This window comes from Ziziphus jujuba, chromosome 3 (assembly GCF_031755915.1).
Source record: "Ziziphus jujuba cultivar Dongzao chromosome 3, ASM3175591v1".
Classification (NCBI taxonomy): domain Eukaryota; kingdom Viridiplantae; phylum Streptophyta; class Magnoliopsida; order Rosales; family Rhamnaceae; genus Ziziphus; species Ziziphus jujuba.
Window position 1 is genome coordinate 11,596,576 of NC_083381.1, and position 71,529 is coordinate 11,668,104.

At 31.9% G+C, this 71,529-nt stretch overlaps 7 protein-coding genes across 14 annotated transcripts; all 7 read left to right on the top strand.

Moving 5' to 3' along the window:
• The first annotated feature begins 10,169 nt into the window (after positions 1–10,169).
• Positions 10,170–12,735, top strand: LOC107422258 (F-box/FBD/LRR-repeat protein At1g51370-like). Of its 2 annotated transcripts, XM_048477417.2 has the most exons (3): positions 10,170–10,306; positions 11,034–12,224; positions 12,342–12,735. In XM_048477417.2, the coding sequence occupies exons 2-3, from the start codon at positions 11,151–11,153 to the stop codon at positions 12,501–12,503; spliced, it is 1,236 nt and encodes a 411-aa protein (XP_048333374.2). In that variant the 5' UTR covers positions 10,170–10,306; positions 11,034–11,150; the 3' UTR covers positions 12,504–12,735. The 2 variants fall into 2 exon arrangements, with proteins under 2 accessions (XP_048333374.2, XP_060672037.1); XM_060816054.1 differs by lacking the exon at positions 10,170–10,306 and having other exon boundaries at positions 10,313–12,224.
• A 2,248-nt stretch (positions 12,736–14,983) lies between these two features.
• Positions 14,984–17,993, top strand: LOC107422257 (putative F-box/LRR-repeat protein At3g28410). 2 transcript variants are annotated; one of them, XM_016031685.4, is made up of 3 exons: positions 14,984–15,203; positions 16,346–17,519; positions 17,629–17,993. In XM_016031685.4, exons 2-3 carry the CDS (start codon positions 16,359–16,361, stop codon positions 17,818–17,820), a joined length of 1,353 nt encoding a protein of 450 aa, XP_015887171.1. In that variant the 5' UTR covers positions 14,984–15,203; positions 16,346–16,358; the 3' UTR covers positions 17,821–17,993. The 2 variants fall into 2 exon arrangements, with proteins under 2 accessions (XP_015887171.1, XP_015887170.1); XM_016031684.4 differs by having other exon boundaries at positions 15,000–15,107.
• A 1,362-nt stretch (positions 17,994–19,355) lies between these two features.
• On the top strand, positions 19,356–24,888 carry LOC107422256 (putative FBD-associated F-box protein At5g22720). Of its 4 annotated transcripts, none has more exons than XM_060815967.1 (4): positions 19,356–19,530; positions 23,299–23,892; positions 24,329–24,481; positions 24,590–24,888. In XM_060815967.1, exons 2-4 carry the CDS (start codon positions 23,311–23,313, stop codon positions 24,764–24,766), a joined length of 912 nt encoding a protein of 303 aa, XP_060671950.1. In that variant the 5' UTR covers positions 19,356–19,530; positions 23,299–23,310; the 3' UTR covers positions 24,767–24,888. The 4 variants fall into 4 exon arrangements, 3 of the variants coding, with proteins under 3 accessions (XP_060671950.1, XP_048333372.2, XP_060671949.1); XM_048477415.2 differs by lacking the exon at positions 19,356–19,530 and adding an exon at positions 22,262–22,408; XM_060815966.1 differs by lacking the exon at positions 19,356–19,530 and adding an exon at positions 22,274–22,408 and having other exon boundaries at positions 23,266–23,892.
• A 1,986-nt stretch (positions 24,889–26,874) lies between these two features.
• LOC107422255 (FBD-associated F-box protein At5g27750) lies at positions 26,875–34,721 on the top strand (the record flags this gene model as incomplete). Its single annotated transcript, XM_060815219.1, has 3 exons — positions 26,875–27,101; positions 27,814–28,709; positions 34,711–34,721. Coding segments are annotated over exons 2-3 (894 nt in total), but the record flags the coding sequence as incomplete, so codon positions are not given.
• Positions 34,722–37,939: 3,218 nt separating this feature from the next.
• Positions 37,940–38,410, top strand: LOC132803092 (uncharacterized). Its single transcript, XM_060815330.1, has 2 exons — positions 37,940–37,959; positions 38,011–38,410. Exons 1-2 carry the CDS (start codon positions 37,940–37,942, stop codon positions 38,408–38,410), a joined length of 420 nt encoding a protein of 139 aa, XP_060671313.1.
• A 12,176-nt stretch (positions 38,411–50,586) lies between these two features.
• Positions 50,587–54,722, top strand: LOC107434901 (putative F-box/FBD/LRR-repeat protein At1g78760). 3 transcript variants are annotated; one of them, XR_009638152.1, is made up of 4 exons: positions 50,587–50,744; positions 51,407–52,486; positions 52,596–52,833; positions 54,582–54,722. XR_009638152.1 is itself a non-coding variant. In XM_060815221.1 (4 exons), the coding sequence occupies exons 2-3, from the start codon at positions 51,419–51,421 to the stop codon at positions 52,773–52,775; spliced, it is 1,248 nt and encodes a 415-aa protein (XP_060671204.1). In that variant the 5' UTR covers positions 50,587–50,744; positions 51,407–51,418; the 3' UTR covers positions 52,776–52,821; positions 54,582–54,721. The 3 variants fall into 3 exon arrangements, 2 of the variants coding, with proteins under 2 accessions (XP_060671204.1, XP_060671203.1); XM_060815221.1 differs by having other exon boundaries at positions 52,596–52,821; positions 54,582–54,721; XM_060815220.1 differs by lacking the exon at positions 54,582–54,722 and having other exon boundaries at positions 52,596–52,905.
• A 15-nt stretch (positions 54,723–54,737) lies between these two features.
• Positions 54,738–56,168, top strand: LOC132803093 (putative F-box/LRR-repeat protein At5g02700). Its single transcript, XM_060815331.1, has 3 exons — positions 54,738–54,843; positions 54,947–55,662; positions 55,760–56,168. Exons 1-3 carry the CDS (start codon positions 54,738–54,740, stop codon positions 55,937–55,939), a joined length of 1,002 nt encoding a protein of 333 aa, XP_060671314.1. The 3' UTR covers positions 55,940–56,168.
• Positions 56,169–71,529: the final 15,361 nt, after the last annotated feature.

Below are 71,529 nucleotides of genomic sequence, written 5' to 3' on the forward strand. Positions count from 1 at the left end.
TCCAATCGATGTGGGATATTGGGATATTACACACCCATCTTTGATCTTTAGTGTGTGATTGTCGATATTTGATTAGTTTGTCATGATTTTTATCAGACATCATTTCGTGATTTAATTGTTTCCAGTGTGGTTTAAAGGGTGTATCTAAAGTGTTTAATTGGGGATCTATAAAATCTGAAGCTGTGGGTGATTGTGTGGATTGGATTTCTTCATCACTGTAACGAGGTTGACTAACTTGTCCAGTGTGGTGAATTGATTTTAATCTAAGATTTTTAAGTTCATTTTCTAATCTTAATTTGTGTAGTTGTTGTTCTAATTCTTGAATTTTAATTCTTTGTAAATCTTTTTCTATTTCATGATCTCTTCGAGATATACTATCAGAAGAGACGGACTCGATGATTGGTTGATTAAGGGATCTTCGGGAGGAGGTTTCTCCTAAGGATTGATTAGATCTAGGATTTCTATCAAAGGAGATTCGAACAGATCCATCATCAGATTGTGAGATGAACTCAGTGTTGGTTAATATATTTTGAATAGGTGTTGGACTTCGGACATCAGTTAATACCCAATCAGAGGGTAAATTAACATCTAACCATTTGATTAATTTAGGAATTTGAATATTTAAATCTTGATATTGACTCTGGATTAACATAGTATGACCTTTAGCATTATGTTGTTTAGCCTTAAAGTTCATGTTAGTTCCTGAGACTTTATAATGAATTCTGTAAATTAAGGCTAAGGGTTGACGACCTTCGTCGAAGTGATAACCCGAAGTTTTTAAATTAAGAGTTAAAACCTTTAGAATGCATGGATCTGTTAAACTGACTGGAAAATTGGGATAACAGTCAAAATGAACAGGACCATTACCTAAACTGGTTTCTATAACTCCAAAGACACTTTGATTAAAATTTTTAAAGCTAGCGTCTCTAAGACACAGTAGTATAGATGAGTTCATGCATATAGGATTAGTTCAAATAGGAATCAAACCCCTAACTAAAATGACAAAATAAAATATGAAAGCGGAAGGAAATGAAAAAGACAAAAATTAAAGATAGAGGCGGCAAAGCCAGCCAAGTATATGAAATGAAAAATAAAATAAATATTAATAAAAATAAATATTAAAAATAAAATGAAAGATATAGGCGGCAAAGCCAGCCAATTAATATATATAAATATGCAGAAATGTAAGATATGGATGAATGCTTACTTGATTCGAAGAACCAAATGTTACAAGCACTCAAACTGGTTGATTATACAGTTTTATAGAGAAGAAGGAAAGAAAAGAGGAGAAATCTGCCAGAAACTCTCTAAACTCTCTCTAGCTTCTACAAAAACTATAAAAAACGTTGATTTACAAATGAAAATGAGGCTCCTTTAAATAGGCAAAGGAGGACTTGATTTCTGTTGATAAATAGTTGATTGCACAGTGATTGAATAGTATTCTGTCGGTGAACAGTGCGTGAATAGTTGATTGAACAGTGATCTGCTTTCGGCTCCTTTTACTGTTCATGAATAGTGATTGAACAGTAAAGTCTCGTGAATTGTCTGATTTGTCTGATTTTGAATTTCTGAAAAGCAACTCTGTGCTGTCAGAGATTCCTTCTGTTGATTTTGACTTCAGGCCTCCAACATGTTGTTGATGTTGTGGTCTTCTTCGTCTCCATATTGGTAGGTATCGTCTTCATCTGGATCAATATCTTCTTCTGATTCTTGATTAAGTGGATTGATTCTTTGATTTTTGAATATTTTATGATAAATAACAGCCAAATCTGGATACATTGTTTTGTAATGAAAAGATGTGAAAACATCATTCTATACATAATGAAATCCTTGGTGTAAATATAATTTTGTATATTGATTTTCTTTTGCTAAAAAATATTAATGTGTTGGAGATTAAAATTGTCTCACAAATTCATCCAATCCATAAATCACATGAAACCTGCCAACAAATCAACATTAATCAATTTAAACCACACTGGAAACAATTAGATCAAGAAATGATGTCTGACAAAAATCATGATAAATTAATCAAATATAGACAATCACACACTAGAGAAGAAAAAGGAATGGGGCTCCTTATATAGGCAAAGGAGGACTCGGTTCCTGTTCATGAACAGTTGATTGCACAGTGAATGAACAGTGATTGAATAGTGTGCTGTCGGGCACAGTTGATTGAACAGTGAGGAACAGTTGATTGAACAGTGATCTGCTTTCGGCTCCTTTTACTGTTTATGAATAGTAATTTGAACAGTAAAGTCTCGTGATCTGCTTTTGTGGGTGGAATTTTGAAAATAACTTTGTACTGTCAAAGATTCCTTCTGTTGATTGTGATTTAGGCTTCCAGCATGTTGTTGATGTTGTGATCTTCTTCGTCGTCATACTGGTAAGTGTCATCTTCGTCTGGATCGATTTCTATATCGTCGTCTGATTCTTGATTGTTATTGATAATTCTTTCAACATCTACATTGATGATTTTTTGTTTTTGGAACATTTTATAATAAATAGCAGCAAGGTCCGGATACATTGTTTTGTAATGAAAAGATGTAAATACATCATTCCATACATAACGGAATCCTTGATGTAAATATAATTTTGTATATTGATTTTCTTTTGCTAAAAAGTATTTTTGATTAATGTTTTGGAGATTAAAATGGTCTCCATATACTGCAGCTCTCCAATGGCGTAGCTGTTGAGTGATTGGTCTGGAACATCTTCGTACCTGTTCGTCTTGGCGGAAATGATTAGTAGCATATTTTGATTTTTCAAAGGTGATTAGGTGGCGTGCTGGTTCCCATCTATGGATCCATTCTGGTAGAGTGGATGTGATGTGAACAGCAATATATCATTGTTGTTTTAATGGTGCTGATTGGTGAGGTAAAAAGAGGCAGGTAATGGCCATTTTGATTAATTCAGTACAGTTTTGGGCTTGATCTGTATGGGTGAATATAATGGTTCCAACTAATCCCCAGTCAAAGAGGGTAGCCTAAGTGATTGTTTTATTTTGAAAAATGAAATTGTGAAAGGTTGGGGCATATAGGCCAACACGGTAAATACAATAGTTGATTTGGTGAGGACAGCCAATATGATTGAGGGGTATATTTTCAGGGTCACATGTGGTACATTTGATATTGGAAGGATGTAAAGCAGCTTCCGAATATACATACATACCACGGGGACAGGTATTGGGTGATTGGATAAATGAGCGTAACATTTTTTGAAGAAAATTGAATTCATCATAAAATTGTTTTCTTTTGATTTGCCAAATGCGGGAAATAATATCACTGGGTAAACCAGCTTGTTGTAACCATTGATTAGGATAGAAAAATATACGGACAGGATTCCAAGGTAAGGTGGAATTTTTGATTAATGGATAAGGATTGTCAATGAGTTGGAAAGGTTGATTGGAATGGCTAGTTGAGGCTTGGTTTTGATTAAAAGATTGTTTTTTGGTCCAATAATCTAGATCTTGTTGGAGATGATTAATGTGAAGTTGGTGAATGGCATTGTTGTGGAGTAAGGTTTGGATTTGGTGTTCAAGGCATTGATTCTTGTGTTTGAGTTCATGGAATCGGAATTCTAAAGGATGATCTAAATAAGGGTTATTGAGAAGATCAAGTGGGTCTTGATTTATTTGATTGATGATGTTTTGTGGGTTGATAATAACAGTGTTTGGTCGAGGATGATTATGTTGCATTTTGTGGGCTGATTGGGAACTAGAAGCTTGATTAGAAATGATTTGTTGGACGGAACGGAGAGTTTTGGAAAACTCTGGATCCATTCTGACCCAAGGGTGAACAAAGGCTTGTGGACCTAATTCTCTATGGGTGATTTCAAGGGCTTCATGGAGACTATAATAGCCTCGGTATTGGGTATTGATTTGGTCTGCGATCTCATGGGCTATTTGGGACCATGTTTTATAAAGGCCAGGGTTTGGGCCTGTGAATAGGATATAATGGGAATAGTATTTACTATCGGGTTTTTGTTTGATTGATTGGAGATAAAAACAAAGGTTATCAAGGGTTTGAATAAAATCTATTTTTTCTTCGGGTGATTCAAAATGGGTTTTATTCCAAACGGAATTGATTAAGGCTCTTTGGGGGATATCTAGTTCAAATTGGGTTGGGAAATTCTTTTCAGAATTTTCTCCACTCCAAATTGGAACAGATGTGCTGTTGATGATCATGTAGCCGCTGGGGCGAGACATGCTGTGATTAGAAAAAAGATATTTTGAAATAATGCAAAGAGTTGGAAAAGATACAAAGATATATCCAAAAGATGCAGAGAGATATGAATATATTTTGCAAAATAAAGTTTGAATGATTTGAGATGTATAAAAACATGAATGATTGAAAAATGGAAGATAAAAAGGAGGACGATAGAGTTGGATTTGATTAAGCTGTTTTGAAATAGATTGATCTTGAAGAGTCTGAACATTATTTGATTGAAGTAAGAATTCAAATTTGATTTTTTCACCTAAAGGGTGACTAATTATTCCATGATTGTTCGTAATGAATGGGTATAATAGAGAAAGGAAAGGGATTCCGAGGATGACTTGATCTGTCATATTTTTAATAAGAACAAAAGAGGTTGTATAACAGATTTGATTATGACAAATTTGGACTTGATTTATTTCATATTGTAAATCCATTTTACTACCATTGGCAGAATTTAATTTTTCTTTTGTTTTGGTATAATATTGATTAGGGATAAGACTTTCATGAATGCAATTTAAATCTGCACCTGAATCTAAAAGTGCAATTGTTGTTAATTGAAAATCTTTTATGAGTATGGTGATTTTAATATGCCATTTTCTAAGTTTGATTTTTTGAATTGAAGCAATACAATTATGATGGGAAGATCCTTCTTCCTGTTCATCAGGTTGACTAGGATGGGGGTTATCCTGAATGAATTGTAATCGGTGTTTGATTAAATGATTTTCCATTTGTAATTCTTTAATTTCAGACTTGATTGTTTTAATTTCTGTTTGTAAGTCTTGAATAGTTATGGGTTTATTTTTGGATTTATTAAATGTTTGCAAGGCTTCTGTTAAACATATTTTTTGAGTACTTTTATGATATTGATTTGTTTCTTTGTGATTATCAGTGATTATCTTTTTATATTTTTTCATGTATTCTATTCTTTCATCAGGATTTTCTAATTTACTAAGTAATTCTAAAATGATATCTTCATCTTCTGTAGAAGTAGTTAAGACACTAAGTGAGTGATTACAACAGGTATCTAGACAACAAGCATCTAAACACCCTAAAGTAATTTTAGGGTTATCTGTGTCACTAGTTGATTCAGTGTCAATACTTGATTCATCAGAACTTGATGCAGTGTAAATATTGTTTTCACTATGTTCACTATCTGTGTTGTGTAGACCTAAAACATTGATTAAGTTTTGTTTTTGATCTTCTGGTATTTCTAATTGTTTGATTGTTTGCTTAGCTTTGCAGTTATTAGCAAAATGACCAAATTTATGACATTTAAAACATTTAATTTTAGTATTATCTTTTGAATCTTTTTTATGTTTAGTTGATTTGTAGAATTTATTAGGATTAGATTTATTGAACTTATGAGATTTATAATAGGGTTTAGAATTTGAATATTTATTATGCCTAAGAGTGTTCTTATATGATTTGTTTTTGATTTTGTTTTGCCTAGAGGGTGCTATAGTAGATAGACCATATTGTTGACAAAAGTTTCCTAATTCGTATTTAGTTTTCTTTTTATCATTATTTAGTTGATTAGCTATTTTCATATCAGTGCACATTTTTAATCCTTCTTTTTTGATGATTGAGACTATATCGCCATAAGTTAATGAATCGTAATCTATGTGACCACTATCATTACTTAAGACATTTCTGATTTTTCTAGCAAATAATTGGGGTAAACCATTAATAAATTTTTCTTTCCAAAAAGGTTGATTACAATCATTTCTCATCATGATTCCAATGGTAAATGTTTGGACATACCATTCGAAATCACTAAGAGTGGGACAGTGTAAATTGGTTAATTGACTATGAATTCGTTCTGTGACAGCGGTAGGGGTTCCTATAAAATGTCTAATTATTGTAGCTAACAAGGTATTAACGCCGTCTGGGACACCTTGACCTATTGACTCATCAAATATGGGGAATCCTTCTTCATCTAATTTAACTGCATGAATGATATCTGATTTAGATTGATCTGTTAAATGTTTTTCCCACCAGTAGTGTAAAGTACCGGTAAAACCTGTGACTAATAATTCAACAATTTCAGGTTGGGGAAGGTTTTGATTAGTAAAATAACTATTAGCAACCATGGACATGTGGTGTAATTTGTTTAGTATTTCTTGTTCTTTTAAACCATCTATATTCCATTCGTATAATTTATTAGAACTAACAGAGAATTGATTTTTAGAGGTGGATTCTTGAAATTCGGGGGGTAATGGTTTATTAAAAGTATTAAATCTTGGTTTCTGATTTTTAAGTCTATTAATATGATTATCCAAGGAAGATTGATTTGATTCTGTATCAGACGAAGATTTATTGTTGATGGTAGCTAGATTTGAAGAAGAGGCTTCATTTTTGGAGATTTTTAATTGTAATTCTTTTAAGAGTTGACTTAGTTGATTAGTTTTAGGTGGAAGAGTTGGAACTTTTGTAATATCTGGAAATTTTATGAGTGGTTGAGGTTTAATTTCTTCTTTAGAGGAGTTATCAATTTTAGTTTCTATTTTGTCTAACTGTTTACCTATTGTAATAAGACTTTGATTTGTGTAATTATTTTGTTCAATGACTTTCCTAGTTTCATTAATTAAATCGTTATTTTCATTTGTGGAAGTTTTAAAGGGTGAAGCTATGACTTGGTTATTTAAATGAGGAATGATTATTTTTTCAACTGGAGGGTGGCTAAACAGGACTGTGGATTTATCGGATTTAATCCATTTATCTTTTGTTAAAGTTTTTAAATTATTTAAAGAATAGTAAAATTTTTCAAGAAAATCAAAAAATTTTATGTCAAATTTAAGTTGTAACATTGTTTGTTTCCAAGTTTGCCAAATATCTTCTTTTTGATCTTTAGTGTGTGATTGTCGATATTTGATTAGTTTGTCATGATTTTTATCAGACATCATTTCGTGATTTAATTGTTTCCAGTGTGGTTTAAAGGGTGTATCTAAAGTGTTTAATTGGGGATCTATAAAATCTGAAGCTGTGGGTGATTGTGTGGATTGGATTTCTTCATCACTGTAACGAGGTTGACTAACTTGTCCAGTGTGGTGAATTGATTTTAATCTAAGATTTTTAAGTTCATTTTCTAATCTTAATTTGTGTAGTTGTTGTTCTAATTCTTGAATTTTAATTCTTTGTAAATCTTTTTCTATTTCATGATCTCTTCGAGATATACTATCAGAAGAGACGGACTCGATGATTGGTTGATTAAGGGATCTTCGGGAGGAGGTTTCTCCTAAGGATTGATTAGATCTAGGATTTCTATCAAAGGAGATTCGAACAGATCCATCATCAGATTGTGAGATGAACTCAGTGTTGGTTAATATATTTTGAATAGGTGTTGGACTTCGGACATCAGTTAATACCCAATCAGAGGGTAAATTAACATCTAACCATTTGATTAATTTAGGAATTTGAATATTTAAATCTTGATATTGACTCTGGATTAACATAGTATGACCTTTAGCATTATGTTGTTTAGCCTTAAAGTTCATGTTAGTTCCTGAGACTTTATAATGAATTCTGTAAATTAAGTCTAAGGGTTGACGACCTTCGTCGAAGTGATAACCCGAAGTTTTTAAATTAAGAGTTAAAACCTTTAGAATGCATGGATCTGTTAAACTGACTGGAAAATTGGGATAACAGTCAAAATGAACATGACCATTACCTAAACTGGTTTCTATAACTCCAAAGACACTTTGATTAAAATTTTTAAAGCTAGCGTCTCTAAGACACAGTAGTATAGATGAATTTGTTCCTAACTTAGTTAGGGGTTTGATTCCTATTTGAACTAATCCTATATGCATGAATTTGTAACCATCTTTTAAATGTTGGTTGATGTTTGATTTAGTAAGTAATTGGCAGGTTTCATGATCTTTATTGATTGTGTAAACTTGTTCAACAGTTTTAATATGTGATTCACTTTTAAAGGAGGACAAAGACCAAGTTTTATGGTGGTAAATTTCACTAGGGGAAACTGGAGGAATATTCCAGTCTGGGTTGATTGATTCATTAGAGGTGAAACTATAGTGTTCTTCATTAATTATGTCTGGTATTTGATTTCCATTAAGCGATGACCTAGAGCTAGTACTTAATCTAGAACTAGTAGAAGAATTAGATCTAAATAATTTATCCATTTTCAAATTTTAATTTTTAAAACTCTATTAATTCAAATTTACTATTGACATATGATTGCTCTCTTCCCTTGACCTCTCAGACCGCTCCTCTCATGCCTCACCTGGGACTTATTGTTCAGACACGGACCATTTACTGTTCAGCTATGGACGAACACGAATGACAACAATAAAGTTGGCTTAATAAACCTTTAGAAATTAAGATAAGGAAATGAATTAATTAAACAGATATAATACTCTACGGGCGCTAAAAGAAGTAGAAAGCATATAGATCGGAACACTTATGGCTCTGATACCAAAAGAGAGTGGTAGAATAGGAAGTTCGTTAGGAAAAGATAAAAGAAAAGATAGTAGTAGGTTTTGAAGGTTAGATTAAGGTAAGGAATAGATTTATTTTATAAAGATTTAAATTTAAAAAATTTGAAAATGGATAGATTATTTAGGTCTAATTCTTCTTCGAGTTCTAGATTAAGTACTAACTCTAGGTTGTCATCACTTAGTGGTAACGATAACATAAGTGTAAGTAATGAAGAACATAATTATTCTTGTAGTAATACATATTATAGGTCTAAATCCCCTAGTAACATTATTACCCATAAAACTGTCACACAAATTCATCCAATCCATAAATCATATGAAACCTGCTAACAAATCAACATTAATCAATTTAAACCACACTGGAAACAATTAGATCAAGAAATGATGTTTGACAAAAATCATGATAAATTAATCAAATATAGACAATCACACACTAGAGAAGAAAAAGAAAAAATCTGGGAAAAATGGAAACAAACAATGTTAGAACTTAAATTTGATATTGAATTTTTCGATTTCCTTGAAAAATTCTATTATCCTTTAAATAATTTAAAAACATTAACCAAAGAAAAATGGATTAAATCAGATAAATCAACAGTCCTGTCTAGTCACCCTCCAGTTGAAAAAATAATCATTCCCCATTTAAATAATCAAGTCATAGCTTCACCATTCAAAACTTCCACAAATGAAAATAACGATTTAATTAATGAAACTAAGAAAGTCATTGAACAAAATAATTACACAAATCAAAGTCTAATCACCATAGGTAAACAATTAGATAAAATAGAAATCAAAATTGATAATTCCTCTAAAGAAGAAATCAAACCTCAACCACTAATCAAATTTCCGGATATTACGAAGGTTCCAACCCTTCCAAATAAAACAAATCAACTTAGTCAACTTTTAAAAGAATTGCAATTAAAAACTTCCAACTCTAATCATGAAGCATCTTCTTCAAACATTTTTACTATTAAAAATCAACATTCATCTGATACAGAATCCAATCAATCCACTTTTGATAATCAAATTACTAGGTTACAAACTAGTAAACCTAAACCAAAATTCACCAGTCTTAGTAAACCTTTACCCCCTGAATTTCAAGAATCAAATTCTAAAAATCAATTTTCTGTTAGTTCTGATAAACTATACGAATGGAATATCGATGGTTTAAAAAAACAAGAAATATTAAACAAATTGCACCATATGTCCATGGTTGCAAATAGTTGTTACTAGGGGATTTAGACCTATAATATGTATTACTACAAGAATAATTATGTTCTTCATTACTTACACTTATGTTATCGTTACCACTAAGTGATGACAACCTAGAGCTAGTACGCCATTTGGTCATTATGAATGGAATGTAATGCCCTTTGGTTTGAAAAATGCTCCTATTATTATTATTATTATTATTGAAAATTTGAAATAATTATAAAAGCTTGGAAACGACACCGTTTTATTGTAAACTCATGTAAGAAAAACGTAGGCCGCGTGTCATTATTCTAATGTGTATATTTATTTGAAAAGCGTGAAAACGCAAATCGGGATCATTCTTTGTCTGTTACTCTCTGTCTTCGTCTTCGTCTTCGTCTTTCAGATAACCTGAATATTGTTTATTGTTTTGGGGGGTCTCTGAAGAACCAGGTCAGCTAGCTTCTTTAATTTATTTGTTCATATATTTATACAAATATTCTATGTAAATATAAAAACTTTGGGTTTTGGGTTTTTATTTCTAACTGGGTATTTCGTCTTTGAGCTTGCTGGTTCTGGGTTTTTATTGAATTTGAAATTTCTTAAGGAATTTTTATTGCAGAGTTTTTGTGCAGTGGAAATCTAACTAACCCATATTTTCAATTTCCTTTTTTCCTTTTCATTTTGTACCTTTTTGCCTCATATTCCTTACACTACCAGTACTGTCAGATAATACACACTTATTACCAATTATAACACTGATTTTTTTTTTTTTTTTCCCTAGAGAAAACATATATATATATATATATATTTTATGAAGTTTTTAAAAATTATATTTTTAACCAAATTTTCAAAACTGTAAGAAATTCATAATGAACCAACATGAATGTTTTATGTATAAGTACGTGATATTTATGTATGTATGCATATATGTCTGTATGTGGACCTTCAACTGTAAAATCTGTTTATGCACATAGACTGGTCAATTTCTGTTTCAGAAAGAAGTTGGTGTTTGGATTTTCCCCCCAAAAAAAAAAAAAAAAATGTGTTTTTGATTGTTGAGTGGTGCTTTTACTACTCTTCATTTACTCTGCTATTTTGGCCTTTGCATTACTTTCATTTAGTCATACAGATATTCTATCCGTCTGAGGATGTGCATTGAATCTCTTCCAAATTTCAGGGTCATTTTATAAAAACTGGTGTAATTGGTACAATAAAGTGTTCCAAAGTTGGAGGTTATGTATATATATATGTACACATATTCTGATAAAGAAGTGGATAATCATCTGGGGATTTTATGACCATGGCAAAAAGAGTAAAGGGAGACAATGGAGGAATGGTTAATAATGAGCTTCATACTTTATTTGTAGACCGCATATCTCAATTACCCGATCATCTCATTTATCATATTTTCTCGTTCCTTCCCACCGTTTATATCGTCCGTATGAGTCTTATTGCCAAGCGCTGGAGACATTTGTGGCTTTCTACTCCCTTTTTGTACTTTGAAGACTTCTGCAATATTACCTTCGACAAGAAGGTGAAGAAACAAGATATGGTCTTAAATTTCCCGACCAACTTTTTTAGGTGTCGTGAACTATGTATGAAAATTCAAGATCCGCTCATAGTAAGCTTTAAGTGTGACACAACTTATAGTTTTGCGAGCTCTGGCATTGCTACTAGACAAATAGATGAATGGTTAAGCTTTGCTGTACAAAATAAAGTGAAGGAGTTAGATCTCCATGTCAAGCAGTATCGGTTACCTCAGTCTGTTCGTAGTGCAAGTTCACTAACCGTCCTGAAGTTGAGTGAGGTGAAGTTGGTGGTCCCTTTTCCACCAACCTTTCCCTCTTTGAAAGTTCTCTCTTTGATGTGTGTGGATTCTGATAATAAGTCACTTCAAAATCTTATTTCAGGGTGCCCCGTTATTGAGGAATTATTTTTATCAGGATCTAGTCTTGGATATCTGGATTTTACTGTTAGTGGAACACTTAGAAGTCTCTCATTATCGCGTGTGGATCTTACTGATCAGTGGCTGGACGGTTTGATTTCTGGACTTCCAATCCTTGAGAGATTAACTTTAAAATGCTATAAGTTGAAAAACATTTGTATCTGCAGTAACAGCCTTAAATTTCTTTCCATTGTGTCGTTGAAGAGCATTGAGGCAGTACTTCGAACACCAAATTTAGTTTGGTTGAAATTTGCATGTGGTTCTGACTGCTCAATCATTTTGGTTGAAGCTCCCAATCTATTAGAAGCTAATTTGTACTTTGCATACCGATATATGGATGAAACTTCATATTCTGCTCTTGTGCGTCTTCTTTCGAATCTGAATTTCTTAAAGAAGATGATGCTGAGTATTTTGAAAGAAGAGGTCTTTATTATTGTTTAGGTTCATTAAGTCTAATTTTTTCACTTTCAAGATTTTGATGAATGATTCAGGTTACTCACTGATAATTGTTTTTTGGTTATTGTGTGTTAACTTTTGTAGGTTCTTATATTTCCTGAAACAATAAGAAAGAAATGCTCTTCTCCTTTATCTAATCTGAAGCATCTCAAGGTGAATTCATATAATAGGTTGACTAAAAGTGCAGAATTGCGGGATTCTTTGCTTTGGTGTGCACCTTCTGTGGAGACTCTTGAAATAAGTTGACAGCATGAGGGTTAATATTTATGGTTGGCTGGCTTGCATATGGTAAACACTGTAGAAAATCAGTTAATAATGTATATACATAAACTTTGTGCATATATATATATATATATAGAGAGAGAGAGAGAGAGAGAGAGAGAGAGAAATTCCATTTACTTTTTTTTTTTTTTAACTAAATTGTGTTGACCATCTGTTTTTTGTTGTTTTCAAGCTGAGTTAACGAAGTTTTCATCTATTTTGCCTTCCAGTACCTTTCCCAGTTGCTAATAGATAGTTTAGCTATAAACTTATAATCCTAAACTAAACTTTTGGTTTGCTAGTTTTGTTGTAATTAAATATGAGATTTAATGAAATTGAGACAAGGTTCAATAGTAGAAGCATGACTTATCTAGTTATCCTTATTTATGGAGAAATCCAAATGACACATAATGTTTTGAGAATACATATTTGTAGAGATGGACTTTGGCCCTTTTTGCAAGGTTTGTTAGTAATTTTGGAGCATGTTTTTATGGGTGTAATTAGGTAAAAAGAAAAGCTGTTTGGTTTAGTTCAGCTCTTAATATTTATTGTTTCTTTATACTTTTAAAATATGAAAATCCAACTGCTGACATAGTAGAAGATGATATTCTACGCATTGAAGGCCAAACTTTTTAATTTTTAATTATTATTTTTTTAATGCACTTTTTCATGATGATTCTATGTGCTGTTTTCAAAACTTGTAATTAGCAAAAGAGTAATGCGATCAGAATCAGATTGTTAACTTTTACCAAATTACGTGTCCAATGATGTCACTATCATGGGTTGAAAATTTATTACAAATTAGTATAAACTAATAAAATATTATTATATTATTTAATATATTTTTTTTAAATAAAAATTTGCTATCTTTGACAGTATTGATTCCCAAGTGGTGCTTACAGGACAAAATAAAGCATCAAAAACGTCCTACTAGTACTCTGCCCGAGTTCTTTTAAAAATAAAATAGATAAAATAAAGTACCCTGCCAGAGTTTGGACTAAATTATTCTAGCTTGATATTTCAATTTCTTCCTAGTATTATTAATTTTTGAAATATATATATATATATATATATATATATATATATATAGATATATATTTTTATTTTTTATGTAACCCATGATTACATGGGGAGGGGCTTTATTATTATAGTAACCTTATTTTGACATATATATTTTTAATAATCTATTAACACGTATTTATTTTTCGTAAATATTTATTAACACATATTGATAATTCATTAAATTTCATGGTTTATTAATTCATTGATTTCATTTCAACAACCAAATGCACCTTTATAATAAATAGGTCTTCCATTCTATTCCCGAAACAGATCTTTATGTGGATTATTCCCCCCCACACACACACACACACACACACACACACAAAAAAAAAAAAGAAAAAAAGAAAAAGAAGAAAAAAATTATAAGATGGCAAAACGGCTTGCTTATAAGATGGCAAAACCCCCCCCCCCCCACACACACACACACACACACACACACACACACAAAACGGCTTGCTTATAAGATGGCAAGGAAACAAAAATTACTGCTTATAGAAATATGATCTTCTTACTAGTCTTAAATCTAGTTCCTTGCAATAAAAAAATTTAAAAAGAAAAAAAAAGAAAAAAAAAGAAAATTGCTTCAATGTTTTTAGTTTTCAAGGACCTGGCTATTAGGTTTTAAAATAGTTTTCTATTCTATAAAATAGAAAATTGTTTCTAAAATAAAAAATTACATATTTAACCATTAGTTTTTAAAAACAGTTTTAGAAAAAAAAATAAAAAAAATTTAGAAAATATTAAAATAATATTTTTTATTTTTTATTTATTAGTTTTGAAAACTATTTTCAAACATCACTGACTAAACACCTTTATTTTCAAAAAATAAATAAAAATAGTTTATTTTTTTATTTTTAAAATAATATTTTGAAAGCCAAAAACTGAAAATATGGCCGGGATCTATTTTTCTTTTTAAAGTTTTATTTTAATTATGCATTAGGTTTTTCATCTAACTACAAGTTGGAAAAAAAAAAGAACAATAAAAAAAAAAGAATACCGTTTCAAACTTTTTATAAAATGAAGTTCATTTTGATAAACATTTTTGTTTCATTGTAAAATTGTAAATGATTGACAGTCTATCATTATATTCACTTATTCATGTATATTTGATTTTTCAAAAAAAAAAAAAAAAAAAAAAAACCAAAACCATAAACGTTAACCTTATTTATTTATTTTGGCATTAAAGATTAAGTTAGACGACTAACATTTTGAAGATAGTTTTTTATTTTTTTCATTTTTTACTTTTATTTTTTTTATTAATTTTAAATCTTTGATATTTTTTTCAAAATGGGTGCTTATAAAAATATTAAATTATTGATCATTAAACGGCGCCGTTTTCCTATGAGGAAAATGGCGGCCTTGTGAAAACGCATTTTAATGGCTTTGTGTTGTGTTCGTAAAAAGATTAGTAATTTTCTTTCTACTTTTTCACGATCATTCTCTCTCTCTCTCTTTCTCTGTGGCTCTCAGTCATGGCGGCCAATTACTTATCTTTCACTATTTAGTTTCCTCAATCATGGAAAATCGGTGAGGTGCTTCAATTTTTTTCTCTGTTTGTTTGTTGATGTAAATTATTCTTGATTTTGGGTCTTTTCGGCATTCGATCATTGGAATCTTCTGCAGGTCAGTAAGCTTCTTCAATTTTTGTTCTGTTCTGTTTGCTTGTTGATATAAGTTATTTTGAGTTTTGGGTTTGAATTTATTTTGGGTAACTTGAAACCTTAGACTTGGTAAGTTGAATATCTTCAATTTTTTGTTCTGTTTGTTGATATAATATAAATCATTCTGGGTTTGAATTCCTTTTTGGGTATTTGATATTTTCAATCTTAGGCAGGTCAGTTAGCATCTTCAATTTTTGATCTTGTTGTTGATGTAAATAACCTGGGTTTTGGGTTTGAATTTATTTTGGTCATCTGGTCAATAAGCTTCTTCACTTTTTGTTGCTATAAATATTTTGAGTTTTGGGTTTGAATCACTTTTTGGGTCATTTCATTACGTGAATCTTAGATAGGTCAGTGAGCCTTAAATTTGTGTTCTTTTTGTCTGTTGGTATGAATAATTTGACTTTTGTGTTTGAATTTCTTTTGAGAATTTGAGAATTTGATTCTTAGGCAGCTAGTTAGCTTCTTTAAGTTTTCCTTCTTCATTTTTATTTTTTTATTTTTTTATTTTTTTATTTTGGGTTGATATATAAAAACAGTTTTGAGTTTTCAGTTATGAATTCCTTTTTGCCTATTTTGACACGGGCAATTTCTTTAAAACCCCATTCCATACCCTCATTCTAAACAGAGTCCATCTATCTAACCTTTCCACAATTCCTTTTTCCTTGTTATTTTGCCCCTTTTTGTTTCATATTCTTTACCCATAAAACTAGTACTTAAAATCCAATGACAACCAATTCCCTTTGGAAGTATATTAAAAAAAAAAAACAAGGTTGTATATTTTATAAATAAAATTTTAAAATCAGTATCACTTTTCAAAATCACCAAAATGTTATATGTTTATGTATATCTGCTTCATTTTTGAAATCTATGTGTGCAATCAGACCAGTCTTTTTTTATATCAGAAGGAGTGGTCTCAGATTTTGTACATAGTATTTGAGTGTTTCTGTTCATATACTTCGTTCCCTTACTCTTTGAAAAAGACCATGGAGAATTTTTTGATAATTTTATAATAAACGTTGTAATTGATACAGTTCGCTTCCAATAGTAAAATGTGTTATTGTACATATTGACGTTCTGATAAAGAAGTGACAATCTTCTCAGGATTTTTTTAACCATGGAAACAAAAAGAGTAAAGAGAAACCGTGGAACAAAGGTGGAAAATGAGCCCAACATCATGGCTGAAGATCGAATCTCTCAGTTACCTGATCCTGTTATACATTATATTTTCTCATTCATTCCCACCGTTCATCTTGTTCAAATGAGTAGTCTTTCAAGACGCTGGAGAAGGATGTGGGTTTCTACTCCCTTTTTATATTTTGACGAATCCAATGATGTTGTTTTCATCAGGAAGGTAAAGAAAGGAAACATGTTCCTAAAGTTTGTGGGCAACTATTTGAGACATCGCAAGCAATTCATGCAAGCAGATATGTTCATAACAAGTTTTAAGCTCCATCACTCATATTTCAAACTCAGGCGCACTGATGTTCGAAGGGTAGATGGTTGGGTGAGGTTTGCTATTGAAAGTAAAGTGAAGGAATTAGATCTTCATGTGCGAGATTACTGTATTCCTCAGTCCATTTATACTGAAAGTTCATTAACCCAACTTAAGTTTCATGGTTTGAAGTTTGAGGTCCCTTCACTTTCAACCTTAAGTTCATTAACTCAGCTTGAGTTGAGATATTTGAAGCTGGAGGCCCCTTGTCATTCGATGTTTCCCACTTTGAAAGTTCTTTGTTTGGTTGATGTGGAATCTGATTACAACTCGCTTCAAAATCTGATTTCTGGTTGCCCAATGATTGAGGATTTGCATTTACAGCAACTAACAAAAATAAATTGTCCACTACTTGAATATCATTATTTGGATATAAGCTTCATAGATTTTCCTGCTAAGGCACTTAAAAATCTCTCATTATCATCCGTGGTGTTCAGTGATCAGGGGTTGGAAAGTCTAATTTCTGGGCTTCCCCTCCTTGAGAGATTTACTCTAGATTATTGCTATAAAGTGAAAAATCTTAGTATCCATAGTCATAGCCTGAAATATCTATCCTTTTCTGAATATTTTTATATCCTAAATGCTACCTTTAGAACGCCAAATTTAGTTCACTTGGACTTGAAACTAAGATCTTTTGGCATGTCAGTCATTTCCATTGAGGCCCCCAACCTTTTCCAAGCCAATTTGAGACTTTCGTATAGCTATAAATCTGCTGATCTTGTACATTTTCTTTCAAATCTCCACGGCTTGAAGAAGATGATGCTGTCTATGTTTTGTGAACAGGTATTTATAGTTTGCTTAGTCTGTTTATGTGTTTTTGTTTCATTTTCTCAATTTCTGAGTACCAGATTGATGATTAATGATACAAAGTTGTTGTGCTTAAATTGTGTAGGACATGATTTTTCCAGAAGCTATGAGAAATACATTGTCTCCTCCCTTGCCTAATCTGAAGCATCTCGATGCCATCATATACGGTGACCGCAAGAAAAACTCAGATTTGCAGGATTTTCTAGTTTGGTGTGCACCTTCCATAGAGACTTTCATGATACAGGGAAAATCTTCTTATTATTGGTTTAGTACTTAAAAACTATATTTGTAACTTGTAAGGTTTTAATTTTCCGAGCTTGCTTATTTTAATTTGACTCTGTTTGCTACCGATGATTCCCAAATGTTGTAAATATGGGACCAAATTCAAAAATCCTAAGGGAACCTCCTTTTTGTACTTTTTAAAAATAGAAATTAGAAAAATATTCATTATCTAGAACAGTGTTATAACTCAGATTTTTGGCAATACCATTACTATTGAACACAATTAGTATATCTGAGTGATAATTCTGTAAAATTATTGCCAAATTTTAATTGAAAAATTATTTGCAATTTTTTATTTTTTTGCTAATTATGAAAAGAGAATAAAATAAAACAGATTAAAAAAAATTGTTGGAAAGCACTCTGAAGAACTATAGAAATTCACTTTTCATACACTTGCATTTATAACGAGTATTGAACAATTGTCTAAAACCGTATAAAGATGACTGAAAAATTGTTAATATATTTTAGAGCTTGATATGGAAGTGTTGTAATTAGTAAAGCTTTCTTAATCAAAACTAAATGAGCTTGACCATTTCTGCATCATCTTCTTTATAATCACACTGATAGGTTTAAATTATTAACAACAATTTAAAGGAAAAATTTAGGAGAATGTGGATATAGCATGACTGCATGCTATCTCCTATTTATTTTCTTTTTCGAAATTTATATTTTTGTATTTCTTAGATCGAAGTTATTATGCTTTTAGCCCTGATTTTTTTAAATTTGCAATTTAGGCTTTTAATTTACAAGTTGTTACAATTATGTCCCCTTTTTTTTTTTTTTTTTTTGTTTTTTTGGCTAAACTATAATCACGAACTCTGTTCCATATGACTTGCACATATTGTAAATTCTCAAAAGATATTGATGTTTGGATTCTTTTAGAAGTAAATTTCAAAAGAAAATTAAAAAACAAAGTTAAAAGTTCCAATTGGATAAAATTTCAATAAAAGGCAAACCAATAGCCTAAAATGCAACATTTTTAAAAATAAAAGGCCAATAATATTATTTCTTAAAACTAAAGGTACTAAATTGTAAATATCCAATCTTTTATCTATTTTTCAATAATTTTTCTCTCTTTTTTTTTTTTACTACTTTTTCTGATTGTTTTTTCCATTTTTCTCGCCTTTAATTCTATTATGGAAATGATGATAATAATAATAATAAAAAAAAAAAATTGGCCAACGAAATTTGCTGTTCTTATGGCTTCTAAACGCAACACTATTTATATCACAAGACCTTTTTTATTTTTTTATTTTTTTTTAGTATGTCTATAATTTTCTCTACTTTATAGTATATTTTTAAAATTTATTTTTTGGCCCTTTTTTTTCTTACTAAATTTATTTTTTTGGCTTTATCAATTATGTTAGATGACCAATATATTCATATTATTTTTAAATTAGGGGCGAAGAAAAATAATATTAAACTACTGTTAATATTAATAGTGTTTAAAAAAACCTTCAAATAAAACGACACCGTTAGGTTGCATAACTCAGTTCCATTCCCTGTCTGAAAGCCAAAAAAATGGCATTTTTCTCTCCATGATCACTCATTCACTCTCTCTCTCTCTCTCTCTCTCAATCATGACCATCAATCAGATTGGCTTCTCTTTCAGTGAATCAGGTTTCTCTCTCTCTCTCTCTCTCTCTTCTGAGGCGGTTTGGCGAAGGTTGGTTCAGTAGGCCATTGATATTGTGAATCTTGGCAGGTCAGTGAGCTTCTTCAATTTCTGTTCTGTTTGTTAATTTAAATTATTTGAGTTTTTGGGTTTGAATTTATTTTGAAATTTTGATAAATTTGAATCTTAAGGCAGGTTAGTGAACATCTTCAATTTCTTGTTCTGTTTGTTGATATAAATAATTCGAGTTTTGTGTTTGAATTTCTTTTGACAATTTTGATAATTTGATCAGTTAAGTGAGCTTCTTTAAAATTTTGTTTTTGTTTTTGTTCTTTGTTGATATATTAAATAGTTTGAGTTTTAAGTTATAAATTTCTTTTAGAGGTATACATACACATACGTACATACATACATACATACATACATATATATATATATATATATCAACAATATGCACAAAAAAAAAGAAAAAAAAAAGAAAAAAAAAGCGGTTTTGGAAATATGATCTCCTTATAAATCCCAAGTAAAACACAAGTTCCTTGCACACACCCCAAAAAAAGAAAAAAAATGGTGAGTGAAAAAGTGAAACACTAATTATATCACAAAGTTCTGATTAATTTCTTAAAAAATGATTAATACATATACGTTGTTTTCTATATCGTTATAGTTTATTTATTAATTTATTTTTGGTTTTAAAGATTGTGTTAGATGACTAACATTCTGATATTACTTTCAAATTTAAAGCTAAGAAAAATTATATTAAATTACTGATCGTTTGGTCACAAAATTATTGTGTAAGAATATGAGGAGTTGAAGAGTAAAGTTACTTTCCCAAGCGGGAAAAGTAACTTTAACAAAATCAGTAGTTAGTGCTATTGCCTTTTATGCCATTGGGAAAGTAACTTTAACAAAATCGGTAGTTAGTGCTATTCCCTTTTATGCCATGTCTGCTTTTAAATTTCCGGAGAGCTGGTGCAAGGAAATAGAGAGCAAAGCCAGTAGGTTCATTTGGAGTGGAGGCAGGCCGGGCAAAAGGCTTATGCCGATTTCGTGGGTAAAAATGTTTAGGCCGAAATATGCTGGAGGTTTAGGCCTAAGAAGACTTAAGGACATGAATCTTGCCCTCCTAAGCAAATTGAGCTCGCATCTAACTACAGAATCTGGTAGATTGTGGGTACAAGCCTTGAAATCCAAATATTTTGCTGGAAGAACCTTCTTGCGGTGCAACAGAAAGAAGCACTCGTCTTGGACTTGGTATAGCATTCTCCAAGCTAGGAAACTTATTCTTAATGGCCTTTGTTACAGAGTTGGTAGAGGGGACAAAATTAGTATTTGGGAAGATCCATGGATTCCCTACATTTCAAATTTTAAACCAAGTCCTCTAATACAAGTAGTATTTTTTGTGAAATGTTTGATTCCTTGAGACTTTCAAACGGTGAGTGGAATTTGGAGAAGGTACAGCTTTTGTTTGACAGCAACACAGTGGCCAACATCAGTAAGATTCCAAGTACCAACAGGAACCTGGAAGACAAGATAATATGGGTGGGCAACAATAACGGTAGATCGTCTGTGAAATCTGCCTGCAAGCTTTTGGTTTCTGGAAAGATTTCTCGGAATCATCATGATGGAAACATTTGTGGACATCAATTTTACATGAAAGAATAAAGTTCTTTCTCTGGAAGTTAGCAAATCATGGTCTCCCCACCGTTGGAAACCTGCTCTCTCGGAACATAACGGTAGATGTGGCAACGTGTGTGCATGGGTGCAACTGTATGGAATCCGAAAATCATCTCTTCTTCCACTGCCAAGTTTTCCAGAGCGATGTGGTTCTCGATGCCATGGAGTATTAGATGGGATGATTTCATTGACTCTTCCTTAGAAGAGAAGGTAAGCATCCTTGCAGAGCCGGCTGGGGTGCTGCCGGTCCATCAGAATGACAAGGAGAATTTTTTTCTTATATGAAGCTCTCATTCTGGATCAGTTATGGAAGATTAGAAACAGCTTCCGGTTTGAAAACAAAAAATTCTCTTTAGAGAACACAATGGACTTGTTGAACCTCAGAGTCAAAGAAGCGAAGGCAATTCTCTTTGGTAACAACTTGACTTGACACAAAGCTCCTTCGCAGTTCATCAGAATTAATACAGACGCAGCAATAAAGGATGGTGGAAGTATGGTTGGCATTGTTGCCAGAAATTCTGAAGGAGAAATCTTAAAAATATGGGCCATTCCTTTTCATTCAGACTTTCCAGAGTTAGCTGAAGCTTTTGGTATTAATCAAGGGCTGATAAAAGAAAAGGAGGAGGGTTGGTCTTAACATATGGTGTGTATCTGATGCTAGGAGAATCATTTTCAGTTTGAATAATAATGACTTGCAAGATACCGCAATGGCTGGTGGATGGAGTAATCAACGACATCTTTCAGTTGAAGAATAGGTTTCAAGAAGTAATCTTCTGCTGGTCTCCTAGGAGTTCAAATATTTTAGCTGATTTTGTCTGTAATTGGTGTATTAGGAATGGTGTTACTGGTTCTTTGTCTACGGATATTTTTCCTAATGTTTTTCTGTCTTTTGTTTCCCAGGAGCGTGGTTTTTAAACCACATCACCTTTTGTAAGCTGGTGTAAGCTTTGTTTGGGTTTTGGTTTAATACACGTCCATTTGGTAACCGAAAAAAAAAAAAGAAAAAAGAAAAATTATTGTTGTAAGAATATTGCTATTTAATATTACTAAAATAATTCCTATCTAAACGACACCGTTTTTGGTCGATAGTCGTCCTCATTTCTGAAGCGCATATATCTATATCTATATATATATATATATACACGCACGTGTGTGTGTGTATATATATATACATATATTTTACTTCGATGTTTGGAAACCCGAAAAACTGGTTTTCTTTCTAGTCGCACTCTCGCTCTCGATTTCAGTCTTTAGTTTCGCTGTGCGATTCCTCAATTGGGTTGTTGTAGAGGTTAGTCAGCTTCTTCTATTTTTGTTTTTGTTTTGTTTTTCTTGTTGATGTTAAGTATTTATCGGTTTGACTTTCTTATTTTGGGTATTTGGTCGGTGAGAATCTTCAATTTTTGTTTCTGTTTGCTGATATAAGTATTCTGAGATTTGGGTTTTTATTCCTTTTGAGAAATTGAATCTTTAGGCAGTTTGTGAGCTTCTTGAAATTTTTTTTTTTTTTTTTAGGGGGATGTTGATGTATAATAAAACAGTTTAATTTTTCAGTTATAATTTATTTTTGGATATTTCATGTTAGAACTGTTGTTTCTTGCTGGATTTTGGTTTTTCAATTTGAAATTTCTGCTAGATATTTTCATCTCTGAGTTTGTGCAATGGAAATTTCTTCAAAATCCCATTTCATACCCTCATTCTGAAACAGTCCATTTCTTTTGCCTTTTTATTTTGCTCCTTTTTTGTACCATATTCTTCACCCGTACAAAGTATTTATACACAAAAAAGAAAAAGAAAAAAGAAGAAAAAGAAAAAAACTGATACCCGTTATGGATATATGAAAAAATTGGATTTTTTAAACAAAATTTTAATATCAGTATCACTTCATATAATCACCAACATGTTATATATGAAGGTGTCTATGTCTGTTGACTTCATTTTTCAAATCTATTAATGCAACTGACCAATTTTATACATTTCAAAATAGAGCTCTTCAATTTTGCACAAAATATTCAAGTGATTCTGTTTATACACTTTCTTTCCTTAGCCTTTAAGAAAACCCTGGAGAATCATTTTGATAACTTATATCATAACCTGTGTGATTGATTGAGTTTGCTTCTAACAGTAAAATATGTTATATACATATAGACATTCTGATAAAGAAGTGGACAATCTTCTCAGGATTTTATAACCATGGCAACAAAAAGAGTAAAGAGAAACTGTGGAGAAAAAGGGGTACAAAATGAGCCCGACATCATGGCCGAAGACCGAATATCACAATTACCTGATTCTGTCATATATTATATTTTCTCATTCCTTCCTACCATTCATCTTGTTAGAATGAGTCGTGTTTCAAGGCGTTGGAGACGGATGTGGGTTTCTACTCCCTTTTTATATTTTGATTGTCATTTCGATGATGTTACTTTCACTGAGAAGGTAAATAGATCAAGTATGTTCCTAAAATTTGTGGGAAACTGTTTGAGATGTCGAAAGCTGTACATGCAACCAGATACATTCATAACAAGTTTTAAGCTTCACACGTATGATAAACTTGGACACCATGCTGCTCAAGAAGTAGATAATTGGGTGAGGTTTGCCATTCAAAGCAGAGTGAAGGAGTTAGATCTTCAAGTGGGAGAGTACTGTATTCCTCAGTTTGTTTTTACCGCAAATTCATTGACGCAACTGAGGTTTCATGCTTTGGGGTTTGAGGTCGCTTCACTTTCAACCTCAAGTTCATTAACTCAGCTTAAATTAAGAGCTTTGAAGCTGGAGGTCCCTTTTCTTTCAAAGTTTCCCTCTTTGAAAGTTCTTTCATTGAGCTATGTGGAATCTAATTATGAGTCGTTTCAAAATCTTATTTCTGGATGTCTTATTATTGAGGACTTGCATTTACGAGCCCTAAATGACATTCATCCTGTGCATGAATATGGATGCGATTTGTTGGATATAAGCAACATAGATTTTCCTGCTAAAACACTTAAAAAATCTCTCATTATTTTCTGTAAAGTGGAATGTTCAGCGGTTGGAATGTTTGATTTCTGGGCTTCCTCTGCTTGAGAGATTTACTTTAACTTGTTTCCATGAAGTAAATATTAGTATCCATAGTCATAGCCTGAAATATTTATCCTTTGATGCATATGGAGATACCATAAATGCCACGATTGTAACACCAAACTTAGTTTACTTATACTTGAGATGTGATGTCCAGTCGATCATTTCAATTGAGGCTCCCAACCTTTTCCAAGCCAATTTAAGTCTTACAGATGGTGGCTATGGATCAGCTTCATGTTTTGATCTTTTACATTTTCTTGCAAAGCTCCACGGCTTGAAGAAGATGAAGCTGTCTACTTTCTGGGAAGAGGTATTTATAATTGCTTGCTTTGTTTAGTTCTGTTTGTTTTATTTTTACAATTTCTAAATACAAGGTTGATTACTGATGATACAAATTTATTGTGGTTAAATTTTGTAGGATATAATTTTTCCAGAAGATATAAGAAATACATCGTCTCCTCCCTTGCCTAATTTGAAGCATCTTGAAGCTTCCTTATACGATGAGCACAAGAAAAATTCAGAACTGCTGGATTTTTTGGTTTGGTGTGCCCCTTCTGTAGAGACTCTCAAAATAAATGGTAAAATTTTATTGTAAGTATTAGGGTCTTTTTAAAAGCTGATTTTTATACTTAAAAACTACATTTGTAAAGGTTGTGCATTTGTAAAGGTTGTAATTTTGGAGCTCACTTAAGCATTGTTTCATTTTTCTTTGGGTAATTTCAATTGGGGTTTACTACCTTCTAGTTTGGCTCAGTTTCATTCAAGGATTTCTTATCTTTTTCTTTCTTTTCTTGTTTGTCATGGACAAAATTCAGAAACGCCAAGAGAACCTTGGCTTGTTCCTTTAAAACTAGAAATCAGAAAAATACTGATTATCTAATGAACATGGTTACTGTATTCGTTAAAACCATTAAGAATACATCCTGATTTAAATTTTGGCCTGGTTGAAATCTTGCTTTCTGCAATTGTAGTGTTGACTGAAAAAACAGGTTATTTAATACATTTAATAAGCATCAAAGAAAAAAATTAAGTGATAAAGTTTTAATTTGAAAATTATTTGTCATATTCGGTTGCAAAGTATATGAAAATATAAAAGAATTAAAATTTGTTGGGAGGCACCGTAAAGAGTGAATTTATTTTGTTATTTTATATTTATGCTTATTCGAAAACATAATAAATCAGTTTTTTTTTTTTTTAATTAAAATGTTGATTTCATCTTTCAATATCATTTTTATCATTGATTTCATTTAAACTGTCAAACAGTATGCACCCTGCCTCTAATGGACTGGGATGGGAAATCCTCATTCAATCGGATGGCGGCAAAAAAGGGGCAAAATTTTTTTACTTTTAATTTTTTATACCTTTTTTTTTCGAAAATGGATTTACAAGTTATATATATATATATGTTATTTTAAAAAAATAATTTTTTTGAAAAAAATTAAAATTAGAAAGTAATTAAATGGGGGAAACAGAACAAGCAATGGGGATTCCGTCTTGATTTGGAAACTCTCTGTTATAGATGTGAAAAAAAGCGATTAACTGATCAATTTAACCAATTTAATTCAATCCAATTTATTTAGTTTGGTTAATTTATATTAAATTAAATTGATTTTAAAAATTCAAAGTCGATAAATTAAATTGGTTTAGACCAATTATAAGAGCGGAATAAAAAAAGAAAATAAAACCTATACAAATCAAACCGATTAAAATATAAATTCAAAAAATATATATTCAAAAATGATTAGTAAATTATTGTGTTTTTTTTTTTTTTTTTGTTCTGTTTGCCATTCATCTTGGTTTGCATTTTTTAATTAAAAAAATTAGTTATAATTGAAATATTATATTAACCAATTTTATTTTATTTATCTTGTTGAAAAAAATAAATATTTTTAATTTTTCAAAAGTTACGAAGATTTTAATAAAAATTTTGGCTATTTTTATACAAGTAAAAAATATCAAAAGCCAAAATTTTAACTAATTAGTTTTTAAAATTCTAAAACCCAAAAATTTATTAGTTATATCTAAAACTAATTATTCAATCCAATCCAAACAAAATATTTATCAAATTTATGATATTAAAATCGGTTTGGATTTAATTGAAAATTCACAAACGGATTAGTAGGTAAATTAGATTGATTATTGCCAAAATAAATTAGTTTCAAACCGATAAATGCTCCTACTTTCCACCCTGCCATAATTTTAATAAATAAGTAATAAGGTGGGACTATGATAGAGATGAAGGAATCTAAAGATCGGATCACAATTAGGTAGGTAGGGGCAGGGGTGGCATCCTCTATACCCTGGTCGAGCCCCTAAAAATACTCCCATACCTATCTCATATATATATATATATATATATATATATATTTTTACTGGAACAGGGATCCTCATTTCCCTATTATTAAAATTGATAATAATAATAATAAAATATTTTTAAAAATATATTATATATTTAAATAATAAAAAATATTAATAGTTGAGCATTACTATTTATTACATGGGAGCATAATGTTCGAGTAATAAAAATAAAAAATTTGGAATGATTTGTAATATTCAACAAAAAAATATATCCATTGTATCGTTGACACGTTAATGGAGTGACGCTTCTTGCCCTCGCCAAATTTCATCAATCATCCATTGTGTCGTTGACACGTTAATGGGAGATAAAAAAGAAAAAAAAACAGAAAAGAAAAAAAAGGAATAATAAAAAATGAAAAGTCGTTGATCTCCTGATAAAGCATTTTCTATATATCTCTGCGTTCTCTTTGTTCCTAAGCCAAAGGACTGAGTTTTCTTTCTGATTTCACTCTCACTCTCACTCTCAAAGGACTAAGTTTTCTTTCTGATCTCACTCTCACTCTCTCTCTTTGGCTCTCAATTTCAGTTTTTTAGTTTCGTTGTGCGATTCCCCAGCCGGGCTGTTAATACAGGTCAGTGAGTTTTTTTTTTTGTGATTGTGATATATATAAACCATTTGGGAACAATTTGATATATATATATATATATATATATATAAACCATTCGAATTATTTATTTTGGGCATTTGGTCAGTGATAATCTTCATTTTTTATTGTGGTTGTTTGTTGATATAAATAATGTTTTGAGTTTTGGGTTTGAATTCCTTTTGGAGCATTTGATAATTTGAATCTTATTAGGCAGCTCGGTGACGCTGAGCATCTTAAATTTTTGTTCTGTTTGTTTTGTTGATAATAAATGATTTGAGTTTTGGGTTTGAATGGCAGTTTATGAGCTTCTTTATTGTTTTCGTATTATTATTATTATTATTTTTTTTTTGGGCATGTTGGTGTATAAAACAGTTTGATTTTTCAGTTATAATTTATTTTTTGCACGTTTCATCTAAATGTTTTATATTATCGACTTCAGTTTTTCAAATCTAGTTATGCACCAAACCAGTCCTTTTGCATTTCAAAAAATATTTTTTGTAGTGGTCTGGAGTTTTGCACAAAATATTTGAGTGTTTCTGTTTATATACTTTGTGTTCCTTAGCCTTTAAAAAGCCCTGGATAATCATTTTGATAACTTTGTAAGCCAGTGTGATTGATTGACTTTGCTTCCAACAGTAAAATGTGTTATATCCATATAGATATTCTGATAAACAAGTGGACAATCTAATCTTCTCAGGATTGTTATAACCATGGCAAGAAAAAGAGTAAAGAGAAACCATGGAGAAAAAGTACAAAATGAGCCCACCATCATGGCTGAAGATCGAATATCACAATTACCTGATTCTCTCATACATTATATTTTCTCATTCCTTCCTACCATTCATCTTGTTAGAATGAGTGGTGTTTCAAGGCGCTGGAGACGGATGTGGGTTTCTACTCCTTTCTTATATTTCGATTGTCAATTCAATGATGTTACTTTCACCAAGGACGTGAATAGATCAAGCATGTTCCTAAATTTCGTGAAAAACTGTTTAAGATTTCGAAAGCGGTACATGCAACGAGATACATTCCTAATAAGTTTTAAGCTTGACTATTATATCCTCGGAAGGAATGCTGCTCGACAAGTAGACAGTTGGGTGAGATCTGCTATTCAAAGTAAAGTGAAGGAGTTAGATCTTGATGTGGAGGGTTACCGTATTCCTCAGGTTGTTTATACTGCAAGTTCATTAACTCAACTGAAGTTTTGTGCTTTGAATTTTGAGTCCACTTCACTTTCAACCTTAAGTTCACTAACTCAGCTTGAGTTAAGAAATTTGAAGCTGGAGGCCCCTTTTCTTTCAAAGTTTCCCACTTTGAAACATCTTTCATTGATCCGTGTGGTATCTGATTATAAGTCACTTGAAAATCTTATTTCTGGATGTCCTATTATTGAGGATTTGTGTTTAGTCAGCCTGAAAGTAATTAATCATCATGGTTTGGATCTAAGCTCCCTAGATTTTCCTGCTAAAACACTTAAAAATCTCACATTATCATCCGTGGAGTTTACTGATCAGGGGTTTGAATGTCTAATTTCTCGGCTTGCCGTCCTTGAGAGATTAACTTTAGATTATTTCGATAAGGTAAAAAATCTGAGTATCCATAGTCATTGCCTGAAATATTTATCTTTTTGTCATTCTAGGTGCACCAAAAAGACCACAGTTAGAACACCAAATTTAGTTTACTTACACTTAAAAGTAGTACCTTGTTGTATGTCAACCCCTTCCATCGAGGCCCCCAACCTTTCCCAAGCCAATTTACAACTTTGTTTCTATGAATCAACTTCGTATTTTGATTTTGTACATTTTCTTTCAAATCTCCGAGGCTTGAAGAAGATGTTCCTGTCGCTCCGCGAACTGGTATTTATAATTGCTTAGTTTGTTTATTTTATTTTTTTCATTTTCACAATTTCCAAGTAGAAAGTTAATGATTAATGATACAAAGTTGTTATGGTTAACTTTTGTAGGATATGATTTTTCCAGAAGATATAAGAAATAGATTGTCTCCTCCATTGCCTAATCTGAAGCATCTCTATGCGACCGTATACCGTGATCACAAGAGAAATTCAAAATTGCATGATTTTCTAGTTTGGTGCGCACCTTCTCTTGAGACTATTGAAGTACAAGAAAAACCTTCTTATTGTTGGTCTTATGTTTGAACTGTATTTGTAAGGTTTTAATTTTTGAGCTTGGTTGTTTTAGTTTCACTCTGTTTCATTTGAATTTATGACTTGTGTACAATATTTTTTTTCTTTTTTTCTTTTTTGTTTTTTTTTGTTTTTTTTTGTTTTTTTTTTAATTTTTGAGGTTTGCTACCTATGATTTACAAATGTTACAAAAATTTGGACTAATTTCAAAACCCTAAGAGAATATTCCTTTTTGTTCTTTATAAAAGTATTATTATTTATTTATTTTATTTATTTATTTATTTATTTTTATTTTTTATAGAAGAGAATAACACTCATTAATCAGAAGAAACAAAACTAAATACTTTAGACTTGTTCCACTCAATCATAGCACCATCTAACATGATCCAAAAGTTCTAGTAATGAAGAAAAGCTGAATAAACTAACTGCTGAGGTGAGTGAGGAAGAGTACCATGTAAAATACCGTTCTTTCGAAGCCCAAATTGTCCAAAAGATGTGCTTAATAATCTGATGAGATAGCTGATCCCCCCAAAAAATTCTGGGAACACCAAATGAAAAAAGTTCCAAGGAGTTGTCTCCAATAAAGCTCGGGAATGACCTATAAAAAGCTAGTAAGCTTCCAAATCTCTTTTGCATGAGCGCAGCCTCTCAAACCGTGCATTTGACTTTTTAACAGTGTAGCGTCCATTTACAGATTATTCTTATCATTAATGGTAGCTCCCAATGGGTATAGCTAAAATGTTCTTCTTAAAAGTAGAGATTAGAAAGTTTATAATTATCTTGCAAGGTTTCAAAGTGCAATTCTACATTTATTCTCTCTATTCATTTACATTCTGATTCCATATGTTTTAATTTCATTAATCATTGTTAGTTACCAAAGAAAAAAAAAAAAATCCTTGATATTTCATTTTTTTTATTGCTACAGTTCATTGATTTCATTTTAATAATCGAATAGTATATATACCTTTATAATTCTTACCTTTGAATATCAAGTGGTATAATATGAATTTTCCACACACATTAAGAGGGTTGAGTTGCAATTTTGGTTCAAAGTGAGACTTTTATTTGGACATTAAAATTAATACCAACTGTAACAGCACAGACCATCCGTATGAGATATTGTCCTCTTTGGGTCTGGGTAATCCTCTTACAATCCCGCATGAGATATTGTTCTCTTTGGGTCTGAGGAATCCTCTTACAATCCAGCCCTCAAGGTTTTGTCAAAACGCGTCTAAAAGAATAGGTATCCACACCACCTTATAAGGCACATCACCTTATAAGGCGTGTTTCATTCCCCCAGCGTCCTTGCTGGCACACCGATCTATCCACACCACCTTATAAGGTACACCACCTTGTAAGGCGTGCTTCGTTCCCCCCAGCATCTTTGGGCTTGGGAATCCTTTTACAACCCAGCCCTCAAGATTTTGTCAAAACGCATCTCAAAGAAAAGGTATCCACACCACCTTATAAAGCACACCACCTTATAAGACGTGCTTCGTTCCCCCCAGCGTCCTCCTTGGCACACCTATCTATCCACACCACCTTATAAGGCACACCATCTTATAAGGCGTGCTTCGTTCCCCCCAGCGTCCTTGTTGGCACACCGATCCAGATACTGATTCTAATACCATCTGTAACAGTTTAGACCACCCGCATGAGATATTTTCTTCTTTGGGACTGGAGAATCCTCTTACAACCCAGCCCTCAAGGTTTTGTCAAAATGCATTTCAAGGGAAAGATATCCACACCGCCTTATAAGGCGTGTTTCGTTTCCCTTTCCAACCGATGTGGGACTTCACATCAACAATTACTTAAACATAACCAAGGTTCTAACTTAAACACTAGTTATATCAAAGAATTTAGTGGATTTTATAAAATAGATTAACAAATAAGATGATCTTCTATTATAGCTCTTTATTGTTTTATATGACTTGTTTGAATTTGAGGAAGGATATCAATATAACATCTAATTATTATTTTTTTAACAATGATTTCTTTTTTCTTTTCCATTTTTTTTTTGGTTTTTTTTTGGGGGGGGGGGGGGGGGGGTGGGGGGATTCTATTTTCTCCTTTAATAACCAAATTTCTCTTTTACTTGTAAAATATTTTTGGAGGGAAGTTTTTAAAACTTTTTTTTAGACTTTTAATATATGACAGACATTTTTTAGTAACTTTTTCCAAATGATTTGAGAATATATATTGTTTTTCTACTTTTAAATGGACGCAAATAAAATGTTGGTATATCGTGTACCATATCATCCATTTTTTTTTTATTTTGCAATAACCTTATCATTTGATATAAAACAATTTAGTACCCTACAACATTATTGAAGATTTTTATATTAGTTTTTTTTTTTAATGAACTTTTAAACTAATTATATAAATTATAACTTCTCGAAGGAAAGAATATTTATTTTATTTATTTATTTATTGAAGGACAATAAAAATTTTCATTAAAAAGAAAGGTGGGCTACATATTATGGAAGGTATCTGATAGCCATGATGACAATCCTCTTTCTCTCAAACCATGGTCTCATAAGTCCAATGAAGAAAAAATCGATGACTTTAACAAAATATCAACGATAATATTGGATTTCAGCGAGCATCGACGTCGACAGTGGAAGATATTTTGGTTTCTCTCTCTCTCTCTCTCTCTCTCTCTCTCTCTCTCTTCCTCGCTACAGATGCCAATTTTCAGCAACTAGAACTTTTCATAACACTTCTTGTAACACGCCGTACCAAAAATATACATGATTAAATAAGTTTGACCAAGTTTGACCAAGTGAATAATATATGGGTTCAAGTTGAATTTTTCAATAGCCAATATTTTTGGTTTGACTGAGGTACCATGGTGTAGATCTCGTCGATACAAGTTCATAGACTTGCGGCACGCCAAATTCTGAGTTACGGATAAAAAGTTATATTTTTGAGAAGTTTTAAGCATAAGTTTTAAATCAGTGTCCAAGCTAGTCCCCCAGTTTTTGTCTGTTAGTGATCCAAGGCTTTATATAAGCCTAGGTAAGCATGTCAAATAGGAAACAAAGCCCAAAATACCCATTTCTTCCCCAAAACCCAAGAAATTCTCTCCTCAGACCCGTGGGTAATTGGGCCGTTTTGACCCGTTTACCGTCGAACCGGATCACCACCGTTTTGCCCATTTTCTGCCAATCACCACTTACACGCACCAGCCAACTAGAAAGGTCACTTGAAGGCAAGCTCAGCTGTGAAATTTCACGGCAAGAAGTGGCCGGACGTGCTCAGATCGGGGCGGCGAAGTTCGCATTGGCCGGCGAGGTGGGTCACCAGATTTTCTCATTTCTCGGCCGTTTCAGGCCAACCCATACACTTTTTCCACTATTTTTGACCCCTCTAAACTCATTTTCAGGGTTATTTTGTCCAGATTCCTCACCATTTGAAAGATCCAACAATGCGAAGTTCGGCCGATGCTTCAACAGTGTTTTCCGGCCACCGGAGGAAACTTTGGACCAAGGTGAGCATACTGATGAGTTCCTTGTCTCTTGGGCTTTCCATCAATATAAAGTTTATGAATTTTGGAGGTCGTTTGATAATTTTTCCATTTTTGGATCAATTAGTTAATTTTCGGATAAGTTGGGGACTGATAAAATTGGTCAAATTAGTTAAAATTGGAGTTAAATTAGTGAAATTGGATATTATTAGGACCCATTAGGTGGTTCGATTTTGAAATATTAGGCTTCGGGTGAAAATCCTTAATTTTGGATACCGAGTCCTAAGGACACGCGGTATAATTGGACTATCCGGTGTCCAATTTATGCAATTTTGTAGTACTGTAAATTATTTTAAGACATTTGGATTATACAAGTGTCTTTAGTTTAGTCGTTTGGTGTAACAGCTCAGTCCACCATCATGAGATATTGTCTGCTTTGGGCGCAGCCCATACGGTTTTAAAAGGCCTCTCAAGGGAAAGGTATCCACACCCACTTATAAGGAGTGTTTCGTTCCCCTTTCCAACTGATGTGGGACTTTACAATCCATTCCCCTTGGGGCTTGGAAAGGGGAACGAAACACTCCTTATAAGTGGGTGTGGATACCTATCCCTTGAGAGGCCTTTTAAAACTGTGCGAACTGGGTCCAAAGCGGACAATATCGCATGCAGGTGGATTGGGCTGTTACAGATGGTATCAGAGCCAGTACCCGGATTAGTGTGCCAGCGAGGATGCTGGGTCCCAAAGAGGGAGGATTGTGAAGTCTCACATCGGTTGGAAAGGGGAACGAAGTGCGCCTTATAAGGTGGTGAGGATATCTTTCCCGTACGACGCGTTTTGACAAAACCTTGAGGGCTTGGTTGTAAGAGGATTCCCTAGACCCAAAGAGGACAATATCAAACGCGGGTGGTCTGGGCTGTTACATTTGGAGCTTGAGGAATATTTTATTATATTACAGGCACTCGAGTTGAGTCTGGAGGCGATCCTGTAGAGAAGCAGACATGAGCATCTACAGTACTGTGAGTGGTTATTAGTTTTAAAATGTTTTGGGTATATAGTATAGTATATATATGTGATTTGAGTATTCTACTTATATCTGTTGTTTGATTTGAATGTTTATTTTATGGATGCATGAGGATCTGCTTTTACATATATGTGTTATCATTTTATATGACTTTTGTCAATATTTTAAACGTTTGGCAATTGTAATTAGTTCATGAATGAACTTGTGGTATTTGAATTGAGGTTTTAAATCACTTTGGAAATTAATCGATTTGAGAAGGCATATTGAAAATTATATGATTTTAAGTATGTTCAAATATTTTAGAAATTTTTAGATGCTTAAAATCGGTTTATGGTGAATATATTTCACTATGGTATTTTCTTATTTTAGTAAGAAATAATGATTTGAAGTTTTTTTTTTGAAATATTTAGAGAAGCGGTTGAGCGTGAATATTAAATTATGATTTATGATACGGTAGGGTACTGTATCGGTTATTTTAAATTGACGTACCGCATAGTACCAAAGTTTGGTTCAGTATTATATTACAGCGTGTTAGGTTTACCACGGTGCCGTGAGGTTGGTTTCATCTAATGGTTATCTATTATTACCACGGACTGCGAGGTCGGGTTTATCCGACGGTTTATTATTATTACCACAGTGCCGTGAGGTAGGTATCATCCAACGATTTATTAATGCCAGGGACCGTGAGGTTGGGTACATCCCGACGGTTATTTATTATTTCCACGACATCGTTCATATATTGAGGGTCATGAGGTGGATGTATCCCACGGTTTGCAGATTGGTACATCGTATGGTACATTGTATATGTTTGTATATATTGTTGATTTACAAATATTGTGGTGATTTCTGCATTTTCATATTTATTTGGTGGAACTGTATTTATTATATTTTATGCTCAAATGTTTATATCTTGGTTTGAAACATTTCATAATATTACAATGATCGTTCATTTATATTTTTGAGCATCGGTTTTTATGATATTAATTGGGATACAAGTTTGGGTTTTGTGAAATGATTTTTAAACTGGAAACTTTTCAAACGAGTGGAATGAGAGGTCTTGAGAGAAAGATTTTTCAGAAATAAATCATTATTTTTCTATTATACTATGCCACTCACTGAGATTTCTTTATCTCATGTTTTATCGTTTTAAATTCGTTTCCCTAGGCCTAAGCAGCTAGTAGCAGTCTACCTCGCGTACAACTTATCGTTTTATTTCTTCCACGACGGCAGCCGTATTTATCTCTTCTTTATCTACTGTTATCTTTTGGATTTATTTATTACTTATTTGTACTCCTGGACTTTGTTGATACTCTTAGAATGCTCTGATTTTAAATATGGGACTCAATAGAGATTATGGTAATTATGCGTGTAGTTATGGCCTGTAGTACAGTAGGTTGGTTGTAGACTTTATGCTGTTGTGGATATTGAGATATTATTGTTATCGCTTGTGTTTGTTGTCCACGTTTTAAGATGAGGTTCCATTAAATATTCTCTAAGGATTGTCCAGTAGAACTTCACTACGTGGGGCCATCCGTGGGATCCTGAAAAGGTTCCTGGGGCGGGTCCTATCAGCTTGGTATCAGAGCTTTAGGTTCTAAATTCTTTGAGGTTGTGCATTGCTGTACAACTCATCCTGTATTTTACCTTCCATACCTACCCTTTTGTGGTTGTTAAATATATTTTGGCTTATTCTATCATATAAAACTTTTTCTTGATGTCACGAGGAGGTAGACGTGGTTGCCAGCATGCTATAACTGGTGGTATAGATGCGTCCACTTATTTGGAGCATCTTGTCGAGCGCCTGGCTTGATCACTCGAGAGGAGTGGGTTTATTAAGTATTCTGTTAGGTAAGCTTGTAGACTTGGAGCAGTTGGTTATGACAGCTCCATGGATCCTATGCAATGTCCGGATGAGGACAACGGTCTTCGTACACAGCCAAAGGCAGAGGTTAGAAGGGATGACAACTTACCAGAGGTAAGGTATATGCTATGATCAATTAGGAGGATCACTCTGATGTTGTGACAGATACATTATCTATGCTTGGTAGTGACGGACATATTTTATTGACTTAAGGACCACATGCTCTTTTGTTTTTCGTGAATATGTTACACTAGTCAAGATGACTCAAGTTCGTTAGGGGTGTTACCTGCAAAGTTCCACATCCATAAGAGGATTCTTTTAACCTCGTCAGGTGTTTAAGAGTAGTTATCTTCGTTGCATGTAAATTAAGGTTCTTAATATTAGAATCTAGTATATATAAAGTTTATTTAGGCATTTTGGTGATCTTTTGTAGGAAAATTTGCTGAGAATTAAGCGGTGAATTTCATAAGTTGGTTTTGTAGCATCTGCTTTTGGATGATGATTTTAGATCTTGGTTTTGATATTTTGTTTTCTTGAAGGTTGAGGGTTTTATATCGATGATGTTTTATGGATCTAAGGTGGTTGATATTCTTGATGATAACTTAATCTCCTAAGGAATATGATTTTTGGGGCATAACTAGAATATAAGCAAGTAATGAATGTTTTCTTATGGTTTGAGAATCTAGTAACTAACTATAGTATTTGGTTGTGATATTAGAATTAAAATTTAAATTTCTTTATTGCTCGAGGTATGTATTCTTAGAGTTTGTTTGAAATTGGAAGAATTTGAGGTATCTTCAAGAATGATATTTGAGATGATGAGAGGACTCAGACTTGATCTTTTGGCTTCATATTTCTTGGTGTTGACAATCTTGAGGATTTCATTTAGGCTTTATAAGCAATCTAAAGCTCTCCATTGGAATAAATATAAGGAACTTTGTTTTATGACTTTGATGAATTTGGTTAAAAGAAAGATGTTTGTCGAGGTTAAGGAAATTGAATAATCAATGAGAAACATGGATCTTATAATTGCAAGTACCAGGAGTGTAATCGGAGGTAAAGAGAATAATTTACATTTTAACTTTGTGACACTAGTATTTGGTTTGAGGAAATTAGATTTAAGTTCTAAGCTTTCTTTTTGAATTGATGGATGGATTTTCTTTTAGAAAGTTATGAGTTGATACTTATGCATCTAGACAGTTGAAGGATACTTATGCTTCTAGACAGTTGAAGAAGCATGAGCTGAATTATCTGACTCATGGGTTAGAGCTTGCTGCAATGATCTTTATATTGAAAGCTTGGAGGCACTACTTGTATAGAGTTACTTGTCGGACCCTTAATGATCATAAGAGCTTTAAGTATTTGTTTACTCAGAAGGAGTTGAACTTAAGGCAAAAGAGATGGATAAGATTGCTAAAGGATTATGATTGCACTATTTCTTTGATTTTGAGTTGCACAGTTGGGTGTTAATTTGTGCATGCATACTTCATGAGGACTTTTTACTAGCTTTTTACTATGACCAATACTTATGGATTGTATTTTTGAGGTCCAATTTGAAGTCCCTTACTTAATGAGCATAAGAAGGAAAGTTAAACAAGGGGGAAGTCAGATTTCACTATTAGAGGCAATAGAGCATTGGTGATTGGTTCTAGGCTTTGTGTTCCCACAAATGAAGAGCTGAAAAGGCAAGTACTGGATGAAGCGCATAGTTCTGCGTATGCCATGCACCCTGGTAGCATCAAGATGTACCATACCTTGAAAAAGCATTATTGGTGGGCAAGGATGAAAAGAGAAGTTGCTGATTATGTATCCAAGTGTTTCATTTGCCAATAAGTGAAAGTAGAGAGACAAAAGTCTTTTGGACTTCTACAGCCCTTACCCATCCTAGAATGGAAATGGGAGTGCATCACGATGGATTCTGTATTCAAGCTTCCTTCCACAGTTTAGAGGCATGACGTTATTTGGGTGATCGTGGATCGACTCACTAAGTCTGCACATTTCCTATCCTTTCGTGAGTAGTTTTCTCCTCAAAAGTTAGCGGAACTCTTTATGAATCATATAGTGAGCTTGCATGGAGTGCCAATATTGATTATATCTGACAGAAATCCACGGTTCACTTCGAGATTTTGGTGAAGATTAATGAATGAACTTGGTGTCAAGTTGAATTTGGGTACCGCTTTTCACCCTCAGACCGATGAACAATCTGAGAGGACTATTTAGACCTTAGAGGACATGATGAGGTCATGTGTGCTATAGTTCAAGGGGAATTGGAATGAGTATCTACCTTTAGTAGAGTTCACCTACAACAATAGCTATCACTCGAGCATTGAGATGTCACCTTATGAGGCGTTGTATGGGAGACAATATTGAACTCCATTATGTTGGAATGAGACGTGTGAAAGGAAACTTCTAGGCCCTGGGATTGTACAGGCGACAGTGGACAAGGTCAATATTATACGGGCCAAGTTGAAAGCAACACAAGACAGGCAAAAGAGCTATGTGGATGTGCGTAGGAAGGATCTCAAGTTTGAGGTTAGCGATCGAGTATTCTTAAGGCTCTCTCCTTGGAAAGGTGTAGTACGTTTTGCAAAACGAGGGAAGTTAACTCCTCGCTACATTGGACCGTATGAGATAGTAGAGAGGATAGGTCTAGTGGCTTACAGGATTGACTTATCGGAGGAGCTTTCTCGAGTCCATGATGTTTTTCACATCTCCATGCTCTGCAAGTATATCTCAGACCCATCATATGTGTTAAAGACACCGGAGATTGAATTTAGGGATGACTTGTCTTATAAGGAGTAGCCAGTGCAGATTTTAGGAAGGGAAGAGAAAAGGGTTTGCAACAAGACTATAGCTTTGGTGAAGGTTCTTTGGAGAAACCAAATTGTCGAAGGGGCGACTTGGGAGCAAGAGGATCAAATGCGGAGTCAGTACCCTTACCTCTTCCAAAACTAAAGTACGAATTTCATGGACGAAATTTCTTTAAGGGGGATAGGTTGTAACACTCCGTACCAAAAATATACATGATTAAACAAGTTTGACCAAATTGACCAAGTTTGACTAAGTGAACAATATATGGGTTCAAGTTGACTTTTTCAATAGCCAATATTTTTTGTTTGACTGAGATACCATGGTCGATACGAGTTCATAGACTGGCGGCATGCCAAATTCTGAGTTACGGATAAAAGGTTATGGTTCTGAGAAGTTTTAAGCATAAGTTTTAAATCAGTGTCCAAGCCAGTCCCCAGTTTTTATCTGTTAGTGACTCAAGGCTTTATATAAGCCTAGGTAAGTGTGTCAAACAGGAAACAAAGTCCAAAATACCCATTTCTTCCCCAAAACCCGAGAAATTCTCTCCTTAGACCCGTGGGTCAGAACTGGGTCGTTTCGACCCCGTTTACCGTCGAACCGGGTCACCGCCATTTTGTCCATTTTTAGCCAACCACCACTTACACGCGCCAGCCAACTAGAAAGGTCACTTGAAGGAGAGCTCATCCGTGTAATTTCACGGCAAAAAGTGGCTGGACGCCCCCAGATCGGGTCGGCAAAGTCCGCGGTGGCCGGCGAGGTGGGTCATCGGATTTTCTCATTTCTCAGCCGTTTCAGGCCAGCCCATACACCTTTTCCACTATTTTCGACCCCTCTGAACTCATTTCCGAGGTTATTTTGTCCAAATTCCTCACCGTTTGAAAGATCCGACAACGAGAACTTCTGCCGACGCTTCAACAGTGTTTTCTGGCCACCGAAGGAAACTTTGGACCAAGGTGAGCATACTGATGACTTCCTTATCTCTTAGGCTTTTTGTCAATATAAAGTTTATGAATTTTGGAGGTCGTTTGATAATTTTTCCATTTTTGGATCAATTAGCTAATTTTTGGATAAGTTGGGGACTGTGTTTGGACAAAATTGATCAAATTAGTTAAAATTGGAGTTGAATTAGTAAAATTGGATATTATTAGGATCCATTAGGTGGTTCGATTTTGAAATATTATGCTTTGGGTGAAAATCCCCAATTTTGGGTACCAGGTCCTAAGGACACACAGTATAATTGGACTGTCCGGTATCCAATTTATGCAATTTTATAGTACTGTAAATTATTTTGAGACATTTGGATTATACAAGTGTCTCTGATTTAGTCGTTTGGAGCTTGAGAAATATTTTATTATATTACAGGCACTCGAGTTGAGTCTGGAGGTGATCCTGTAGAGGAGCAGATGTGAGCGTGTACAGTACTGTGAGTGGTTATTAGTTTTAAAAATATTTTTGGTATATAGTATAATATATATATGTGATTTGAGTATTCTACTTATATCTGTCGTTTGATTTGAATGTTCATTCTATGGATGTATGAGGATCTGCTTTTACATATATGTGTTATCATTTTATATGACTTTTGTCAATATTTTAAACGTTTGGCAATTCTAATTAGTTCATGAATGAACTTGTGGTATTTAAATATTTTGGTATTTGAATTGAGGTTTTAAATCACTTTGGAAATTAATCGATTTGAGAAGGCATATTGAAAATTATATGATTTTAAGTATGTTCAAATATTTTAGAAATTTTTAGATGCTTAAAATCGGTTTATGGTGAATATATTTCACTATGGTATTTTCTTATTTTAGTTAGAAATAATGATTTGAAGTTTTTTTTTGAAATATTTAGAGAAGCGGTTGAGCGTGAATATTAAATTATGATTTATGATATGGTAGGATACTGTATCGGTTATTTTAAATTGACGTACCGCATAATACCAAAGTTTGGTTCAGTATTATATTACAGCGCGCTAGGTTTACCACGGTGTCGTGAGGTTGGTTTCATCCAATGGTTATCTATTATTACCACGGACTGTGAGGTCGGGTTTACCCGACGGTTTATTATTATTACCACGGTGCCGTGAGGTTAGTATCATCCAAAAGTTTATTAATGCTGGGGACCGTGAGGTTGGGTACATCCCGACGGTTATTTATTATTTTCACGACATCGTTCATATATTGAGGGTCATGAGGTGGATGTATCCCACGGTTTGCAAATTGGTACATCGTATGGTACATTGTATATGTTTGTATATATTGTTGATTTACAAATATTGTGGTGATTTCTGCATTTTCATATTTATTTGGTGGAACTGTATTTATTATATTTTATGCTCAAATGTTTATATCTTGATTTGAGACATTTCATAATATTACAATGATCGTTCATTCATACTTTTGAGCATCGGTTTTTATGATATTAATTGGGATACAAGTTTGGGTTTTATGTAATGATTTTTAAACGAGAAACTTTTCAAACGAGTGGAATGAGAGGCCTTGAGAGAAAGATTTTTCAGAAATAAATCATTATTTTTCTATTATACTATGCCACTCACTGATATTTCTTTATCTCATATTTTATTGTTTTAAATTTGTTTCCTTAGGCCCAAATAGCTAGTAGTAGTCTATCTCACGCGCCGCTTATCGTTTTGTTCTTTACATGACAGGAGCCGTATTTATCTTTCTTTATCTATTGTTATCTTTTGGATTTATTTGTTACTTATTTGTACTCCTGGACTTTGTTGATACTCTTAAAATACTCTAATTTTATATATGGGACTCAGTAGAGACCATGATAATTATGCATGTAGTTATGGCCTGTAGTACAGTAGACCGGTTGTAGACTTTATGGTTTATGCTGTTGTGAATATTGAGGTATTATTATTATCGCTTGTGTTTGTTGGCCACGTTTTAAGATGAGGTTCCATTGGATATTCTCTAAGGATTGTCCAGTGGGATTTCACTAGGTGGGGCCACCCGGGGGATCCTGGGAAGGTTCCCGGGGCGGGTCCTGTCACTTCTATTATCTCTCTGCAACTTCTGAATTTTATTTACCAAATCTTTTTAAAAAATGAACTTGTCATACTCTAGCAAAAAGGGCATGAATTCAAACATGATGGTAAATGCGAACTGAAGACTAGGAACTGGGGACGAGGGTGAGGGCATGGTTCTACATAATTGCTAAAATATCCCTTCATAAAGACATATTTTGATTTTTTTTTTAATGATATATTTAATAAAATCACAACTCCTAATTACCCCTATTTAATGGCTAATACGTGGTAAGCTTTTTTTTTTTTTTTTTTTGTGATAATAATTGATTGGCCAATCAAATTATGTATTTTATTATTTTTATTTAAATTTAGAACATCCTACAAATTATATTTTTTAACTTGTTTGAGAATTAAAATATTAAAATGTAAGAGTTTTTTTATTTATTTATATTTTATACTTCTACAAATTGTATAGAATTGTTATATCTACTTAAAATTATATATTTTTCTATACACGTTACGATACATAATACAAAAATTTTAAAAAAAGATATACGTTTCGATTTATGATTTAACAACCTTGCTGGCAAGTGCTTGCCTCTGGCAACGATGAGGAGAAGTTGACTATGCACTGCTTTCTTGTAATTTTTTTTTTCAAATCGTGTATATCTTTTTTTTTTTTCCCAAAATATAAAAACAAAAAAATAAAATTTTGGGATTTTTAGGAGGCTGTAATCCCCAAAATTAATTATAAAATTAAAATAAAAAAGAAAAATTAATTTGTTTTATTAGGAAATTAGAATAAAAATTCTGAAACAAATTTTTATAAAAAAAGTTGAAAATAAGAGAAAAAAATTTTCTTTGTGTTTTTATCAACATCTAAACAGATAAAAACTTGGATAAGGAAAATCATTTTTCTTTTTCTCATACTTTTTTTTCCCTTTATTTTTCCACCCCACTTTTTTGAATCTAGTTTTTGTTGTAAAAAAAGCAGGGAATATTTCTCTAACATAATTTTTTTGCTAACCAATATTTCTCTAATATAATTGAAAAGTATACACTTTTTGTTTTAATTAAAAAAGATACACTTGTTGGATAATTCAATTCGCATAATTAAGATAAAATGTTTGTATAGTTGGCATTTATTGTCTATATTTGAATTTATCAAAAAGTTTTCTATATTTTGTTGCTAATAAACACTATATTTTCTTTACTTATAATAATTTTTAATATTTATGAACTATTTTATTATCATTGTATTCTAATTATTGTATTTTTATATTATTTTACTATATTAATTATTTTATATGCAAAAATTTGTATTCTAAATTAAATATTTACAGTTTTTGAAAATTTTATCAGTAGTTCCGTCGATATCGCAATTTCCATCGATATTTTCATAAAATTATACCTTCGACATTTCCATCGATAGCAAAATAAGCAAACTTTGAGCATCTTTAATAGATTTTTTAAAATCCTTCATTTCTTTTAAAGAGTCATACTTTTTTTTTTTTTTAATAACTTCAATGGGCACTTTAAATTGAAAAATTAAAATAAAGAATGAAACTTGGCTCTCTAAATGTAAAGAGCAAAACTCACTTTCTATATAAACCTTTTAACAAAGTCATTTATTATTATACAATTTTCCATACATACTTACAATTAAATTTATTAATTATATTTCATATTTCAATTTTTTTCTCAAATACTATTTTGATGCAGGGAAGGGTAAAAAAAAAAAAAAAAAAAGATGGAAAATGTGAATAATAATTGTTTATTGAAAAATGCAAAATAAAGAACAATTATAAAGAGTAAAAAATCATACTCCTCTATGTTTTAATATTTTTCAATATGCTCTTTATTTTAAATATTATGCTATTTAAAACAAAAAGCACCATTTAAGATGCTCTTATAAATCCCACACTACTCCTTCCTACTGCCATATAGTATACCCATCCGCATTAATATCTCATTGTTGAAACCATCCCATAAAATTGCATCATCCCTATCCTTTGAGGCCCCTCCTTTGGTAATAATATAGTTAGTGGAAATTTAAATTCTTTAGGAAAATGAAAAATTACTGATAAATTACCCATGTTTGGTTGGTTCCCATAGAAAGTCTCATCATTTTTAGGAGATGATAAAATATAAGCCTAGATGATTAGATTCCAAAATTTAGAAAAAAAAGTAGGTTGGAAAGTAGTTCTTGCTTGTATAGGTATTATTTTGAGAGTTTTTAAAAAAACTAGTTATGTAGATTTTCTAGAAGAATCAAGGTTAACCTTAAATATAGAGGTGCATTCATAATGGCTAGCTGCACCGTTGGACCAAATTTATGAGTATCTTCTAGTATTTTTTTCTTGAACTTTGTATTTGTCACATATTCCCCAAAACTATTAAAAACTTTACAAATGCAATTTTATGTCTAGGCATATAAATGTGAATTTCTATTAAGTCTTTAGGTATAGATGCAAAGTTCAGATTAAAAAACATTACAAATTATCCTAATCCATGTATTCTCTATGATTCGAACTTATGCATTTATGATATAAATAGAGGTGCTCAACCACTGAAACTATTTTATTCGTCGCTAAACATAAAATTGGAAGGCAAATTATAAATCAATGAGAAGTTGAAAAAGGCACATATGGGAATAAACCCATAAGAAATATGAGCCCACTTATCATCCTCATAAATGTCGACCATTAATTCTCCAAATGTTCCAAATCAACTTACTTTTTTTTTTTTTTTTTCCTCAAGGTAATAATGTTCCAAACCACAACTTACAATCCCATAAAACACGCATTAAATAATGTTTTCTTATTCAACAAAGAGAAAATATTCCACTTTATAAGTTGTAACACCTTTTTCTTATAGAGAATCGCTACATTAATTAGGCAAGGTATTTTGGCAAGCTCTCTCTACAGGAATATTTAAATTTAATTAGGCACATGGAGCCTCCAAATTTCATTTCACCACCCTCTGTGCTACTTTTCTTTTTCTTACTTCGAAAAAGAAGTATGAACAATACATTATAATATTTCATCCAAGATTAATGTGCCACTGTGCGTGCAGCTTAATTAAAAAGCTTCCTTTCCCAAGGAAGGTTACTGTCATTTTTTAAATTGATTAACTATAATTATGCACGGTATGTATAATTACAATACATTATTTTATAATAAGTTATAAAAAAGAATCATTATCCAATCAAATACAAAGTATAATAAAAATAATATTAAATTTAAAACTTTTAATCCAACTTAACTAGTTTAAATTTTGAAAACTTATTTGAAGACCACATTAATGGTTAAATTGGTAGGTTCATTATTTTTATCAAAAATTAATATCTTTAATTCTTTTCTATTTGTAACTTAAGATCTATTATTGACAAATATACCTTCTCTTTGCAAAACTACCACAAAATTGATATTTTTCATCAGTAAATTTTTACCTTTTAGAACTTCTAGAACGAAATTTAATGTGTATGGATTTTATAAATTATAAATAAAATAAATAAACAAATAATCGTATCATATTTAACATCACTCAATGGGGTTCTTGAGCAAATTTGTGAACTGCTTAAAAAATCTTGACTTTGATAAATAGCCTATGTGTTTGATAAAACAAAACAACCATCTAATGCTCTTGTTTGAGATGATACATTTTCTATAGCTTGTTTAAATATATTTACTGTGAGCATGTTACAAAGTGAAATTGCAAACATTAATGTTACATGTACTAAAATGTTAACCATATTTATATAACAAGTGACATGTGTTAAAATATTTTTAGTTAACATATTCATTTGGTCTAAATATAGAAAAAGCAAATTTTTAAATAGATAAGTGAATTATATATATATATATATATAGCAATTAGATGTTGCCACATCATTTGATAGATAAAATTGGATAATATTTTGGTAAATCCATAGCATTATTAAATTGCAAATCATTGTATATAACATGTATTTATTTATTTATTTATTTGGTATTTGTATATAATTTTTTTTATTTGTGTAACATAAGCTTCCTACAAAAAAACTTTGCAAAGTTATTTGTTCTCTTTAAAATATTAACCTAAAAATTTTGGGACACATTATAAACCTAAAGACACATTCCACGCATTTCTTCCATTTTTCTACTATATTGTATTCTCACTTTTTGACTAATTATTTATGTAACATAATAAATGCTAATAATAATAATGATGAACAAAAAAAATGACGGCATAAACAAAAAATTAGAAATAGATTATAATATATATATATATATATATATATATATATATTTTAAAAAAGCTTCCAAGTACAAAGTTTAAATCAAGAAAGAAATAGTGAAAAATTAAACTAATCATTACATATACAATGTGATTTTTGATATTTTTGAGATTTGATAGGAATTCTTTTCAAAACAATATGTGAAATAACTAATTTGCCCTTGAATAACTATGAAAGTATCCAAAGAACCAGATAAGATAAATAATCAAATTTCTTAAATATACATGTATTTATTGGGTGAAAAATAAGTGAGAGAGAATGAGAGCTATAGTCCTCCCTGAAAAGGGTATATAAGTGAAACGATAAAAATGATTGGCTCTTAAGTTTTGTGTAGATAGGTCAAATCCTACCCGACTTGTATGGGATTGAGAGCCAATTGGTCTATCTAGGGATGTCAATTTGCCCCGCCCATCCCCGAAACCGCGGTGTACCGTCCCTAACGGGACGGTTTTTCCCCGCAAAAACGGGGTGACGGGGTGGGCTTGGGCTTACTCTCTTAGACCCGAAGCGGGGATGGGCCGGGATCGGGTATTAAAGACCCCGACCCGAACCCGGCCCGTATATATTATCTTTTTTTTTAAAATATTTTTTTAATATTTTGAAAATTAAAATTAAACTTATTCGATTATTCCTTCCTTTCTCCTAGCCCGAGCCGACCCTAAACACAACTTCTTTTACTATGAATGACATAGAAATTGATGAGGAGGTAAATTGAATTTATTTATTACAAAAAATGTTTATATTAAATTGTTTAAAATTTTTTGATATTATTTAATATTTTTGTCTATTTTTGTAGCAATCAACTCTTACGGAACATTCTTTTATGGAGACTTAAGGAAATTAGAAGTAAAACTTTATTATGTGTGCATGTGTATTTTTATAAATTTTATGTTTATGTATTTGGATTATATTATATTGTATTTTTTGAGAATGTATGTTATTAAAATTATAAATTTGAACTTTGATATCTTTTATTGTATTTTTATTATATTTTTGATCATTTTATTTATATTTTGCTTATAGAAGAAATTTTTTTAATATAAATTTATCAAAAGAAATTATATCAATTATATGAAAAAAAACAAATGGGGAAACCGTCTCCGCACCGCCACCGATTGGGAAATCCCCGTCCCCGCCCCGTTTCTAAAAAAACGGAAAAAATTGCGGGGATGGGATGAAAAATCTCATACGGAGATGGGGACGGAATTTTAAAAACCGAGCCCGCCTCGCCCCGTTGACATCCCTATGTCTATCCTAGCCAACTAATGGCTTAACTTTTTGACGGTTCTTTATAATCCATTTTCTCCGCGATTAAATCCATTGCCACCTTAGCATTATATGCAATCATTTAAGGTTTAAGAGAGTAAATTCCTCTCAGTGAATAATTAATAAATTGAAAGAAAACTTTAAGTAGCTTTATTATTATTAACTCCAATTTAGTCATTTTTCGCAATGTAGTAGTAGTTTTTCACCTTTTTTTTTTTTTTTTTTTTTTTTTTTGGGTGGTGAACCTTCCTTTTAAATAATAAATCATGTATAGGAAACAAAAAGTACCTATTCTATTCCTCTTCGAGCTTTTTGTTAAGCAATAATCTCAATAAAGAGAAGGTTCCTTCTTCTATTATATTGGTTTAAGAATGAGATTCTACTTCTTACTGTTTCTTTTTGTCCTTTGCAACTTTTTTTTTTTTTAATGATATTTTGTTTCAATAAAAAAATACACAGATCTATAGCACTAAAATTGGTATAGAATTATATAGAATAAAGTCTTTTTTCCTTTTCCTTTTCGTTTCTCTGTTCACTTAAACCCAGGAACAGAGCCAATAATAAACATTCGATGGGCCAAATTAATTTTTTGCAATAATATATTTTATATTCTAAATTTCATTATAATAATTTTTAAAAAATTAATGAAATAAAAGTTGGTTATATATTATAATTAATGAATCAAACATTTATGAAAGATTTTTATCAAATACAAGTTCGTTAAAAATAAAAGTGTGTCATTTCTAACCTCCAAATAAATATGTAACACAAAAATATATAAAAAAAAAGAGACCAAAATAATAGTTGTTGAATGCTAATTTAATAAAAAATTTCATGAGGCCCCAGTGAAATTTAGCAAAATTGCAATTGTTAGTATTTTAACCACATAAAAAACGTATGATAAAAAAATAGAAAAATGTTTCCTTTCATTTTTTATAAAAGAAAAATGATTGACTTTTGTTAAAAAAATTTGTAATCTAAAAATAAATAGTATCAGTTAGATAAGTTTTATTTTTTATAATTAATTACTAAAACAAATAATAGTAATAGTGAATAAAAAAACCCACCAAAAAATGGAACGAAGAAAAATTTTAAAAGAATAGGAAAAAAATAAAAATTAAATAAATGAAGGAACAAAATAAATAACTGGCAAAGAAATTTTAAAATTTAACAAATATTTCTAAAATATATGCAAATAACAAAAGAAAAGAACATAAAATATTCCAATTTGATACATAATTGAACAATAAAATATAGTTATATTAGGTCGTAATTTCTAATTAGAAAGGTTAGATAAAGTAACAATGTATTTTGATGCTGGTAATTATGAATTGGAAAGGGTATGAGATATTACTTTAGTTGATTAGTGATGGGATTAAGAGGAACTAGAATACATTCACCCCAAAAAAAAAAAAAAAATAAAAAAATATGAGGAACTAGAATGCGATGGACTACAACTGAGTTATGTTTGGGTGTCAACATTTTTGCATCAAGATATATTCAAATATTTAAACACAGAAAATATTAATAAATGAAAACAGAAATAAATCCACCAAAAAAAAAAAAAAAACTATTAGAGTAAAAACCAACCGCAATTAAACCCATTAGTCTCTTCTAACAAAATTTTTAGATGCAAAACCCACATAAAACAAACATTTAATTTTTAACAGTTGCTCAATTTCAATTTTCAAGTCAAGAAAAAACTTTAAGCCATTTAGATTTTGAACTTTCTCAACATGCAAGTAGACCATCCAAAATCCATAGTTTTGTCAAAATGAAAAAAAAAAAAAAAAGATTTCTTATTTTAGTCATTGATTATCTTCATCTCATAAATATAAATTGGATTGAGCCCCAACTTTTATAGTTTTTTAATGTGTTATTTGTAATGGATGGGGATGTGAGATGAAATTTAAGCAATATAAATATATAAATAAACAAATAAAATGGTTATATCATTCAAGCTAAGTTGAAACCCATATTTCTGGGTAATTTCTTCTAATTCTCTATCACTTTAATTTTATGTGCTTCATGCAAAAGGATATGTTTATGAGAGATTTAAACTTTGACGTTTTTAATGGTTTTCTTTATGCAAGTGGATAAAAAATGGAGGTTGGTCTAAACCATTTTTTTCTTTACAGTTGGAGTGAAATTATTATTATTATTTTTTTTTTCCCAAGAAGTTGTCTGATTCTTTTGTATGGATAGGAATATATAAACACATATTTCTAACTATTTCACGGAGATTCTGACTAGTATTAGGAGTAAAAGCCGTAGCAGTCTTCTCCAAATTCGCTTGCCAACCAGAAGCCAACTCATAATCCTCTAAGATAGTCTGACACTCATTAATCCCCCCTGATACCCTATAGAAAATAAAATACTATTATCTGTAAAAAAAAGAGATGGGAAACCCGAAGTGCACCAAAAGCTACATGAATACCCTAAATAAAACCATTAAATTCAGTGGGCTTAACAAAAAAGGACAAACCCTCTGCACATAAACGAAAAAGATAAGACGACGAAGGATTATATTGTTTTAATCCTCTAGTTGGAAAAAAAAAACTTATCATAAGTAGAACCATTAATAAGAACAAAATATGACACCAAAGAAATATATTCTAAATAAGATCCATCCATTGATTGCAAATCTCATCTCTTTGCATCAACCTTATTAAAAAATATTATTTTACCTTGTTATATGCTTTACTCATATCCAATCTTATAGCAACTAAATATTCATTTCCCCATTGACAATCCCCAATAATGTGCATTGTCTCAAAAGCTACTATAATATTATCCATTATTGAAAGTTTAGAAACAAAAACACTGTGTTCAATTGAAATCAACTGAGGAAGATAACTTTTGAACCTACTGACAACAATCTTTTGAAATAATTTTATAAAGAACCATGCATAAGCTAATGGGATGAAAACCAACCATACTAATAGGATTTTCAACTTTAGGAATCAATGAAATAAGTGCATGATTAAGATCTCCTAACTCATCTTTATCATTCAGAACATGCAAACAAGCTTGAGTAACCTTCTTATCAACAGCTGACCAATAATGCTGAAAGTATAAAGCAGGCTTTCCATCAAAGCTAGAAGCTCTTGAAGGATCCATTTGAACAAGACTTCATCGAACCTCTTCTGTAGTGAATGGTCTACATAAAGCTTGGTTCATAGCTACGAACCCAATTTCTCCATTTACTTATTTTTACGTATTTATTTGGTGGCAGAAGGTTTCAACAAAATCCTATTTCCCATCTAGAAAAAATAAAACAAAAACAGAGTGAAAAAAAAAAGAAAAAAAAGAAAGTCAAAATGCGATTTTATATATAATTAAATTAATTAGGAGCCTTTGAAGGATCCATTTGATCAAAACTTTGTCGAACCTCTTTTGCAGTGAATGGTCTATATAAAGCTTGGATCATAGCTACAAACCCAATTTCTCCTTTTACTAATTTTTACATATTTATTTGTTGCCAAAAGGTTTCAACAAAATCCTATTTTCCATCTAGAAAAAATAAAACAAAAACAAAAGTGGAAAAACAAAGAAAATAAAAAGTGCTGGGCCAAAAAAAAAAAAAAAACCAAAAAGGTAAAGACGCCATTAGAACAATACGACATCGTTTTTCATTTTGGTGGCAAGTAAATTTGTTTCAAAGCCTGAAACTCCAAAAGTAACTCTCATTTCTCTGTTCTTCTCCTCCCACTATCACACCCTCCACCATCGTATTCTGTTTTGATAATGTGAATATTGATTTGGGGGGTCTTCGAAACCAGGTCAGTGAGCTTCTTTCTATTAAATATATGGAAGTAGTATGACGTTCTGGGTTTTGAATTTCTTTTGGGTGTTTCATCTCATATCTCTGTTATTGTTGCATGCTAGGTTTTGGTTTTTCATTTTAAAGTATCGTTTAGGGCTTTTTCATTGCAGAGATTTTTTTTTTGTGTACTGGAAATTTCTAAAACCCCAAGTCTATTGCAAAAACATTTTTGTGCTTTTCTTTGTCTAACATTCCTTACCCTGGTTACCCGTCACCATTACTCTCGAATATACATCACATGTAACAAACAATCCACTGATTCTTGAAATGACTGAAAATGTCACATATATATATATATGCATATGTATGTATGTTGATTTCATTTTGAAAATATTTATGCATATATATGCGCATATAGACTAGGCTATTTCTGCTCCAAGAAGAGTGGAGGGTTGGAGTTGGCAAAGTGTTTTTGACAGTTGAGTAGTGCATTATATTCATTTAGGCATAATGATTTTAATCTGTCTTCAGATATGTATTGAATTTCTTCCAAATTTTTTGGCGAGTCTTTTTCCCTGTCATTTTAAAAGAACCGGTAATTGTAAGTGTTACACAGTAGGCACTTTGTGTTTTATATGTAAACGCATATTCTGATAAAGAAGTGGACAATTATCTCAGGATTTTATAACCATGGCAACAAAAAGAGTAAAGGTAGATTGTGGAGGAACGGTGGACGAGTCCCATACCATGATGGAAGATCGAATATCACAGTTACCTGATCCTTTGATTCATCATATTTTCTCATTCTTGCCCTCTATTTATTTAGTACGAATGAGTCTTCTTTCTCATCGTTGGAGACATATGTGGGTTTCCGCTCCCTTTATTTATTTCAAAAACTTTTGTAATATTACTTTCGATAAGAAGGTGAGCAGTCGAGATAGAGTCTTAAAGTTTGTGACCAACTATGTTAAACACCGTGAGCTATGTATGCACATTCCAAATACATCCATAATAGGTTTTAAATGTGACACGCCTTATTGGTTTGCAAGCCGCAATGGTGCTTTTAGACAAATAGATGATTGGTTGAACTTTGTTGTTAGAAGTAAAGTGAAGGAGTTAGATCTCCATCTCAAGGAGTATCTTTTACCTCCGTTCGTTTTTAATGCAAGTTCATTAACCGTCCTGAAGTTGACTAAGCTGAATTTGTTTGTCCCTTCTCTTTCAAGCTATCCCTCTTTGAAAGTTCTCTCTTTGGATTGTGTGAAATCCAATGCTAGGTCACTTCAAAATCTTATTTCTGGATGCCCTATTATTGAAGAATTGTATTTGTCAGGCTCTGATATCGGACGTTTACATTTTGCTGTTAGTGAAACACTTAGAAGTCTGTCATTATTGTCTGTGGATCTTACTAATCAATGGCTTGATTCCCTATTTTCTAGACTTCCTTTGCTTGAGAGATTTTTTTTCAAATTTGGTAGGTTGAAATATGTTAGCATTCGTAGTCATAGCCTGAAACATGTTTCGATCGAGTATTTTTATGCCATTGAAGCTGCTCTTACAACACCAAATTTAGTTAGCTTGCACATTGTTTGTGAACCTTGGTCAAAAATTTCTGTTGAAACTCCCAATCTGTTAGAAGTTGTCAATTTGACCCTCAAAGATGATGGAATGATTAAAGACTCATATATTTCTCTTGTACATCTTCTTTCAAATCTGAATTTCTTGAAGAAGATGGTGCTGACAATTTACAAAGATGAGGTACATGTGTTTGTTAGTTTATTTATTTTTTATAATAATAATATTATTATTATTATTTTCACTGGCAACTGATGTTTGTGTTTTTATTGTTGTGGTTTAACATTTGAAGGTTCTCATATTTCCGAAACATATAAGACAGAAGTACCTTTCTCCCATGCCTAATCTGAAGCATCTGAAGGTGATGAAGTTTAGTGGCCGTAGCTTTACTAAAATTGCAGAAATGAGGGAGTCTTTGCTTTGGTGTGCACCTTCTTTGGAGAGTGTTGAAATTGGAAGAAATTGTATATAGAAGGATATTGTATTGGTAGATGGTAAAGAGAATGAGGCAGTAGTAGGTATACATACCAGTAAGTACTTTTTTTTTTTTTTGGCCTTTTTTAATTTAAAGTAATTAATATTATCTATATCTTTTATATTTTTGTTCATAAAAATACATGTAAAAACAACATCTATGAGACGTTTTCTAAATTTGCACATAGGCCTTAAAATTTTTTAGTAGCTTTTTTATATTTTGTATTTAAAGATAAATTTATACAACTTGGTTGAATTTGATAAAGAATATAAATATGAATGATGATAGAAGTATCAGCTACTAATAAGTAATATGTTATTATTATATTACTCATTTGTATTTAGTAACATTTTTAATAATTGATTTGTATTTAGTAATATTTATTTTCTGTTCGGCTTTTTATATTTAGATTGTATTAATTTTTCAGTAAATAAATTATAACACATCACCTTATTACATACATGATTTTTACTTTTATTTATACTTGAATTTAATCTCAATAAGCGAATAAACAAGTCATATTACTTGTAATTAAGTTTTAGTCAAATGGCTATATATAATAATGGTTAATTTAAATTATTTTCAAAAATATTTTTATTAGATATATAATTTTTTTTCTTTTCATTTTACAAAATCATTTTCTAAAAACTATTCTGTAAAACATTATTGGATAGGCCCTCATGTTGCCATCGGTGGTTGCCCATAAGGTGGAAATAGAAAGATTTTTGAAAATGAAAAAAAAAAAAAAAAATAATTTGAAATTTGAGAAGTGGATGAAGAGGTTTAAGGTATGTTAGTAAATTTGAGAAAAGAGACTGCATTAAATTTTTTTTTTCTTTACTGCAAAAGGTAGGAAAAAATGAAATTTTTTTTAATAATATTAAAATAATTCTTTCAACTATACGATGTCGTTTTTACAAGGCAATAATCATATCGGCCAAATTTTCTCCCATACCTCTCGAATATTTCGTTTGTAATTCTGAGAAACGAAAATCCCAAAATCACTCACACTCTTCTGTTTTGATAATGTGAATATTGTTGGTGAGGTTCTGTGAAAGCAGGTCAGCCAGCTTCTTTAATTCCTTATATTTTCTTTTATTTGTTGAAAATTGAAATATATAAATACTTTGAGGGTGTTCTAGGGTTTTGCTCTTTCTTTTGGGTTTTTCATCTCAGAGCTGTTGTGTTTGCTGGGTTTTTTTTTTTTGGGGTTAATTTTTATTTTTAACAGGGAATGTTCTAAAACCCCCAATTTTTTACTCCATTCCATCCAACTTTTCTTTTTTGCCCTCTTTTTATTACTCACATTCCTTGCCCATCACCAGTACTATCAAATATACATACTTATAACAAATAATCCATTGATCCTATTCTCAAATATTTGTCAAAAATATATTTCCAAATCAAAATTTTAGAACTTCATGATGATCAAAATATATTTGAATGTATGCATGTATGTATACAGGTATCTATGTTTATATATGTATGGATAGGTATGCATGTATACACTTCATTTTTAAAAATCTATGTATATGCATAGGCTAGGCAATTTGTGTTTTAAGAAGAGTGGATATTTGGATTTTGCAAAAAGTTTTTGACAGTTGAGTAGCGCATTCCATTCATTTAGGCGTAATGACTTCAGTCTGTCTTAGGATATGTGTTGAATTTCTTCCAAATTTCGGGGGAGTCTTTTTCCTGTTATTTTATATAATAATTGGTGTAATTGATACAATAAGTGTTACGTAGTAGGCACTGTATATATATGTACACATATTCTGATAATGAAGTGGACAACCATCTCAGGATTTTGTAACCGTGGCAACAAAAAGAGTAAAGGTGGATTGTGGAGGAATGGTGGAGAATGAGTGCCATACCATGTCGGAAGACCGATTATCACAATTACCTGATCATCTAATACATCATATTTTCTCATTCATTCCCACAATATATTTAGTCCGAATGAGTTTTCTTTCCAAGCGTTGGAGACATTTGTGGGTTTCTACTCCTTTTTTATATTTTGAAGACTTCAGTGCTAGCATTTTCGACAGGAAGGTTAGGAATGGGGGTAGGGTCTTAAAGTTTGTAACTGATTGTGTGACACATCGCAAGCTATGCATGAAAACTCCAAATAGTTTCATAGTAAGTTTTAAGTGTGACTTGTTTTATAGTTTGGCAAGCAGGAGCGGAGCTTTTTAGACGAGTACATGATTGGTTAAACTTTGTTGTTGAATGTAAACCAAAGGAGTTAGATCTCAATCTCAAGAATTATGTTTTACCTGAGTGCATTCTTAATGCAAGTTCATTAACTATTCTGAAGTTGATTGACATGGATTTGTTTGTCCCTTCTCTTTCAACCTTTCCCTCTTTGAAATTTCTGTCTTTGGTGTGTGTGAAATCCGATGCTAAGTCACTTCAAAATCTTATTTCTGGATGCCCTATTATTGAAGAATTGTATTTATCAGGTTCTGATATCGGACATTTAGATTTTGCTGTTAGTAAAACACTTAGAAGTCTCTCATTATTGTTTGTGGATCTTACTAGTCAATGGCTTGATTCCCTATTTTCTAGACTTCCTCTGCTTGAGAGATTGTTTTTCAGTTCCTATAAGTTGTTGAACAATACTAGAATCTGTAGTCATAGCCTGAAATATGTTTTCCTTGAGTATTATTTTCCCAACGAGGCTGCTCTTACAACACCAAATTTAGTTGGCTTGCGCATCGTTTGTCAATCCTGGTCAAAAATTTCTGTTGAAGCTCCCAATCTGTTAGAAGTCAATTTGACCCTCTTCGATCAAGGACCGACGAAAGATTCATATATTGATCGTGTACATCTTCTTTCAAATCTGAATTCCTGGAAGATGGTGCTGACAATTTACAAAGATGAGGTACCTATATTTGTTAGTTCATTATTATTATTATTATTATTATTATTTTCATTTTCAACTGATGTTGTCTTTTATTGTTGTGCCTTAACATTTGAAGGTTCTCATATTTCCAAAACGAGTAAGACAGAAGTACCCTTCTCCTATGCCTAATCTGAAGCATTTGAAGGTGATGAGGTTTAATGGTACTAGCTTTACTAAAATTGGAGAAATGAGGGATTCTTTGCTTTGGTGTGCACCTTCTTTGGAGAGTCTTGAAATAGGAAGAGACGGTACTTAGAAGGATAGTAGTTGGGTTTTTTAACTTTATGTAAAGAGAATGAGGCACTAGGCAACGCATTCAAACTGCTATGTATTTTATATTTTTTTCGAACGAAATTATTCTAACCATCTTCTTCTTCTTCATTTTTCATTTTTTTTTTTTTTTTGTTTGCCTATTTTAATTAGTTTATAATGAAGTGCAAGAACATGTTCTTTTTTTTACTTAAAAACCATTTGATTAAGAAATTGTTTGCTGCTAGTATTAATTCCCAGTTTCCAATGGATGACCGGTAGATTTATATACATGAATGTATAATTTGAAAGCGTTACATTCATCAAAGTAAAAAATGGGTTTGACAGAGCAAACATTTTGCAGTCCTTAATTTTTCATAAGGCTATTGAGAAGTTACAGGTAAAGGATAAACGTGGAATAAGGCAGTTGTTAGACTTTGATCTGATAAGCCTTGTAGTTCGTGCACAATGTTGCTGCTGCTGCTGCTGATGTTGTTGTTGTTGTTTTTTGGTTTTTTTTTGTTGTTGTTTTTCTTTTTTTATTTATTTTTATTATTATGTTTTTTGAGGTTGCTAAGGAATTCAAACAAGGATTTTCCCTCTTTTTTTTTTTTTTTTTGGGTTGAAGCAAACAATAAATTTGGCATTTGTAGCATTGCCCTATCTAATTAAAGGCTTTTTTTAAACAATGTTATAGTAGCCCAATTTCTGCTTTATTTTCCATGAGTAGTTGGTGCTAAAAATTCTAAATTTCGTGTTCGGCGGACAAATTAACTCAATACCATGCATACACATATAACACACGTTGTCGAATTATGAGTATTAGGTGCTAAAAGTTTTTAAAATTCGTGTTCCGCCGACGAAATTTAACACAATATCGTGCATACAAATTTATTTTATCACGGTATGTACGTTGTTAAATTTCAGTAAGTAAAGAGACTCACAAAGCACATATGCAATTTTTTTCTAGTGGTTGTGATTTTTGAGAATGTATACTATATCCATTCTCTCTTTTTTTTTTTTTTGTGGTTTTGTTTTGTTTAAAGGAAATGTATATCAACGAGACTAATAACAACAAAACGAAAAATATATATCCATTGTTTTTGTTTTTGTTGGTGGATGGAAATGTATATCCATTCTTAGTTTCAGGTGTTCGAAGTTACTCACCGTCCTGGCAGCCTCTCGCATTTCAAGCACACTTACATACTATTTTTCCCTCATATACGAATTTTTTGTAAAACTTTCACTCAATAAAAGCTTGAAACACGAGAAAGGGAAAACAACTCTGGCTCGTAGCGCCCATAGCTGACTTAATAAAGAAGTTGAAAACCAAGTGCTTGAATGCTAGCAGTAAGACTTTTTTTTTTTTTTTTTTTTTGGCTAAAAAAAAAAGATGCTTTTCGGTAGTATTATCAGCACCAGGTCGGAGCCCTATGTCATGCAGATACACAGAATGGGACCATCCGAGGCAATAACGGGGCTTGTCAAAACTCGAACCTAAACTTCTGAATTCACAGGTGTAAAAGTTGAATGACTTCTTTCTGCTAGGCTACCATACTCGATGGTGCTAGCAGTAAGACTTATGTGTGTGTATATATATATAAAGAAAAAAAATGGTGAGTATTGATGATGTACAAACCAGACTTATGTATATATATGGATATATATAAAGGAAAAAAAAAAAATGGAGAGTATTGATGATGTACGAACCAAACTTATCCATGCTAAAAACACCAATTTTAACTTCTTTATGATAGTCATCCACATCGGATAGGTATTTGGATCCTCACTACCAATTTTAACTTCACTATGATAGTCAATCATTTCGGTTGAAGCTCCCAATCTCTTATACGCAAGTTTGAGACTTGCTTACTTATATGCAGTTTATGAATGTTGCGTGTAGTTTTTGAATAGTTGCATGTGAAATATGAATAGGGCAGACATCAACTAGAATCAAGATAAGTGTCAAACAAGCATTGGCATCCAAGTTGTATAAATAGACCACAAAGTACCCAATAAATTTGATATCAGAGCTTTTGTTTTAACCTCTCCATAAAAATACCCATGGCAGCCAGTATATCCGCATTTAGTTATTGCCCAAAATCTAATTTCCTTGTTGGGTCATGTAGCGGTGGCTTGTAACCAAGTTTACCTGGTCGAACCTAGGACGTAGAGGTGTATTATCATCGGATCAAGCCTACCCGTACATAGATTAAGTCTATCAATACACATATAACATGGGTTGAATATATATATATATATATATAGTATGTTTCAAACAAGGTCCATCTTTAAAGATGAGGTTTCATTTATTGATAGAATTTAATGGTCATCAATGATGATCCAATTATTAAAATAAAATAGATTTTATTTAAAACTGATTATATATATATATATATATATTTATTGCTTTCCCTTTTACAGTAAAGAAAAAAAAAAAAACTCCAGAAAAAAATGCTGTTTTATATATATATATAAAATAATTAAAAAAAATGGTACTTAAATAGCACTTAATTAATTCCTTCATAGAAGTTCATGCGTCTCATGTCAAAAGATTGTGCGTGGTCAAATTCTAAGCCTGAAAATTGAAAAAACACAAATCACCATCATTCTCTTTCACGCTCCATCGTATTCTCTTTTGATAATCAGGTCGGTGATCTTTAGTTTTGTACAAACATACGATATGTATATATATAATAGTTTGAATTCTCTTTCGGGGACATTATATCAGGGTTGTTATGGACCTTATGGTTGCTGTTTTTCGTTTTTCAATTTGAAATCTTATTTTTATTATTTATTTATTTAACTATTTTTTCGCCTGTGTACTGGAAATTTCGAAAACCCAATTCAATTACTACTCCTGTCTAGCTACCCAACAATTTTTTTTTCCCCACTTTTATTTTGTTTCTTTGCCTCATATTCCTTACACACCACTAGTACTGTAAAATACAAACTGATATTTTTTTTCTTAATATTTCTCGAATTAAAATCAAAATTAAAAATCTGTAGGACTTCTCAATGAAATTTTATATATATATATATATATATATACTTTTTTCCATACACTCTATGTATGCATAGTGGCTGGTCTATTACAATATTTCTGTTTCAGAAAGTCTACTATAGTCTTAGTTTTGCATTCTTGTCATTCACTCAGATAAAAGAATATGTGTTGAATTATTTTTTCAAAGTTCCAGTGGACAAAAATCTTGAATCATCTCAGGATTTTTTTAACCATGGAATGCGAAAGAGTAAAGGGAGACAACAAGAGCCATACCTTGTCATAAGACCGAATATCACAATTACGTGATACTATCATACATTATATTTTCTCATTCATTCCCACCATTTATCTAGTCCGAATGAGTACTTCTTTCCAAGCGTTGGAGGCATATGTGGGTTTCAACTCCAAATTTATATGTCAAAGACTTCGATAATGATATTACTTTCAACAAGAAGGTAATTAGGAATCCAGATATGGTCTTGAAGTTTACGAGCCACTGTTTGGAACAATATCACAAGCTATGCGTACAAATTCTAGATATGTACATAACAAGTTTAAAGCTTAAAACTTCTTATAATTGAGAAGGATATGTGAATGCCACTAGACAAATAGATGGTTGGTTACACTTGGCTGTTCAAAGTAAAGTGAAGGAGTTAGATCTCTGTGTTGGAAATTATTCTTTACCGACTTCCCTTTTTCTTTCAACATTTCCCTCTTTGAAATTTCTGGATGCTATCTAATTAAGGAATTGCACTTCTCTGGAAAAAGTCTTGAAGGAGATATAAATTTGCTATTAGTGGAACAATTAGAAATCTCTCATTATCGTCTGATTTTACTGTTTGGTGGCTGGACAACCAAATTTCTTGACTTCCTGTCCTTGAGAGATTAACTTTAGATTGCTATAAGTTGGAACATATTAGCATATGTAGTCATAGCTTGAAATATTTATTCTATAAGTCATACCATTGCACTAGGCCAAACTTAAAACGCCAAATTTAGCTTTGTTGCAGTTTGACTGTGTTTCCTGGTCAACGATAACCACTTCGTTTGAAGCTTCAAATCTGTTAGAAGCCGATTTGAGAATTGATGCTCGTGATACGAATATAACTTCATATATGGATCTTGTACATCTTTCAAATCTGTATTTCATGAAGAATAGAAGAAGATGGTGCCGACTATTTGGGTAGAAGAGGTACTTATAATTGTTTAGTTGGTTTTATTTATTTATTTATTTTTCATGGTTATAAGGAATGCTCAAGTTATTAATTACTAATATTTTCTAAACTTCTTCTCCTTGAGAAATTAGCTTTAAAATTCCATAAATTGGAAAATAGTATTAGCATCCATAGTCATAGCTTCAAATATGTTCTCCTTACGTCATACCATATTATTGAGAAGGTTGCAATTACAATTTCAACAGCAAATTTAGTTAGCTTGAAACTTTCATGTTATGCTGGCTCAATCATTTTCGGTTGAAGCTCCGAACCTGTTGAAAGCCAGTTTGAAGCTCTTGGACAAAAGTATGGATGAACCTTCATATATTGCTCTTGTACATCTTTCTTCAAATCTGAATTCCGTGAAGAAGATGGTGGTGGAAATTGGTAAATTAGAGGTATTTATTGTTGCTTAGTTATTATTATTTATTGTTTTTGTTTTTTTTTTTTTTTTCGTTTTTTTGGTTTTAATGAATAATCCAATTTAATCGCTGATATTATTCTTTTTACTGTTGTGGGTTAAACTTTTGTAGGTTCTTATCTTTCCAGAAACAATAAGAAAGAAATGCACTTGGCCCTTTCCCAATGTGAAGCATCTGAATGTGAAGTTATATGGTAGATTAAGCACTGAAAATGCAGAGTTGAAGGATTCCTTGAACTGGTGTGCACCTTCTTTGGAAACTCTTTAAATTGAAAGAAAAAATATAGAAGAATTGTTCAAATTGAAAGAATAAATATAGATGAATTGTTCATTTAGTATTAGGATATTTATGAATATTAAAAATGTAGAAGTGAAGGATTCTATGAGCTGGTATACTCCACGTGTGGAAACTCTTCAAATAAAAAAAAAGAAAGAAAAGAAATTAAAGAAACGGCACCATCAATTGTTATAATAGGAATTTGAATAGTTTTAGCTCATGGTAAAGAGAATGAACTGGTAGGTTAATTTACAAACTCGATTGGTAAAACAAATCTTTAAAAGCTACAATTTTTATTGAAATTAAACAAACCAGAAGCTAAATTTTTATTGAAATTTTGATTGTATTCAATTATAAATTTTCTTTTCAAAATATAATGTTGGAGTTAGGAAAAAAATTTCTCATGGAAAAAAATATATATCAAAGGTGTAGAGAATTCCAATTAATTAATTAAAACAAGCATCCTAGGTTTTGAATATTCTTGAAGTTAAAGAAATAAAGAAAGAAAAATATTATATAAAAGAAACTAAAAGAGTAAATATTTTTGGCGTTTAATTTGATAGCTTATTAAATTATGTTAATGGGAAAAAAAGAAATGCAATAATAAATGAAAAGATAAATGTAGTTGCCACATATCACCAAATCCTTATTATCTCATCAATAATGTTAAAGTTACCAAAATATTTATCAAAGTTATTTACTACATGATGTGAGGGATTGATATGATAATATTTTTAATTGGTTTATTTTTTTATTCACTTATCAATTTAAGCATTAATCTATCCATATTTAAACTATATGATTATGACAATTAATAAATGTGACAGCCCAGACCACCCGCATGCGATATTATTCTCTTTGGGCCTGGGGAATCCTCTTCCAACCCAGTCCTCAAGGTTTTAAAAGGCCTCACAAGGGAAAGGTATCCACACCCACTTATATGGAGTGTTTCGTTCTCCTTTCCAACCGATGTGGGATCTCACAATCCTCCCCCTTTGGGGCCCAGCGTCCTCGCTGGCACACCGATCCGAGTCCGGCTCTGATACCATCTGTGATAGCCCAGACCACCAGCATGCGATATTGTCCTCTTTGGGCCTGGGGAATCCTATTCCAACCCAGCTCTTAAGGTTTTAAAAGGCCTCGCAAGGGAAAGGTATCCACACCCACTTATCTGGAGTGTTTCGTTCCCCTTTCCAACCGATGTGGGATCTCACAATAAATGTTAATATGTGTTATTTGAGAAATAAATTTTGTGAATAATTTAGTACATCTAGCATTTTTATTAAAGGTATACATGGACTGTAACACCACATACCAAGTGTACAAGAATTTTTTGTATTTTGATCAAATTTGACCAGAGTTGATCGGGGTTGATCAAGTGTGTTCCACAATTAACTTTTTGTTATTGGAGAAATTTTGCTTTTACCAAGATACAATTCTAAAGTATGTATCATCCCAAATTCATAAACTAATAACATGTTAAAATCGAAATTGGGAATAGAAAGTTGTGATCAAAATAATGTGCAATTTGGACTGATCAAACAAGCTGAAGGTTAACTTCTTATTTGTATGAATTATGGTTTTGACTTGTATGATATTGTATATTGCTCGTCTATACGAGCTCATAGACCGGTGGTATGCTTAATTTAGACTTATGGTTGAAAATTTATGAACCTATAAATTCTTAGTTATTTTTCCAGAACAGACTTTATGGGGTATTTTTGGACAATGTGTGTAAAGCATGGAATTAAAGACGTCCGCTGACTCATGCCACATGTCAACCCTATAGCCACTCCCATGGGTGCACAATGGCACCACAGGTGGCTTTAATTGGGCCACTTGACCTATAAGAGAGGGAGAAAGACGAAAGAGAGAGAAAGACGAAAGAGAGAGAGGGTAGCTCCTTTTTCGGCCAAATTATCCACCTTCACCCATCTCTTAACCACACACACCACCACACTAAATTGCCCATTCAATGATGCATCAGCCAACCAAATTTCACATTAATTTGGACTTACAGGTGAAAATTTAGAGGCATGTTTAATTTGGATTTACGATTGAAAGTGAATGGACTTGCAAAGTCTTAATTATTTTTCTGGAATAGACTTTATCAGGTGTTTGTAGACAAAATGTATAAAACATAGAATTAAAGACCTTCGTTGACACATGCCACATCTCAGCACCATAGCCACTCCCATGGGTGCAGAATGGCACCACAAGTGGCTTTAATTGGGTCACTTAACCTATAAGAGGGGGAAAGAGAGAGAGAAGAGAGAAGAGAGAGAAAGAAGAGATAGAGAGAGAGGGTAGCAATGTTTTTGACCAAATCACCTACCTTCAGCCATCTTTTAGCCACACATGCCACCTCATTGAATTTCCCACTCGGCGGTGCACCAACCAACCAAATTTCATGTCTAGCCAACCAACGATGCTCCAGGATCGGAGCAATCTTTGGCAACGACGATCATTTGTTTTGTTGGTCAATTTCTCCCTTTTCGGCTACCATCTTGCCTCACCATTACCACCATCTCTTATCCATTTAAAAATCGGCCTTCTCCAAAAATTTCATTGTCCATGCATGGGCAGCACCAATTTTTTCAGGTGACAATGATGGTTCATCGATCCCCCTCTTTTGTCTTGTTTATGGCCGACCTACCAACCTATTCCACAACTTTTGTACCTTCTAAACCCAAATCTAATGTGTTTTTGCTTAATTAGAGCTAGTTATTGAGATTCAAGGGCATTAAGTTGATCGAAACTTTTCAGTGAGATCCCAACCACTGCTGGCTGAATCTCCAACAAGTAAGACTTTATTTACGATCCTTGTATCCTAATCTTTGTTTTGGTATATAGTTTGATAGTTTTAGTTGAGGTTTGTGTTTAAATTTCCAGATAAATTGTGAGTAAAATATCCAACAAAAATAATATTTTAATGGGTATTGTATTTTGTTGGTATTTTAGGCACCCGCGTAAGCCGAGGAATGGGTCTTGTAAAGGATCTAGAGTGATTTACATTTTTAGGTGTGTGGTACATTTTTTGAAATTTATATTTGGGTTAATTACATAAAATAAAGTTTTGCCTAATGTTGTGTTATTTAAATAAAAAGGAAATTGATATTTATGTGAGTTTTATGAATGTGTTTCCATATATATATATGTATATATATTTTGTAAAACTATTGGTTAAGTATTATAAACTTAATTTGATGGAAAATATATATTATATTTGGTAAAAGTCATGGTTTTTTTTAATAAATATGATTTAAATAAATTAAAAAATTTAAATGATTTTAGTGTGTTGAAAAATCCTGATAAAATTTATAAATTAGAACTGTGGTAAAATTCGTTCATATGTATTAGTGTGCAAATGTCTTAAAATAATTTACATAACTCTAAAATTACATAAATTAGATGCTGAAGGACTAATTATATTGTGAACCTTTAGAACCTGATATCCAAAATTGAAATTTTTCTACCAAAAGGTCAATTTAATAAAATTTAACCTTCTATTGGGTCCTAATAGCATCCAAGAACACATTCTTAACACCAATTTGTCCCAGATTATCCAACCAAAATCCAACTTTGTTTAGTATTAAACTAATTAATTCAAAAATGGAAATACACTCAAATGTTGTCCAAAATTAATAAATAATATACCAATAGAGATCCCCATGGGATGAGGATCACATTAGCACACTTACCTTGGTCCAAAAATGTTACCAATAATCGGAAAGCACGTCAGAAAATTCGATCAAATTTGCTATTGATGCATCTTTAAAACTATAGGAATTTCAACAAATAAAGGGTGGGTATGGATTCAGGGGATCTAAAATAGGTGCAGGAGTGGGGGTGGGTGAAGGTGTGGGTTAGAATAACAAGTAAGATTTACGGCCAACCTATCAAAGATGAGAATGGCATCGTCATGGCTTCACTAGCCCGATTTGAGTGCACAAGGCTGTATGATAGGGTGGCATGTGTGTGCAATCTCATATAAAATTTGTCTGAATTCATAATGGCCAATTTAATGTTATATATGTTTATACATGTATAACATGAACATATATATAAAAACTTATTCCTATTGAAATAACCTAATGACAAATTACCTTTGACAATGACCTCCTTTAACCTCAACCGATAAGGGCATGTGGTGAAAAAATCATTTTATCCCAATTAATAGCATACATATGTCAAAAAAATATAAAAAAAGTATATGTATATATTTTAGACATTATTTTAAAAATCCTATAAATTAACGCATAAACTAGTTTATTTTATGGTAAAATACAGGTTAGTACCCTCTACTTTCAAATTGTTTTGCAATTTGGGGTCTATAAAAAAATTTTTGATAAATAATACCTTCTACTGTCCAATCTGTTAAAACCAAATGATTTTTATTAAAAAATTGATCACGTAAGTACCATGTGACAAATAAATCATTTTTTTTAATAATTTTATGTTTTTTCAGTGAAATTTCAAAGGGAAAAATGTTTAAAAGTTGCAAAAACAAAACTCATCATTTTGACATGTAACACCCCGTCCCGAAATACATCGAAATTTTCTCAAGTTGACCGAAGTTGACAGGGTTTGATCGTCGTTGACCGAGAGGGATCAAACTTTGACTTTTCATTCGGATAGAATTCTAGGTTGATTGAGGCACCATTGCGAAGTACGTATTGATCCGAGTCCACAGTCTAGTATCACATCGAAAACAAAGCTATGGTTTCAAAATTATGAGCAAAATAAGTTGAGGTCTGAACTGTTTGAGGGTGTCGAAGTTGACTTTTTATTATAGTAAAATTGAGCTTTGAATCATGTATGGTTGTGAATTACTCATTGATATGAGTTCATAGATTAGCAGCACGCCTAATTTGGACTTGTGGTTTGAAAGTTACGAACCCGTGAATTTTTTCAAAAACAGCAGTTACTATTCATTGATCTGTGAGTCTGTGTGAACAGTAATACCATGTGTCAAAAAGTTGGCCAACAATGAGTGCACAATGGCACCCATGGGTGTTGTTTTAATTGGGTGAAAATGGAAGAGGTGGTAGAAAGGAGAGAGAAGGAAAAAGTTGAGAAAGGAGGAGAGAGAATTGGCCGACTGTTGTTGCACATTTTTCAGCCACCATAATAGTACACACACTAGACTACCATCACCACCTCTTCATTTCTGGCCGGCCAGTCAAAAATCATGGCTAACCGACCACCGATGTGCCTGAATCAAGGCATTTTCCAGTTGTGAGATCCCACATCTGTTGGAAAGCGGAATGAAGCGTGTCTTATAAGAGAATGTGGATACCTTTCCTTTGAGAGGCCTTTTAAAACTGTGCGGACTGGACCCAAAACGAACAATATCTCATGCGGGTGGATTGGGCTATTATAGTTGGTATTAGAGCTAGACCCGGATCGTTGTGTCAGCGAGAACGCTGGGCCCCAAAGGGGGTGGATTGTAATATCCCACATCAGTTCGAAAGGGGAATTAAGCATCCTTATAAGAGGGTTTGCATACCTTTCCCTTGGGAGGCCTTTTAAAACCGTGCGGGCTAGGCCCAAAGAAGATAATATCTCATGCGAGTGGACTGGGCTGTTACATCGGGGGTGGTACCGCTACCTTCTCCAGTTGATTTCTCCCAAACCAGACCTCCTTTTTCTACATCGCTGGTTCCATTAGCTTACCCATCCTTCAGTCTACCTCTCCACAAATTTTCACGGCCAGTGGCCGCCGGACATGCCGCCCGCGAAGGCAGATTTTGGTGACCATGGCGGCTCACTGGAGAACCCACCTCCGATATGTTTCAGATTGCACCTCCTACCCTCTCCCACTAATTTGACGTCCTTTAGTCCAAAGTTGAGGTCCTTTTCCCCCAGTTCTTGAAGGATTGAGAGATTTGAGCATATTAAACTCGAGAACTTTTCGACGAGATTCTGACTACCATGGGTCCGATCTCCAGGAGGGAAGACTCAATTCGTGATCCTCGCATTGTAAGCTTTGATTCGGTATATCATTTGTGAATTTTGGTTAATGGTTGTGTTAAATCCCCCAATACACTTGTATAAATTACCCGATTGAAATATTAATTTAATCGGTTTTGTGTAACCTTGATGTTTTAGGAGCACGTGTGAGTTATAGAAATGATCCCGCAGTGGATCTTAGTTAATATGCGTGCTTGAGGTGAGTGACCCACATTCAAAATTAGTTTGGGTTGATAATCGTATATATTTTGTGTTAAATGATTATTGGAAAAATATGTTTTAAGTATTGAATATTCAGTAAAATTGTTACATAAATTTATATTGCCAAAGTTGTGATAATTTGAATATATTTATCGCTGCTAGATTATATTTTGGGGTTGTGAAAATATATATGTATATATATGTTGTTAATTGAATTTCTAGAAAAATGTGTTATACATGTTTAATATTTCGTAAATTGTTATTTAAATTTATGATGATGATTTATGTTGATTTAGAGCATGTGTTGCATCAAAATATGTAATTTGGGTTTTTTAAAGAAATTATGTTTTGGGATTTTAATGAAATTATTTTAATTTATGTTAAATTATTTATTAAGTTATTGTAAGAAATTATGATGCATAATAAAGGTGTTTACATGATTTTAAGAATATATGAATTTCATGATGTTTTAATATTATTTTGGTGTGGATTGATTTTTCAGATTTTAAGGAAAATAATTATTTAAATTTATTATGTATTGAAATAATTGTGGAATTTAATTATGTAAGGATTTTACGTGGTTTTGAGGATATCTTTGATTTAAATTGATTTTGAGAATTTGAGAAGAATATTGTTTTAAATTATTATGTTTCAAAAATATTTATGCATTGAAATATTAAAGGTTTGACTTTATGCCATTGGAAATTTGGTATATTTAAATTGATGGATTTGAAAGTTGATGGATTTGAAATTTATGGATTTTAAGTGATGGATTTATGGTGATGGTTAAAAAGAAATGTGGATTATATGGATTTGAGAAGAGGTATTTAAATCAAGTGGTATTATGAGATTTGAAAAATATATTGATTTTATGATTTTTAGATGTACCATACAATACTGGTGTTATGTACTATATATGTGGATATGATTAGCGCGCAAGTTTATTTATAGGGTTGTCCTGTCATTGCCATTGGACCTGAGAGCTGGTAGGATATAATGCACTGTGAACATCAGCCGCCACCCTCCATGGTCAGGATGATTGATAGCAGCAGTGCTATGGGACGCCACGCGACTGTATGCTGATTTCTCTCTTTAACCTCTTTATTAGGCGGTGCTTGGGACGTTGAGTACCGCATAACCAGTATATAGTTTGGTGCATCAAGTGTTTTTTTGATACGGTTTCCAAAATAATAATGTTATTAAAAGAGTATTTAAAATTAAAATGTACTTAATGGTGTTTTTATTATTTATTTCAATTCGACATTTTAACATAAATTTTATGGAAATTTATTATGCTTTTATCATTTATTCATATTAATGTTTTAAAGTAAATTTTACCTTGATTTTACTATTTAAATTGATTTGGGGTTTTAAAATAAATTCTATTTTTTTTTACCATTTATTTCAAACGGATATTTTAAATTGATTTGAATATTTCTTTTATTATTTAATTGATTTATTCTACTTATTTTAGATTGCTTATTTAAATGCATTTTATCATGTTTTCATTATTTACGTTAATTTGAGATTTTTACAAGAAATTTATTGTATTTTGTTGCCTATGCAAATTGAGGTATTTTAATCTAGTTATAATAATTTCTTTATTATTTATTATTTCAATGATTTAATTAATAAATTTTATAAATTATATATATATCGTGTTTAATTTTGTTTCATGTGAAATTTCTCTAGTACAAGTTTAATTATGATTTTATTTTATTTTAAATTTAATAATTGATTTTCAAAGCGTTTCCAATGTGAACTTTGAGTTCTAAATTATTATTGTATTTTATGTGCATTTTGATTTATTGCATTTTATTTATTTAATTAATTATCTCTTGATTCTTAGAGTGTACAATTATTGGGTTTTGCAAAAATGTTTTAAAGGGGAAACCTTTCTAATGGAGTAAATTGTGAGGGTTCTGGGAGAACATATTATTTTTAGCTACTTATTATTTATTTACTTATTTATTATTAATTAATCAAGTTTACTATATTATTATTATTATTATTATTATTGTATAGTAGATTGGGTCACTCACTGAGAAGATTAGCATTTTATATCTTTAAATTCGTTCCCCTAGACCCAGGTTAGTAGATGTTGATTGTCCGAGGCAAGCTCGACGTTTTGGTTCGTTGCTGGAAGTCCAAGAAGTCTTTCTTTCTTTATTTCCTATCTTGTAATATTTCTTTCTACTTCATGTTGTAATAACTATCATATTTAGAAATTTTATAAGTGCTCCGTATACTATGTTGGATGTATTTATTTAATATTGCATCGGTTTCCTGTAAATTTGAAATGTTGCAAACTTGTGGTAACAAATTGTAGTAAGGTGGGAGGAATAAGGAGATATTGTTAGAAGTATATTTTTTGTGCAGAAAATTTTGTGTTAAGTCAAAACCTTAGGGGAGATACTGTCGAATTTTCTATTGGAAGGTCCGGTAGTGTTTCTCTGGGATCAGAGCTTGTCTAGGGTTCCGATAAGGAGTCTTGGATAGGTCTTGACATAAAGTTCTCAAACACCTTTCCAGTTGATTTCATTTGATTTCGTAAAAGCAATCTAGGGATTTTTTTTTTTATTTCCTTTGAGAAGTTGAGGGATTAAGATGAAGGTTTTTTTTTTTCTTTTTTTGTTTAGGGTTGTTGGTCTCGACTAATTTGCTGAAGAACAACATTAATGTTTGATGTAGAAAATGGAGAGAGTTACGAAATTGAAAAAGCTCTGTATTTTCAACAAAAAAGTGCAGTATTGTGACAAGAAGACGAGATATATATGGATATTAGCTTTATGTAAAAATGAAGCTTAAAAATGTAGTCGTATTTTTTCATGTTTGTATGTGGGTTGTTTGGAATGAGTGCTGATGTCTAATTGGGTTATGTGGGTCACAATGTTAGGATCCATCTAGGATATCTTCCTAGAATCCTAGAGAAGTCTTGATCTTAGAGAAAACCATACTGGATCATCCTATGAAAAATCCGGCTGCATCTCCCCTAAGGATAGAATATGTACCAAAAATTACCTACACGAAAATGCGCTCCTATATAATACCACCTCATCCCTCCCAGCTTACTACAAATAATTCCATAATTTACAACACTTTGATAACAAAATATAAATATAGATACATATATTAGAAATGATTAAATAAACAACAAAAATATACTTTTAAATGTTTACGTCCGTCCACACCACCCACTTCGTACTTTATTACATTTCGATATCATTTTACAATGTACTAATGAAAAATGTAGAAAGGGGCCCATTTCCTGAGTCCTTTTTTTTTCTCTTTTTCTTTTTCATTATTTATTTATTTGTTTTGTTTTTCCCACGTGACAGAGAGAAGGAAAGAGAAAGAAAAGAAAAAGGAAAGGAAGAAAAAGAATAATAAAAAAATACATATTTTATATTAGGTGATAACTGGCACTTTCTAACTGTGACATGTGAAAGCTCTTTGGTCATGATATGTGGTACCTCTCAATTGAGGACACATGGCACGTATAAGAGATCCCTTACATGATAAAGTCAGACCCAAATAAAATAGATACAATTTTACAAACCCATAACTTTTCAATCGTAGGTCCAAATTTAGCGTATCACTAGTCTCCGGACTCGTATCGACGAGCACTACCATATAATACAGGAGTCAACATCAAAATCCATATAAATAAAAAGTCAACTTCAACTAGTTGGTCAGTCCAGATCGTATATTGTTTTAAACCTAAATTTCTATTCTTATCTCCGATTTTGACATACCACCAATGTATGAATTGGTGTCAACAAGTACTTTGTCATGGTACCCTAGTCAACACAAAATTCTATTCACAGTAAAAAGTCAACTGTGGAACCCACTTGGTCAACCAGGTAAAAATTAGTCAAACTTGGTCAAAAATTCAAATTCGTGGCATTTTCTCGGGTTGGGGTGTTACACACAGTTTGTCTAAAGCTTTACTAACACCATGTATTTTCACGTATTTAGTTAATTTATTTAATTTTTCATTCATTTATTTTTGTTTGCATTGTTTTGTGAATGGATGGTCCCGCTGATGATGATAGACATTCTTATGATGATAGACATTGTTTTATTCGTTTTGATAGTGAAAGCATGATACACTAGTTTGTTATTTGTTATTGTGAAAATTGAAATTGGGATTTCTATATATGTGTGTGTGTGTGTGTGTGTGTATGTGTTGGCCACATATTTATATTGTGTTGACAGCATATGTTGTTAGCATAAAAAATGCTACAACAGTAGTACTAGTCCTATTATATCTCCTTTAAGTTATACATAGGTTGACAACATGTGTTGTTAAATGTTAAAAATAATAAAATAGTTGTATTGGTCCCCATTGGTGAAGTAGTTGGATGGGGACCTTAAATTATTATTCTTATTATTTTGTTGATTACTTGTGCTGTATTTGTTATTTGACTAAGATATTTGGAACTTATGTGGCTTTGTATTGCATTATATTTATATAGGGTTAATGGATTTGTTATCATTATCAATC

Excerpts from the sequence above, each read along its gene's own strand:
- LOC107422258 (XM_048477417.2), top strand. The coding sequence starts at position 11,151 with ATGACCATGGCAAAAAGAGTAAAGGGAGACAATGGAGGAATGGTTAAT. Across the intron at positions 12,225-12,341 it reads TGAGTATTTTGAAAGAAGAG|GTTCTTATATTTCCTGAAAC; the intron begins GTCTTTATTATT and ends TAACTTTTGTAG.
- LOC107422257 (XM_016031684.4), top strand. Across the intron at positions 17,520-17,628 it reads TGTCTATGTTTTGTGAACAG|GACATGATTTTTCCAGAAGC; the intron begins GTATTTATAGTT and ends TAAATTGTGTAG.
- LOC107434901 (XM_060815221.1), top strand. The coding sequence starts at position 51,419 with ATGGCAACAAAAAGAGTAAAGGTAGATTGTGGAGGAACGGTGGACGAG. Across the intron at positions 52,487-52,595 it reads TGACAATTTACAAAGATGAG|GTTCTCATATTTCCGAAACA; the intron begins GTACATGTGTTT and ends TAACATTTGAAG.
- LOC132803093 (XM_060815331.1), top strand. The coding sequence starts at position 54,738 with ATGAGTTTTCTTTCCAAGCGTTGGAGACATTTGTGGGTTTCTACTCCT. Across the intron at positions 54,844-54,946 it reads CAGGAAGGTTAGGAATGGGG|TTTGGCAAGCAGGAGCGGAG; the intron begins GTAGGGTCTTAA and ends CTTGTTTTATAG. Across the intron at positions 55,663-55,759 it reads TGACAATTTACAAAGATGAG|GTTCTCATATTTCCAAAACG; the intron begins GTACCTATATTT and ends TAACATTTGAAG.
- LOC132803092 (XM_060815330.1), top strand. The coding sequence starts at position 37,940 with ATGTCACCTTATGAGGCGTT. Across the intron at positions 37,960-38,010 it reads ATGTCACCTTATGAGGCGTT|GAAACTTCTAGGCCCTGGGA; the intron begins GTATGGGAGACA and ends GACGTGTGAAAG.
- LOC107422256 (XM_060815967.1), top strand. The coding sequence starts at position 23,311 with ATGGCAACAAAAAGAGTAAAGAGAAACTGTGGAGAAAAAGGGGTACAA. Across the intron at positions 23,893-24,328 it reads TAAGAGCTTTGAAGCTGGAG|TCGATCATTTCAATTGAGGC; the intron begins GTCCCTTTTCTT and ends TGTGATGTCCAG. Across the intron at positions 24,482-24,589 it reads TGTCTACTTTCTGGGAAGAG|GATATAATTTTTCCAGAAGA; the intron begins GTATTTATAATT and ends TAAATTTTGTAG.